This window comes from Pipra filicauda, unplaced genomic scaffold (genome assembly GCF_003945595.2).
Source record: "Pipra filicauda isolate LSUMZ 115617 unplaced genomic scaffold, ASM394559v2 scaffold766_size101623_pilon, whole genome shotgun sequence".
In the NCBI taxonomy this organism is placed as follows: Eukaryota; Metazoa; Chordata; class Aves; order Passeriformes; family Pipridae; genus Pipra; species Pipra filicauda.
This window is the reverse complement of record NW_024104938.1, coordinates 2809-72329: the sequence shown is the minus strand read 5'-3', so window position 1 is coordinate 72329 and position 69521 is coordinate 2809. Positions and strand designations below refer to the sequence as shown.

The following is a 69521-nucleotide window of genomic DNA, read 5'->3' as shown; positions in this document are numbered from 1 at the left end:
TAACTCCTTGTCCTTTTTTTTTTTTTCTTTAAGGTTTCCTAGTTTTTCTGCCAGTGAAACCATGCACTTCACATCCCTCTCCCCAGTTTGGGAGCTGATTCCCGTGGCAGACCCGGGCGGTGATGCCTGCACTGATCTCAGCCACGGGTTATTTTTATTCACAGATATCAGCAGCTCTTTGTCACGCTCCCCTGCAACGTGGGACTCACATTTCTGTGGTTTGGGGAGATGTAACTCACTTTCTGTTTAATCCACTGTCTGTCAAAGGCAGAGATTTAGGATGGAACACTCCGGGCTTTCTGACACGGCTCCCCATTTTTTTCTATCCCTGTGTTTATTTATTCTCTGGCGTTTGTTGGGTTGGGAGCACAAGAAAGTTGGGTGTGCAGTCGGTGTCATTTGAGGAAAGTCTCTGTGAGTGGAACGGGCTGTGGATGGGACTCTGCCAGGATTCTGGAATATTAAATATGTCCTGGTGACAGATTGGACTGTCAATCCTGCTCTGCCTGCAGGGAAGTCATGGAATCATGGAATGGTTTGGATTGGAGGGGACCTTCAAGATTATTTAATTCCAGCCCCATGCCATGGGCAGGGACACCTCCCACTGTCCCAGGATGTTCCAGCCTGACCTTGGACACTTCCAGGAATCCAGGGGCAGCCACAGATTCTCTGGGAATTCCAGCCCAGCCTCTCCCCACCCTCACAGGGAACAATTCCTTCCCTGTATCCCTGGCCTTGGACACTTCAGAAGTTGTCCCTCTCTTGTTTCTTCTGCGATTTAAAGATTCCAAAAGCCACAGTGGTGCTGCTCCCCTGGGTGAAGCACCTGGAGACCACGGAGCAGAACTTCTTGGGAAGAACCAGGGGGGGCTTTGTCAGGGGGAGCTGAGCTGACCATGGCCATGGAGAGGTGACCATGGCCATGGAGAGGTGACCATGGCCACAGAGAGGTGAGGTGACCATGGCCACAGAGAGGTGACCATGGCCACAGAGAGGTGAGCTGACCATGGCCATGGAGAGGTGACCATGGCCACAGAGAGGTGACCATGGCCACAGAGAGGTGACCATGGCCATGGAGAGGTGAGGTGACCATGGCCATGGAGAGGTGACCATGGCCACAGAGAGGTGAGGTGACCATGGCCATGGAGAGGTGACCATGGCCATGGAGAGGTGACCATGGCCATGGGGAGGTGACCATGGCCACAGAGAGCTGGGGTGACCCGCAAACGGTGACAAGCAGGAATGACAACTCCAACCCTTCCTGAGGAGGAGGAGGAGGAGATGCTGCCGGGTGGTACAAAGTGGGTCACACACCCTGCAGAGCTGGAAGGGCCCCAGGAGGCTCAGGGACACTGTCAGTCTCCTGTCACACCTGTCAGCTCAGTGCTGTCACCCCCCCGTGTCTGTCACCCGTCCCGGAGCGCTCGGGATAAACCCAGACACGAGGCAGGAGGAGGAACACTCCCAGCTGGTGTCAGGCTTCCAAGGGGGAGCTGAGAACAGCCCTGGCCCTGGCTGGCACCCTGTCACCCCCTTCCCCCGGGCTGTCACCACCCCAGCATCCCCAGGAGCATCTCCAACGCTCCGAGGTGACTCACACCCACCCAGAGCTCCTGCCTAAAAATACCCCCAGGGGGGCTCTGCAGCCCTTCCTCAAAGGAACCAGGAGATGCAGGAGTGTGGGTGTCACCCTTCCAGGGAATAAAAAGCCTCTGGAGGATCCTCAGGGCTGATCTCTGCAGCCCAGACCCCGTCACAGGGAGCTTTGCTGGGGCTGAGAAGCTCCCGTGGGAGCAGGGGCTTGGTTTAGGTTATTTTGGGCGACTCCCTCCTGGCTGACGTGTCCCCAAACGGGACTTTTGTCTCCCTGCAGTGAAGGTGGGAAAAAATTGTCGTGTCTGACAACAGACTTGGGGTTTCCTGGAAGAGCTGGGCTTGGGAAGTCCTTCCTGTGGGCTGCTTGAGGTGATCAGGAAGGGAAACAGTCCTTCCTAAGGGATGCTTGGTGGGACAAGGAAGGAAATAGTCCTTCCTAAGGGCTGATTAGGATGATGAGGAAGGAAATAATCCTTCTTAAAGGCTGGTTAATATAAGGAAGGAATTAGTCCTTCCTAAGGCTTGATTAATATTAAGAGGAAGGGAATAGTCCTTCCTAGGGGCTGATTAATATAAAGAGAAAGGAACTAGTCCTTCCTAGGGGCTGATTAATAAAAAGAGAAAGGAAATAGTCCTTCCTAGGGCTGATTAATATAAAGAGGAAGGAAATAGTCCTTTCTAAGGCTGATTAATGTAAGGAAGGAAATAGTCCTTCCTAAGGACTGATTAGTATGATGAGGAAGGAATTAGTTTTTCCTAAGGGCTGATTAAAATGATGAGGAAGGAAATAATCCTTCTTAAAGGCTGGTTAATATAAGGAAGGAATTAGTCCTTCCTAAGGCTTGATTAATATGAAGAGAAAGGAAATAGTCCTTCCTAGGGCTGATTAATATGATAAGGAAGGAATTAATCTTTCCTAAAGGCTGATTAAAATGATGAGGAAGGAAACAGTCCTTCTTGAAGGCTGGTTAATATAAGGAAGGAATTAGTCCTTCCTAAGGCTTGATTAATATCAAGAGGAAGGGAATAGTCTTTTCTAAGGCCTGATTAATATAAGGAAAGGAATAGTCCTTCCTAAAGGCTGATTAATATGAAGAGGAAGGAAATAGTCCTTCCTAAGGGCTGATTAATATAAGGAAGGGAATAGTCCTTCCTAAGGGCTGATTAATATGATAAGGAAGGAATTAATCTTTCCTAAAGGCTGATTAAGATGATGAGGAAGGAAATAGTCCTTCCTAGGGCTGCTTGCTAGGATAAGGAAGGAAAACCCTCCCATGAGGTGCCATCAGTGGGTTGGAGGAGGAGCACAAGTCTCCCTGGATGGACAGTGGTGGGTAACACACAGTGAGAGGGAAGGTCCTGGTCCCCAACTGTCCAAACCAGATCAAATTTAATCAGATGCAAAACTCAGAATTATTTAGGTCTGGTCTAAGGCCAGCAGTCGGGGCTGGACATCCCTCCTGGGCAGGATGGCTCCTGCTAAGCTGTGAGAAATTAAGGGTGAACCCGAGCCCTTAAAGCTCTCCTGGATCCTGTGGAGTTACTGCAGGGAAACAAATCTCCTGGAATGAGTGTGGGCTTCCTGCTCTCCCCTGGGATCCTTGTTCCCTCTCACCTGGTGGCAGCTGATAAATTTGGAGGCTCCAAACAGCACCAAAGCTAAGTTGAGGTGAGAGAGAGCAGCGAGCCCTGCTGGGATGGCAGCAGACAGAGAGCTGGGCTGTGTTACCGGGAAGATCTGGGAGAAGGGAGGGCTGGAATAGCCTCCCGTGGGACTGGGAGCAGACAGGGAGATAAAGGATGCTCTGGGAGCCCTTCTCCATCCCCGCTGTGAGTCAGAGTGGGTTGTGCTGTCAGGGGCACTCAGAGGAGCATTTCTTTGGGATTAGACAGTTGTGATCCCCCTGGAGCAGCAGGGGACGGATGATGTGGATCCGAGGATGCTCTGGACGAGGGACACGAGGGCTGAGGACATTTGTCAGCCTCGGATGAGCCTCTTCCCTGACGGAATTCCGGCGTCCTCGTCGCTCCAAGGGAGTTTTATTGCTCCTTAGTGAGAGGTGAGGGGAGGGAGGGAACAGCTGAGAGGGGATTTATGAGGCTTTGCAGCCCCAGCTGCAGAAACCGGGGCAGAAACAGAGTAACTGAGCTTCAAACTGGGGCTTGGGGCTGTTTGTGCTGCGTGTGGGGATGCACAGAGAGCTCAGGGGATGCTGAGATCACTCCTTGCCCTTCCCAGCCTCTCCCAGGTTTCTGAGTTTCCAGCACGGCTGATCTGCCACTTTATCCTGATTAGTCAGTGTAATTTATTAATTTATTGATTACTTATTTATGTGCTGAGGGACGAGTCCCACGTCAGCCCCTGGCAAGAGTGCAGCCCAGAGCCAGCCTGGAGCCAGGTGACAGATGGGCAGGACACGGGGACCTGCTCTGGAGCCAAGTTTCACTCTGCTTTGCATTTGGGGATTCAACCAGTTCGTCTCCAGCACAAACCCATGGTGGTGTCTGGTAAAACTCAGGCCTCTGGGTATCTCTAGGTCGAGGTTTCTGCACTTGAGCTTGACCTCTGACTTCAGTCTGACTGCAAAATCTAGGATTAGGTAATTCTTTCGTTCTGGCTGTGTGTGACTTGCAGGAGCTGTGAGAAAAAGAAATGCTCGTGACAGGATGTGTGGCTTTTTCCCCCCCGGCTTTTTCCCCCTCTCCTTTGAGTTCTTAACCTGAGACGAGTTGTGTTTGGAAATCAGGATCTGCCAGAGCAATCCAAGTTAAAGAGAAGATGAGGATGGAATAATTCATCCGTTTCCACACCACCAGAAGTGGCTGCTGGCGGCTCCTTTTCATTGGAATTCTGTTAAAATTGCCAACTTCCAGACTTGGGTGTGAGTTGGAGGAGGCTGTGACAAGGTTTTGGTGTCACCAACACTCCGAGGATGTTTCCATGTGGAGCATATGGTTTGTGTCTCCTTGGAGCCCCTGCTTCAGCACGAGGCACTGACTCACTGCTGGGGAAGGGTTTGGGGCTTTTTTGGGTTTCTTTTAACAAGAGATGTCTCTTGGGATAAATTCAGGCCTCTTGGAGGCTTGAAGTGGTGCCAGACAGAGGGAGCAGCAGGTAGAGGCAGGTGAGTCACCTCCTGTCTGGGTCAGGAGGGGGACAGGGGAACTCCAGGTGCTTCAAATCTCAGAGTCATGGGATGGTTTGGGTTGGAAGGGACATTAAAGCCCATCCAGTGGCACCCCTGCCATGGGCAGGGACACCTTCCACCAGCCCAGGTTGCTCCAAGCCACATCCAATCTGCCCTTGGACACTTCCAGGGATCCAGGGGCAGCCACAGCTTCCCTGGCAATTCCATCTCAGCCCTTCTCCACCCTCACAGGGAACAATTTCCTCCTTATCTCTCATCCAAACGTATTTTTTTACCATCAGCCCTTTTCTTTCCACATTAATGTGACCATTTGCTCCTGAGCCAGGAATAAACCTCCCTTCAGGAGCAGCTCCATCCTCAGCTCCTGCTCCTCTCCTTGACTGCCCTGCAAACCCCAGAGCTGGGGGGTGGGACAGGGAGCACCAGTGCCATGAGGAGACACTCAGGGTGGGAACAGAGCCCTTTCCAGGAGATTTGTGGCCTCCTCAGCTCCCCTGAAACCCTCCCAGCTGCCCTTTCCTGCTGCCTTTTCCCGCTGCCCTTGTGCTGCCTCACCCACATCGAGCGGAGTTTAAGGGACTCAGATCCTTGAGCCCAAACTGAACCCCAGCCCCCCCCAAACAGAGTCCCACAGACCCCGAGGGGACATTAAAATCATCCAGTGCCACCCCCTGCCACGAGCAGGGACACCTCCCACTAGCCCAGGTTGCTCCAAGTGTTGTCCAACCCGGCCTTGGACACTTCCAGGGATCCAGGGGCAGCCACAGCTCCTCTGGTAGTTCCATCCCAGCTCCTCCCCACCCTCACAGACAAAAATTCCTTCCCAATATCCCACCCAACCCTGCCCTCTGGGTTCAACCCATCCACTCGGACCGAGTGTCTGCTGTTGCTCTGCAGTTTTGCAGCCTCTCCCTCCCTCCTCCTGCCACCGAAACCTTGGGTTTGGAGATAAAAATTAATGTGCTACATCGGCTGCTAAAGTGGTAGAATAATGTGGATGTGCACAAATATCCGGCTCATTATGAGCACCGTTAGTTCTCCATAAAAACCTGAAATTGTGGAGCCCAAAAGACATCTGCCTTGGGTCTAAATCTCTGGGTTTATGTCCCAGAGCCAACATGTCCAGCCTGGCTCTGGTGTGTGCTCTTCCCCTCACAAATGTCTGACACAGCCCAGACCTGCAGGGTGAGCTCCTACCAGACGAGATTGCAGTAATGGGCAGGAGGAGGAGAAGCATTAACACAATAAATAACAGTTCACTTCTCAGTGCAGCAGCTCAGAGCTCTTGATTCCCATCAGATCCCTGTGGCAGAGTGTTCAGCGTGGGGGAATGAGGCATTCAGAGGGAAAGCCAATTGCCCAAAATCTTCCGTGGTCCTCGACTCCCTCCCTGCTCCGAGCAGCCAACAGACCTTTCCTTTCCCCGTGGATTGAGTCGTGTGTGTAACCATAAATTATTGATGTGCTCTGGCTCCTTTGGCTGCCCGCTGGATGAATCCTTTGGAGTGAGAATTATCTCCTGCCACGATTTGGAGCGGTGCAAAGTCGTGCAGAAGAGGTCGTGGCTGGGGAGCGGCGACATGAGAAATGTTTGTAACATTCTCAGACGCTTCAGTAACACGAGTCCTCTGCTTGGAGAGATGTGTATGTTCTTAAACCGAGCATTAATTTACTTCCTCGGATGTTTCTGGGCTTCTCTCAGTGACTGCAGGGCCAGGGAAGCTCCAGGTCACTCCCTGGGGGCAGTGCAGGTGTCTGGGTGCTGGGGCTGGGTGGGAACATATTTTTCCTCTTACGGAAGGTTGTGGTTCTGAATCCAAGCCCCAAACTTGAGGTTGTCCCTGAGAGGTGAGGGAGGCAACAGCCTCAACATATTTGGCTGAAATAACCTGTCCTGAGGCTTTCTTGAGGTGTCCAAGGCCAGGCTGGACAGGGCTGGTGGAAGGTGTCCCTGCCCATGGAACGAGATGAATTTTAAGGTCCCTTCCAACTCAAACCATTTCACGGTTTCATGATCATAAAATCCAGGCCGAGGGACAAATTTGAGTGACACCCAGCAGGGGTGGTTTGGTTTAGGTAGATCCCTTCTGCCCTTGCCTTCCCCACACCTCAAGATGATTCTTCCACATCTGCAGAGACTTTTGTGTGACATCAGTGCCTTGTCCTTTGCACAGGCTCTGCTTTCACCCGCAGCAACTCCATCTCATCCTGTCTCAGATCAATCCCAAAAGCCTGGAGAACTCTCCCAGCACATCCTTTGTCAAAGGGCTTTGCCCCCAGACACGTTTGGAACGCCCAGAGCACGCCAAGGGAACGAGCAAATCCATTGACTTCTTGTATCCAAACCCTTTCCTGGGAATGGGGCATCAAAACCATCACCTGACACGAATCACCTGTTTCCTTCCTCTTTTCCTGCCTCCCCTGCTTCCCACAGGAGGGAAAACAAAGGCCTCCTCTGGGGTGGTGTTTGCAGTGCCGTTGTCTCCAGTGCAAGCCTGACATTTCCTCCCGAAGCAGCACCTCCTGCCTCCCAAAACACATGAAAGTTTCAAGATGTCTCGGAGTCAGCCCGGAGCAAAGCAGCTCAGATGGATGTGCCTGGCTGGGGATGTTTCCAGCCCCCTCCAAGAACTCCTTCAGCCCAAACAAGGTGACACAACACGTTTCTTGCGGGCTCTCTGTGCCAGTGAAGTCCCCCAGAGCAGGTTGGAAGGGAGGAGAGGCAGATGGGGGTGAAGAGGTGATGAAAAGCAGCCATGGTTGAAAGCACTCAGTGTGTGATGAAACATCCCCCTTCCCCTGGAAATTTGTCTGTGAAAGTCCAGATCAAGGATGTCTCTCTTGGGTTTCTCTTCCCCCTCTATTTCTTCCAGTTTGCCCGTTTGGCTTTTCATTTTTTTGCCAGCTGACATGGAAAACCCCTTTTTCTGGGCATCTTTGAGGAGCAGAGCACCCAGCCAGGCACCCCCAGGGCAAGGGTGTGTCGGGGGTTCAGAGCAAGCCCATCCAACCCCAGGAGACCATTGGGGTGCAAATCCCACTTCCAGCTCCTGAGTCTGTGTTCTGACTGTCCAGGATGCACAGGGCAGGGAGAGAGCAGCAAAGAGCACCTTTGTCAGTGTCTGTGAGGAAATACCACTGAATTATGGAATGGTTTGGGTTGGAAAGGACCTCAAAGACCATCCTGTTCCACCCTGGACACCTTCCACCAGCCCAGGTTGCTCCAAGCCCTGTCCAACCTGGCCTTGGACACTTCCAGGGATGGTTTATCCACAAATTCCCTGGACAACACACCTCCTACCTTTGAATTTGATCTCTGCTCCTTCACTTAACCTGCATCCAACCTCCTCCCCAAACTGTTCTCGATCAAGTCCTATTTAATGACTTTTATTAACGATGCACGGCCGCTAATGAGACATTAAAAATGTTTATGGGACAAATTCATTTAGAGAAACAAAGCTGCTGGAGGACTTGGGGCTCTCCTGGGCTCAGCTCTCCTGGCTGCAATTATTCTTGCATAAACAGCCAGAGAGTTTGGATCTCTTTCATTCCAATATTAAGCAATAGCTTTCCTTTTAATCTCCTCGTGTTTTCCCCAGGCTGGTGGAGGTGGGAGGGAAGATCCTGAGCAATAAAGCACGAGCTGATGTGGGAGCAGGCACAGGGAGTCTCTGCCATGTCAACACTGCTTTGGCTCAGCTGGTTTAACAACAGTGAAACACAGAAAAGCTTTCTGGGCACCGAGAGCTGCTCAGTGGAGTGAGAGAGCCCCCGATCCCCTCCCCAGCCCAGCCCTGCTTCACCCCACAGGCACCCCCAGGACACAATTCCTTGTGGAATATGTGACTTCCAGGGGAAATTTCTCCATGGAAAGGTCTGTCCAGCGCTTGCACAGGGGTGGAGTCCTCCCCCCTGCAGGGATTTCACAGCCCTGGGGATGTGCCACTCGGGGCTGGATTTGAGGACCTCGGAGGGCTTTTCCCACCCAAGCAATTCTGGGATCCTGGGACATTTCCAGCCTTGGGTCCCAAGCTCTTTAAGGTGGGAATTGGCTCCTGCCACAGTTTTGTTTGTGCTCTGCCTCCCACGAGGGCTCCTCATTGATCAGCCCTAACACGTCCTGAGCAAATGATGATTCCCAATTCTGCTGATTGGATCTGGGTGTGCCTGGGTGTCTGACAGGGAAAATTCAATCACTCAGTGACTTTTCTAATGGAAAAACTCTCAGCTTTTAACCTGGACTTTATTTATTTATTTCACCGGGAGGGGCAAAATTCTTGGAGGGCCTTTTAGCACCTTCCCAATTCTTATTAATTAACGAAGCAGGGTTGCTTTAGGCAGCTGAAGGTGCCTCCTGGCAGCCTGTCTGCACCTCCACATCTGTCCACATCTGCAGTCAGAGCTCCTGGGCTGCCCAGCTCACCACGGCAAGGTCCAGGAGCAGGGCTTGGAAAGCCACTGGGGCCAGAGCTGTGGGAGATGCCCTGAGCCTGGAATTTGGCACTTGTTTCCTGTAGGAATTAACTGAAGGACCACAAGGATGCTCCAAGCTCTGGAGACAGGGTGGGAACAGGCTAGGGGTGTTCACCTGGAGAAGGGAAGGATCCAGGGAGACCTGAGAGCTCCTTCCAGGGCCTAAAGGGGCTCCAGGAGAGCTGGAGAGGGACTGGGGACAAGGGATAGAGGGACAGGACACAGGGAATGGCTTCCACTGCTAGAGAACAGGGTTAGATGGAATATTGGGAAGGAATTCTTGGCTGTGAGGGTGGGGAGGGGCTGGGCTGGAATTCCCAGAGAAGCTGTGGCTGCCCCTGGATCCCTGGAAGTGTCCAAGGCCAGGTTGGAGCAATCTGAGCTAGTGGGAGGTGTCCCTGCCCATGGCAGCAGAGTGGAATGGGATGGGATTTAAGGCTCCTTCCAACTCAATCCATTCCAGGATTCCATGGAATTGTGCCTGCAGCCATCTGTCCTCCTCACCTGCTGCTGGGGCAGGTTGGCCCAGGCACTGTCCGTGTGTCCTGGGCTGTGTCCGGGTGGGAAGAGCCGAGCCCTGTGCCCAGGGATGGGCTGCAGGGAGCAGGAACAAACCCCTCCCTGATCCAGGGGGAATTGCAGCTCCACAGGGGATCCTGCAGGGAGAGCTGAGGCCGTGCTGGGAGCAGGGCCAGGGCCGGTCTCTGCGGGCACAACCTGCCTTGATCCCACGGGGTTTGATCCCACGGGCTCAGGGTGTGGCTTTTGTGAGAAACACGTTCTTTGCCCTCTTCAAAACCAGGGAAACTTCTGGAACAGAGGGAAAGAACTTTGCAGAGGGCGATGGAGACAGAAAACCGGGGTTTGCCAAGAGCTGCACCAGGGTTCTGATGCCTCAGACCCGAGGGAAACGTGTTTGATCCACGCTGGGGGCTTTGCTCGGGAGAAATGTTTCCCAGCCCTTTCCTTCCCTGTCCCCACCTGAAGAAAAAGAACAAAGCAAAAATCATTTCAGGCAGAAAGGGCTTTTTCTCTGAAGGGCAGAGCTGAGGGAGCCTCTCCAATATCCTCTGGGGACTTTGGTTCTGTGCACAAAACATTCTGGAATGGTGGCAATGAGGCAGGGAAAAAGCCCAGGAGGGAGATGAACCGTTCCTGGGCAGGAATGGAATTGCAACCAGGTTGGAATTATGGATCCTCTAGGATTTTGACACAGTCAGAAGCAATTTGGGGCGGAAACGTGGGAAATGAATTAAGTATAACTTTCTTTTAATAGGAATTTATAGGTCATTTAAAGCTTAATGGTCTTTACCCAGAGCCTTTGGAAACCTTTAAGAGGAAAAAACACAAAGGGAAACATCCCAACTTGCTGGCTGGGGGGGGAATTAATGCCCCAAGGAGCTCTGCTTTGGAGGCAAACCATGTGTTGGGAAAAAGTGTTTGGAAAAAAGAAGGATAAAGAAGGTTTGGAGGAAGAGGATGCAGTGGGAATTCTGCTCCGTGAGGTCCCGATGAAAAAAAAAAGGCAATAAAGGCCACTGAGGTTAAGGAGTGATGTAAGAGCAAAGAATTTACAGTAATTTTGGGATATAAAGCTGAAAAATGTAATCAGAGGGGAGGTGGGAGACATCTGTGTGGAGAGGGAGAGGCAAAGGAGGAATTCCGGGTGGAAAATCATCCTGCCAAAGGCTCAGCTCCCAGAAAAATGACCTTTTTCAGGGTCTCTGGTGAGAAGGAAAAGAGAAATGACACAAGAGGCCAGGGAGTGCAGCAAACAGGTTGATTTTGATCTCTCCTTTTGCTTTCTCCCAGAGAAAATGGGGGGGGAAAAATTCCAAAGGCAAAAGCTCTGGCGGCTGCTGGTGCTGCTGGGAGAGACCTGGAGCTCTGGCCTGTCCTGCTGGAGGTTCTCCAACCAGAAGGGCAGAGAAAGGGGGTTATTTTTGAGGAGGAGGACCTGGGGGTGGCAGGGGTGAAGCTGCAGGAGGAGGAATGTGAACACGTGCTTGGGAAGAAGGGCTTCTCTCCAAAAATAACCTCGGGAATGGGAAGGAAACGGAAGGGAAATGGGGATTTGTCAGGGATTTTAGAGGAAAATTCCCATCCCTGGGGTCAGGGCTTGGCTGAGGTGGTTTTTTGGGATGGTTTGGGTGGCAGCCTGCAAGAAATGGTGGGTTTAAGGAAAATATTCCAGGGTAAGGAACTGGATGGGGCTTGGAACAACCCGGGCTAGAGGGAGATGTCCCTGCCCGTGGCCTTGGAAATGTCCCTCCCAAGCCAAACCTTCCCTGATTCTGGGAAATTCAGAGCTCAAATCCAGTGCTTAGTTTCTCACTGCCTGGAAAAACATCCTGGTTTTGACCTGTTATTATTCTTATTTTTGCAGTTTGACTTGGGAATTGTATTTTTAACAATTTCTTCCTTTCTGCTGGGATACAGAAAGAAGCAAAGATCACAAAGCAACAGTTACTTTTTAATTTCATTTTTAATAGCTGCACATGGCCCTGACCACTGCCAGTCCTTCCTAAATGGGAATGGGAAGCATAAAATGCCTCTTCCCAAAATTCTTGCCTGGCATTATTATGAATATCTTAATTAAAAGATGTTAGGGAGCAACCTCTCAGTGCTACAGGTGGGAAGTGGAGTAAAAGTTCGTAACCACAACTTTCAGGTGTCTTTTAAAGCTCTTAATTGGATGTAGTTTAATAACAGGCTGGGCTTTTTCAGGGATTAATATTTAAGGGATTTAATATCCTGCTCCATGTTCCTGAATATGAAGTTATGGGAATGCTGTGAAATGATTTGCTTTGAGAGGAAGGTTCAGCATCGCATTATTCAGATTATTTTTCGCTTTGGGCACTGTGACCAAAAAAGAAAAACCCAAAATGACCCTTTCATTCCCCTTCAGATGTGTCATTTTTCCAGAGCTAGCAGTGAATCCCCTCCCTGGAGCTCCGTGTTTCTCAGCAGAGGCAGAGGAGCTCCTTGCAGAGCCGGGCAGGGATGTGTTAAACACCCCCAGAGGGTTGTTGGGAGGTTGTTTATTGTTCCTGCTCTGATCAAACACGGCTCCACTTCCCCTCGTGCTGCTCCAGCTTCTCCTCCACTTGCTAAAAATAGTGGGAAACAGCCCAGTGAGCAGCAGCATCCAGGGATTCGTGTTCCTCCCCCCAAGAGCGAGCTTCTCCAAAGAAATATTGTTTCTTAATTAATCATTTATCCACTTCATTAGGTGGTGGCAGCAGCAGAATGAGAAACAGGGCTCGGGGATGATGAGTTTGTTTGCTCTGCTGGGGAGCTGGAGATCATTCCAAGGAGCAGCTGTGGCACAAACACTGAAAACAGGGAATTTGTGTGGAACCAAACGTGGGCTGGGGGTCAGGGCTTTAATTCTGGGTTTGGCCACTGCTGGATCGGGATGTGGAGCTGCTGGAGCAGGTCCAGGGGAGGCCACAGGGATGGTCCAAGGGCTGGAGCCCCTCTGCTCTGGAGCCAGGCTGGGAGAGCTGGGGGGTTCTCCTGGAGAAGGGAAGGCTCCAGGGAGAGCTGAGAGCCCCTTCCAGGGCCTGAAGGGGCTCCAAGAGCTGGAGAGGGACTGGGGATGAGGGATGGAGGGACAGGACACAGGGAATGGCTTCCCACTGCCAGAGGGCAGGGAGAGGTGGGATATTGGGAAGGAATTCTTGGCTGTGAGGGTGGGGAGGGGCTGGGCTGGAATTCCCAGAGAAGCTGTGGCTGCCCCTGGATCCCTGGAAGTGTCCAAGGCCAGGCTAGATGGGGTTTGGAGCAACCTGGGCTAGTGGGAGGTGTCCCTGCCCATGGCAGGGGTGGCACTGGATGGGCTTTAATGTCTCTTCCAACACAAACCATTCCATGATTCCATGTACTGGTTTAGATGGGATATTGGGAAGGAATTCCTCCCTGTGGGGGTGGAGGGGGGCCATGGTCACCTCTCCATGGCCATGGTCAGCTCAGCTCCCCCTGACAAAGCCCCCCCCGGTTCTTCCCAAGAAGTTCTGCTCCGTGGTCTCCAGGTGCTTCACCCAGGGGAGCAGCACCACTGTGGCTTTTGGAATCTTTAAATTGGAGAAGAAACAAGAGGGGGGCAACTTCTGAAGTGTCCAAGGCTGGGGATACAGGGAAGGAATTGTTCCCTGTGAGGGTGGGGAGAGGCTGGGCTGGAATTCCCAGAGAAGCTGTGGCTGCCCCTGGATCCTGGGAAGTGTCCAAGGTCAGGCTGGAGCACCCTGGGACAGTGGGAAGTGTCCCTGCCCATGGCAGGGGTGGAATGAGATGACCTGCAAGGTCTCCCTCTCTTCATGTCCCTCAGAGGGCTGAGAGCTGCTCCTTCCCCCCTCTCCCTCCTGCCACATCCAGGATTGATGTCCTGGCTCCCAACTCCACGTTCATCCGGATCAAAGCTCTGATGGGCTGGGGGTGGAAACCTCCCCACAGGAGTCCCAGGTGAGAGTGGGGGTGATTCCAGCCCTTTCCTGGCTGTTCATTCCGTGCCATTCCTGCTGCTCCAAACCCTTCCCCTGTCCATGACAGTGGCTCCTGTTCCTGTGTCCCCCTCCCCTTGGCTCTGGGAAATGCATTAATATCCTTTCTCCTTAGCAATTCCCCCCTTCTCTTTCTTTGCTGCTGTCACTCTGTCAGTCCCTCCTGTGACAGAGACATGAAACCCATTTGATCAAAGAAAAACACCAAGAGGGACTAAAGGATGAGGTCTGGGGGGGGAAATGGGGGGAAATGAAAGAAAATGAACCTCTAATGCTGAGAGTCCATTCAGTGAGGTGGAAGGGACATTAAGATCATCCCATTCCATCCCCTGCCATGATCAGGGACACCTTCCACTAGCCCAGGTTGCTCCAATCTGGCCTTGGACACTTCCAGGGATGGGGCAGCCACAGCTTCTCTGGGCAACTTGTGCCAGGGCCTCACTGAAGTCAAACCAGAAATGATGTTTGTACCAATTCTGGGTTAAAAAGCTCGATTCCTGTGATATAAAATCACCTACAACTGGTCATTTCTCCCCCACACCTGAACCAGGAGGGGCCTGCCCTGCTTTGGAAGAGGGCAGAGAATGAAAGTGCTGGAGTGTGATGGCTGAAATGAAATTTAATTAAGCTTTCTGCTTCTTTCTGGCAGCCTGCAGTTTGTTTAGCTTGTCCTGCTATCTGGCAAATCATTATTAGCCCAACAATTTCTGATGAACATGTTCTAGGAAAAGGTGTCAATTATAACTGTGCAGGACTTTGTTCCTTCAGTCTATTCCCTGTAAATGAGTTATTCAGGAACAAGGAGTTCAATTGATGAAAGGCAAAAAATCAATAGGTGAGATTGTTGAGATTAATTCCGAGTTCATAATGGATTTCCCCCCCACTGAGGTTTCCAAAAACTTTTGGAGACTCCACAATTAGCCCTAAATTTAAGCTTTCTCCGAGCCAAATTTGTGGCTGAACTCGAGTGAAACTTTTGCAAACCCTTATTTTTGCAGTGAGTTTGTTAATAAGTCCAAAACTGCAGCCTTTGGGGATAAATGAGGAGAGCCATAAAAACCCCCTGGACCTTCTGTAGTGAAAATTGCTGGAAATGTTCTGGCTGCAGCACATTAATGAAAGGAATGGTAATTGAGTTTAATATTTGTGTTCTCGTGTGTGGCAGAGATCAGGAGGCTGCTGGCAGGCTGCTGTCCCAGCTCAAGGAGACTCATTCAGTCAGAGAGATTCCATCTAAACAGAGGAGAGAGAGAGAATATTCTCCTCAGTTTCTAACTGGGTGTGAGGAGCCCAAGTGTTTTGCCAAGGGGGTGTCGTGGCAGATAAAAAATTGGAGCCTCCAGCATTCCCAGCAAAGTGCTGGGAGCTGACTGGGCAGGATCACTGGGCTTGCTGGGAATGGGTAACTGGGGTGGGTCAGCCTGGAGAAAAGGAGGCTCAGGGCTGGAGCATGTCCAGGGAAGGGAATGGAGCTGGGGAAGGGGCTGGAGCAGCAGGAGGGGCTGAGGGAGCTGGGGGGGCTCAGCCTGGAGAAAAGGAGGCTCAGGGGGGACCTTCTGGCTCTGCAACCCCCTGACAGGAGGGGGGAGCTGCCAGAAAACAAGGGACAGGAGGAGAGGGAACGGCCTCCAGCTGTGCCAGGGGAGGCTCAGGTTGGACATCAGGAGGAATTCCATCATGGAAAGGGTTGGCTAAACATTGGAACTGCCCAGGGAGGTTTGGAGTCCCCACCCCTGGGCCGTGGCACTCAGAGCTCTGGGCTGGGGGACGAGGTGGGGATGGGGCACAGGGTGGGTTTGGAGATCTTTTCCATCCTCAAAGATTCCGAGGTCTGAGATTCAGACCTCAGGTCTGACCTCTGACTTCTGCCTGCAAATGGGCACAAAGAGCTTGGTGGTCCTGGGTGGTTCTGATCTGACATGGAAAGGACTGGAAAAGAAGTGTCCCAGCTGATGGTTTGGGGTAAGTTATGGAGGGAATGGTGAAGGGTGGCAGGACGTAGGTCCTGTGTGCTGAGATGGATTCCCTGGCTCATGAGAGTGTTGGAGTGATTAACTGGCTGCAAATAAACCTCTGCTCTGGGGGGACCAGGGACAGCACCCAGGGAATGGCTGGAGCTGAGCCAAGGCAGGCTCAGGTTGGATCTCAGGCAAAGGTTCTTCCCCCAGAGGCTGGTTGGGCACTGCCCAGGCTCCCCAGGGCAGTGGGCACAGCCCCAAGGCTGCCAGAGCTCCAGGAGGGTTGGGATGATCCTCTGGGGCACAGGGGGTGACTCTGGGGCTGGGCCTGTGCAGGGCTGAGGGTTGGACTGATGGTCCTTGTGGGTCCCTCCCAGCTCAGCACATTCTGTGATTCTGTAAATGTGCAGAATTTCTTTTTAAATGTATTTTCTACCAACGTGTGTGAGCACAGAGAAGCCTTTTCAGGCTTAGGGAACCTGTCCCCCTGCTCTGACACCCTGGGCTCTCCTGCTGGCCTTCCCCTCCCTGCCCTCCCTCATTGACCCCTCACAGTCCATAAATTCTGGGAATCTGGAGAAAGTTGAGCATCCTTGAAGAGTCCTTGTTCAGTCTTTCTGTGTGAGCAGAACAGGTCCCTCAGGGTGTTTGGAAAAAGTGCTGCTGCCTCCAGCCCTCTCCCAGGGTCTGAAACTGGTGACATCCAAGTTTTTCATTTCCTTTTCCCTGTTTTTGCTGAGCCAGCATTTCCCAGCTCTCCATCCACCCACCCCAAGCTCAGAGGCATCATCTGCATCTCCAAGCCCATCAATTAATTTCTGGTTTAATCAAGGAATCGTGTCTTCCTCTTCAGGCCCATCAGTCATTGCAGGCTCTTTGTGGAGCTGCAGACATCCATCCATCACTCCTGCTGCCTCAGCCCTCAGGGGAGGCTGTGCTGCCATGCTGGGCAGGGAGGGCTGTGCCAGCACTACCAGGGAATCACAGAATCATGGAATGGTTTGACTTGGAAGGGACTTAAACCCATCCAGTGCCACTCCCTGCCATGGGCAGGGACACCTCCCAGTACCCCAGGTTGCTCCAAGCCCCGTCCAACCCGGCCTTGCACAGCCCACCCCAAACAGAATCATCCATCAGACCTCAAATGGTGCAGCTCTGATTAATTAAGCATCTAGTTGGGCTAATTCAATGGGAAACAATTCCCTGAGTTAATGAGGTCACTTCTGTTGGAGCCCTGCTGGTGGTGGGGGCACAATAAAATGTTCCCACAGGGTTCACAGCCAGATACACTGATATAAATTCATATAAATAAATAACTGATGCCCTCCTAGGGTTAAGGAGATGTGACCAGGTGCTCCCAAATCCCCGAATCCAAGATTATCCACTCCAACCTTTGACCAATCACCACGTGGTCAACTCAACCATGGCACTGGAACACATCCAGCCACTGGATGGCACTGGAACACATCCAGTCATTGGTTGGCACTGGAACACATCCAGTCACTGGATGGCACTGGAACACATCCAGTCACTGGATGGCACTGGAACACATCCAGTCATTTCTCCTTCTCCTACTTGGAAGCCCCAATCCTGCCTTGGGGTTCAGGAAGGACACACTTTTCCCTACAGAGAGGTGCCCCCCCCCCAAATCCCACGTGATCCCTGTGTTCTGAGCACTGTGTACCAGGGTTGAGGGGAAGCAGGGCTGTGAGAGCACGGGGGGAGAGGGGGGGTCACCAAACCCATCCGTGCCAGGCCCCCAGACACGCAGGGAACCAAATCAGCCAAGGGTAGGGAGGTGTGTTCCTCATCAAACACGGCCCTGCAGGCACAGCCAGGGCAGCTGGGAGCTCACTGGTCAGCCCTCAGGGGTGACACTGTGCTCTGTCACCTCTGGGGCTGGAGGGAAACTCCTGCCTGAGCTGGGAACACCAGGAATTGCAGCCTTGGAGCTGCCAGGGGTTCAGCTCCTGCCTCAGCATTTCCCATCTGCTGTGTCATGGGGTGGGATTGTGGGGTGGGATTGTGGGCAACAGCAGCCAAGGAGGAGCTCTCCAGGGGCAGAGACCTCCAGCACCAACACTGGCTTAACATTTGGATCGTGGAACCATGGAATGGGTTGGGTTGGAAGGGGCCTTAAAGCCCATCTTGTTCCACCCCGTTTCCATGGGCACGAACACCTTCCACCGGAGCAGGGAAGGGGATTTTGTGCAGGGGGGTCTCCCCAAAGTGGAGCAGAGGGGCAGAATCCCCTCCCTCCACCTGCTGCACATGAGGGAGGAAGGAATCAGGTGCTCCAGGATGCACCAGCCCCGTGAGATGTCTGGAGGGAGCTCAGACAACCCCAGAGGAGCCTCTGACACACAGATCAGGGGAGAGTGATGAACACGGGAGGTTTGAAAACACATCGATCAAACCAACGCCCCTGCAGGCACTGCCACACACAGAGACACCTCCTGCCCTCCTGGGATGGCAACAAGCCTTTCTGTTGGCCTCTCTGCATCCCATGGACTGGCAGAAACGTTCCTAGATGTGGCTGTCCCATCCCTGGAAGTGCCCAAGGCTGGATTGGACAGGGCTGGGAGCAACCCGGGAGAGTGGGAGGTGTGGGCTGGAGCTGGGTGGGCTTTAAGGCACCTTCCCACCCAAACCGCTCCACGTGCTGGTTTAAATGGGATATTGGAAGAAATACTGGATGCCCCTGGATCCCTGGAAGTGCCCAAGGCCAGGTTGGACAGGGCTTGGAGCAACCTGGGCTAGTGGGAGGTGTCCCTGCCCGTGGCAGGGGTGGCACTGGATGGGCTTTAAGGTCCTTCCAACCCAAACCATTCCACGACTCTGCACCCACCAGAGCTTCACTTGCTGTTTCCTCTCTCAATCCCAACCCTTTTTTTACATCCAGGACAAGAATTATCTCAGGATTAACTAATTCCTGGTACTTTCCCCCCTGTTTCCAGCCGTTGTGCTGCTGGGAAGGGAGCGGGAGCCCCACGGCTGGCCCTGCTGGGATGGGTGTTCACGTGGCTCTGCCGCTTCCCCAAGGCTGTTTTTCCACCTTCCTGGTGAGGGGAAATTACAAAGGAAAATCACATCTTTGTGCATCAGCTACAGCCCACTGGGAAGGAGAAAACTGCAGGTGATGATGAGAAATCCCAGGAGGAAAAATGTCACACACCGGGGAGCTTTCTAGTTCAAACACTGCTGCTCTAAAGGGTCCTGGGGAAGGGAATCACTCTTTGCACGGGACATAAAAACTGGCAGGTTTGAGAAAGCTGCACAAACCAGGCAGGAAAATCCATCTTGGCACTCAGGGTGATTAAGCACAAATCAGTTCTGCTGATAGGGAAGAGTTGTACGAGGCAGGGGATAGGAGCTGTGGGAGAGGGATTTTAAAATATCATGGAAGAAGAGGGGGTGGACTATTTATTGAGCCATAGTTTTGTTTCAGAGATGGATGGAATTTGTCCACGTGTTTGATTGGAGAAGAGAAAATGTGCTGGAATGGATCACAGGGTAATCATCCATATTGTTGCTCACCCTTATTGCTGCAGGTCACATCTGAAAGGTCATATTTTTAATTTTGACGGCTTGAGTTTGGTCTTTAGTCTTTGGGGTCAAATATGGCCGTTAATCTCTGTAAACAGTTTTGCTGCGTGAACAAGTTAAATCATCCCTTTGGTGGGGAAATGTGGGCTCTAGATTAGGCATAAACCCAAGGAATTTTGTGTTCTTTATTACATCCCTGCAGCGAGTGCTGACGTTATTGGTAGCAGTCCCAAAAAGCTGCATTTCTCCCTTGACTGGGGTATAGTCGGTGTTGAGCCTCAAACAGAGCTTATATAATTTAAAAATATTACATGAATAAAATGTGCAAGTGACTTTCTCTCCGAGCTGTCAGTTTGCCAGTCTCAGTTGGAGAGCAAGTAAATGATTTCTCCAGATTTTGTGCCTTTATAGTGTAACAAAAGATGTCGGGTTGAGGCTGAAGAAGAATTCTTTTGTCTTTTTTTTCTGCCCTCGAACGTTAGAAATGAAGAATTGGGTGTCAGAGCAGAGGGGCAACCTGGGTGTCTAAAGGCACCTGAACTGCTCTTCTCCAAATCCCTCATCCTGCCAGGTGCTGGGTTTTTTTTATTTTGCCATGGTGCACAATTCAGGATGATTTTCAGCCCTTCCCCTCCAGCAGATTCCCAGGGAAAAAAAAATCCCCTTTCATTTTCCACTCAGTCTGTTGTTGGACTTGAAAGCCTCTCCCCGACCCCCCTCCCGTGGCTACGGGAAGCCCAGGAAGCATTTTATTCTAGGAACAGTCTTTTAAATGGAAACTAAACCCTATTTCCAAAGGCAAATTGTGCACTGGTGGTAAAGGAAGTGCAGCAGGAAAAGGGTGTTTTTCCCTTGAGGAAACAGGGAGAGCAGGAGATGCTTCCCCTTGTTTGTTCTCCAATGTCTCTGTGTCAGAAACAAATTCTCTTTTCCCTGCTGTTGTTGTGTTGTTCAGCTTGGCCACATCTGACCTGCATTCCTGGCCTCTTCCCATTCCCATATCCATGTCTTTTTTTATCCCTGGAAGTGCCCAAGGCCAGGCTGGACAGAGCTTGGAGCAGCCTGGGCTCATGGAAGGTGTCCCTGCCCACAGCAGGGGTGAGACTGGGTGGGCTTTAAATTCCCTTCCAACCCAAACCAGTCTGGGATTCCATGTGCTGGTTTAGATGGAATATTGGAAGGAATTCTTCCCTGTGAGGGTGGGGGGACACTGGCACAGGTTGCCCAGAGGGGTTGTGACTGTCCTTGGGTCCCTTATTTAGCCCTAAGATCTCCAGGGAGACCTGAGAGCCCCTTCCAGGGCATAAAGGGGCTCCAGGAGAGCTGGAGAGGGCCTGGGGACAAGGGATGGAGGGACAGGACACAGGGAATGGCTTCCCACTGCCAGAGGACAGGGTCAGATGGGATATTGGGAAGGTGAGGCTGGGGAGGGGCTGGGCTGGAATTCCCAGAGAAGCTGTGGCTGCCCCTGGATCCCTGGAAGTGTCCAAGGCCAGGCTGGATTCGGAGCAACCTGGTGTAGTTGAAGGTGTCCCTGCCCTATGACCTCTGGGTTCCCTTCCAAGCCAAACCACTCCATGATTCCATGGCTTTCCTGGGATTTCCAAGCCTCTTCCAGCACACCCTCCCCGTGTTGCCAGTGAGTTCCCTCTCCCTTTGCATTCTCCCTCTCCAATCAACCCTCTGCAAACACCAGCCCTCGGAAAACAATCCCCAACAGCCAGAGCCCCCTTGGCAGGCGGGGGGAGGGGGGGGGGAAGGTGAATTAAGGTGCTTTTCTTTCTCCTATGCTAATCTTCCTGCTAATTATGTTTTATTAATATTATGATGCAGACGCTCCCGCTCTTGTTTCCACTCATCTTGTCCGTCGTTAAAATCAAATTGCAAATGAACGAGCTCAATATCTGACTTAATCACTTAAGCCTCTGCCTTCCATCCCTTTCACAAGCAACCCCTACAGTTAGACCAGGCTTAGGTACCTCTTTTTTCCTTTTTTTCCCCCCTGTTTTTGAGGTATTTTACCATGATTATTCAATGGGTGACATTGACATTTTGTTATGATAAATTGGCTGAGTCATTATCATCAGGAGGCGGTTGGGTTTTCTTATATTTATAATTAGGTGCTTTTCACTGCAGAATGGGGGGGGAATAGAAAAAACAACCACCCATTTTTGTTTTAAACAGCCTGATATTGCAGCTTTTCTGTCAGAATTGCCAGAGAACAATGTTCTATTCCTCCCTTTTTATTCTGGAGGGAGGCTTTGAAAGGCCTAATCAAACAAAAATTGGAGCCTTGAGCTTGGTTGTTCCCCGTAGACGAGCAAGTCTTTGAAGCTGAATGCTTGGTGATCTCCCAGGTTGGCTCTTCCAGGCATCAGGATCCCACAACAGCTGGTTCCAGATGTTATTTTGCTGGAAAAGTGTGCCAGGGCCACAACCAGCACCACATGGCCCCCAAAACCTTCATGGTTTTAGCACCTAAACCCCTGACTTGGTTGGGTTGAGTGATGCTCGAGTGACAGGCTCGCTTTTGTTTCTCTCTTGTTGTTCAGGTGCAGCAACAGAGTGAAAAAAAAAGAAGGTAAAAAGCCCCATAAATATGTGTCACGCTGAATTTAGGAGCTTTTGCTCGAGATCTGTTTTGATAGAAATGCCAAATTCTATCAGCTCAGTTTATTTCAGGTGGCTCTTGCAAATCCTCCCGCTGCTTTGTCCATCTGGTGGGGCTGCTGTTTTTTATTCCCTGGGTTTGGTGGGTTTGTTTTTTTTTTTCGAGATGGAGAAATGAGGATTCTTTTCACCACTACGGACAAGTTGGAAAATATTCCCCGTGTTGTGCAGCTTATCAAAGAAATGTCAGCCCACGAGTTGGTTTCTCTCCCAGAAGAAGCACAATAATGCCTCGAGAAGAGAAAAATATTTCTTGGTTGACAGAAACTATTTAAATACATAATTATCACTGGGAGGGAGTCATTAAGATGATACATTTTTTTGTTGGGCTGATGAATGCATTGAATTATTGGTTGCATCAGAACCACTTGCAGGTCTTGCTTAAAGAGGCGAAGAGGACGCGGTGGCAAACACGCCGTGCCCTCATCGTGGCTGTGGGATGATTAAAGGGGCCTAAAAATGGGGGTAAATCCATCATAACCCCGGATTTTCACAGGTGTGGGGCTGTGGGACTCTGTTTGGGGGGGCTGGGGTTCAGTTTGGGCTCAAGGATCTGAGTCCCTTAAACTCTGCTCGATGTTGGTGAGGCAGCGCAAGGGCAGCAGGAAAAGGCAGCAGGAAAGGGCAGCTGGGAGGGTTTCAGGGGAGCTGAGGAGGCCACAAATCTCCTGGAAAGGGCTCTGTTCCCACCCTGAGTGTCTCCTCATGGCACTGGTGCTCCCTGTCCCACCCCCCAGCTCTGGGGTTTGCAGGGCAGTCAAGGAGAGGAGCAGGAGCTGAGGATGGAGCTGCTCCTGAAGGGAGGTTTATTCCTGGCTCAGGAACAAATGGTCACATTAATGTGGAAAGAAAAGGGCTGATGGTAAAAAAATACGTTTGGATGAGAGACAAAGAGGAAATTGTTCCCTGTGAGGGTGGTGAGGGGCTGGGCTGGAATTGCCAGGGAAGCTGTGGCTGCTCCTGGAGCCCTGGAAGTGTCCAAGACCAGGTTGGAGCAACCAGGTCTAGTGGAAGGTGTCCCTGCCCATGGCAGGGGGTGACACTGGATAGGCTTTAATGTCCCTCCCAGTCTAAACCACTGCAGCATTCCATGAAATCCTGGAGCTGTAAAATCCATGTCAGAGTGACCCGTGTGGAACCCGTGTCTCACCCGGCACTGCCTGACCCAGGTGCACCCTGGCAGATTTTTATCCAAACACATCTCTTCACTCCTCCTTTCTCGCTGCACATTTGCCCTCATATTCTCCAGATTTACCTTTTTTCTCTTAGATTTCTCTGTTTTCTCTCTGCTCCAAGCCCTGGCCTCCAGAGGAGAGGGAACAGCCTCTAACTCCATTAGGGAAGCCGGGACTCACGGAGCTGCTTAATGGGATTGCACTCCAGAATTGCCCCAGAGAAGGTGTCTGCTGCAGGAAACAGCCAACAGATGATTAAATTGCCTCCACTGATGGAATGAACCGAGTGTGTCTTGCCAGAAAACTCGATTTTTCCCCTGCTCTGCACATTTATTTGCTTTCCAAGATGCAAATACTCTGAGGAGGAGGAACCGTGCGCGTGGCCTGACAGTGTGGGGACGTTCTGGACACTGATCTACAGCAGAACACGTTGGGAATGGGAGCCTGTCCCTGTTCCTCATTAATCTCGGAGTGCTGAGCTGGCCTGTGCAGTGTGGCCAACTCATCCAACCTGTGCAGTTAAGGAGCAGTAATTAGTGTCACTCCTGCCTCTCTGGCTGTTCCCTCTGCTCTTCCCTGCACACACCAGCTCTCCAGGTGTTTTTCCCCAAGGTCCTGCAGCTGATAGACCAAGTGACCTGTTCCTTTCACCAGATACACCTCAAATAATTCCCTCAAACAAGCTTCATGTGCAGTTCCAGTTGGTTTCACAGTGTCCATAGGAAACTGTCTTCTTTAAGGAAAAAAAACTCCTCAATATGTAAAATACCTGTCAGCCACACTTCAGGTGGGAAGGTTTCAATATTGTCATGACTCATCTTAATTGTGATTATTCTTAATTGTAGAATTCTTCTTTGGTTTGTGGGCAGCCAGAGTGAGTCACTCCCGGGCCAGGCAGGACTAGAGGCTGGAAAGCAGGTGATGGATGTGCAGATGCAGTTCCCAGCAGACACAGGTCCAAAATAGGATCACAAATAAGGTCATAAATAAGGTCACAAAAATAGGATGTTCTTAAGCCACCATTGAATTGGTGGGGTCAGAACAGGGTCAGTAACACAGAGGTGGATGCCCTGGGTGCAGGTTCCCTCAGCAGGTGCTATGGGGATCCATTCTTCACCTTGACTGGACCTCTGGCTGGTTTCCCTATCCATAAAAATGCAGATTGCTGCCATTCTGGGAGTTCTGAGAACCATGGAATGGGTTGGGTTGGAAGGAACCTTAAAGGCCACCCCACTCCACCCCCACACCTCCCATCATCCCAAATTACTCCAAGCCCCGTCCATCACCTAAAGGCTGGGATTGTGCTGATCCCAGAGGAAGCCAGGAAAACAGTTAATCCTTATTTCTCATTACCATGATAATAATTAGCACTTTGATCTCCAGGTGGGCACACCCACATCTCTGGCCAGGTTGCCCCACTAACACCTGCAGTCCCATCCTGCTGCACAAACCCCAAGGAACATCTTCCCTGAGGGACACCAGCTGCTTCCTTGCTTTCTGTCCATGCTTGGCAGTCCTGGAGCCGGGCAGAAAAAGGTGGATATTTGCATTATTTTTTCCTAAATTGGGAATGTTCAGGATGTCTCCAGTGCAGATGAGCACTAAGAGGGTGAGGTGGAGAGGAAACTCTACAGAGAGTTCCCAGGAGCCTCAGTTGTGTGTGGCTGGGCAGTGCCAGGGTGACAACGTGACTTTTGGGGACATCAAACCCCTCTTTAGGGGGCAGTGAAGCCCCAGTGGTGACAATAAATGATACCAGCTGTGACCATCTCCCACCATCGACGATGTGACCCCTAAATTAAAGAGGAAACTCCCTCCTGAGCAGCCAAAGAGGACTCTCATCTCCTGCACAATGGGACATGTGTTGTTCTCCATAAAAAACTTGCAGGAACGTGGAGGCACCTCCCTTATTTTTGTCTGTTGGGTGGAAAACCTCTTTTTTCACTCTTCCAGCTGAACAAGTCCTCCTTCATCTTCAGCAAAGCCTCAGAGGGAAAGCAGAGATCAAAATAAAAACATGGGGAGAACAAAGGTCTCGGCGAAGAGAAAGGGATTGGGGATGAAAAGCCTCGGGAGGAAACACTTGGCAGGAGCTCTCTGGGTGGTGGAGAGGAGGAGGTTTGTGCCCAGAGCCTCCTCTGAGCTGAACCAACACAACAATCCTCACTGCTGAGGGCTTTTTTTCCTGCTTTTAGATCAAAAGGTGAGAATGTGCTGCTCTTTGTGGGACAGAATTGCAGAGGAGACGAGATGGAAACATCTGGAAAAGGAATAAAATGCAGGAAAGGGGTAGAGAAGTGGGATGTTCTTGTCTGAATTTGCTGATGCCATTCTTTCTTTCCCATTGTAGCTGGAACTGACAGATGGTTTGGTTTTCATTTCCTTTTTTAAGCTGGTTTGGATAATATTGAAAAGTCTTTGAAGGATGGGAGGAGTCAGAATTCCCAGCTCAGATCATATCAGGGGGCTTGGTTTGGAGTCTGGTGTGGAAAAACAAAAGTGGGATGGGAAAAGTTTGGCCAGAATGGGAGAAAGCAACTCCCCTGGGAAGCTTCATCTGTATTTCTTCGTGGCAGGAGGATTTTAGGGCCTAAATCCCAAGGTTTTGTGAGCTGAATTAAGAATGGTTCTGGGTGCCACCTGCATCCCTTCCAAACATATCCAAGAGCTGGAAGCGTGGCTGGGTTTAGGGGTGACAATATGGTAGGAAAATGGAGGAGCTTTTTTCTGTGCTTTAAATGTACCAAGTGAAGAACCTGGAATGTCAAAGCATGGATCCCGAAGTGGAAACACGACTCTGGAGCAGGTCTGGGTGGTGGGTGTGCTTCTGTGTCCTGTGCCCACCATGGGCTGAGCCTGAACCACCTGGAGCTCCCTGGGGACACCTCTGAGCGTCCCAACCAGGTGAAGCTCAACCCAGGGCTCTTGGGAGCCCTTGGTGGCCTCAGGCAGGTCCCTGCTCCCACAGGGCATCCCCATTCCCAAAGGGAACATCCCAACTCCAGTCCCACCAGGGGGAATGGCTCCCCACTGCCAGAGGGCAGGCTGAGATGGGATATGGGCAGAAATTCCTCCCTGGGAAGATGAGGAGGGGCTGGGATGGCATTCCAAGAGAAGCTGTGGCTGCCCCTGGATCCCTGGAAGTGTCCAAGGCCAGGTTGGACGGGGCTTGGAGCAACCTGGGACAGTGGAAGGTGTCCCTGCCCATGGCAGGAGTGGAATGGGATTACTTTAAGGTCCTTTCCAAGCCAACCCATTCCATGTTGTCCATCCCCCAGGCCTGGCTGGTCCCCCTGGCTCTCCAGGTGAGAGCTGTGCCAGCCTCGCCTTTGTTTTCTGTTTACTCTTTTCTCCTCTCTTCCATTCATGAATATTTATATGAAGCTCCAAAATAGCCAAGAGCACTTTAATCAGAGGACTATCTGCAGCCTAATCAGGGCTAATCCTAATCAGGAAGTTCAGAGCAGCCTTTCACACTTGCTGCAGGAGGCAAAAGTTTGCTCCCAACTCCAGGACTGAGTTTGGCGAAGCCTCTTTGGAGTTCACCCCAGTTACCAGGAGAGAAAAGGAAGATTTACTCTTTGCATCTGGTGTTTTAGAGCTTCACTGCAGGAGCAGGGAGTGCTGGAGATGTCACTGGAGCCGGGCTTGTCAGGAGGAAATTATGCAAACAGCTCCATGCTAATTTAGCCCCGATGTCTCCCGTGTTTCCAGCCATGGGGATCTCGCTTTTCCAGCCAATCGCTCAAAATCCCATCTTTTTTTTTCACTTCATCACGTGGCTGGGGTTGAATCTCGCTTGCAGGAGGATGATTTTCATGCAGAAGAGCTGCTGTGCTCCTCCTCTGTAGGTTTTTATAAATCATGGGCTTCGCAGGATTTTCCGACGGCGATCGGATTCAAAGGGGAGGAGGAAAAAAAAAAAACAACCAGCCCTGAGATAAATAAAGGTAAAACTTTTTAAGGTTTAGCAAACTTAAAACTGGAGCTCCTGAGGGTTTCAGCCCTGGCAGGCAGAGTTGTACATCTGTTTAACACGATGCCCTTTCTGGAGCTGAGAGGGTTTTTTTTTTTTCTTCTCCCTCAGACGCCGAGTTTTGCAGAAAATCCTTTTACACGATTCACATGAAAGTCTTGGCTTCCCAAAGTCTCCTCAGATATCGATGACAAAAGCTCCCATTGTCTTCCCCCTTTTTTCAATCACAACTTTCTGGGATGAGGAGCCCCAACGAGCCTGGATTAGATCTTTAATGCAGATTTTTTTCTGCCAAGGTTTTCTCTTTAAAGGGCTTCATTTATCAAAACGTGGGGCTTTAAAACCAGATAACTCCTGTCTGGGGTCACAGTCGACCAAAGCCAGAGGAGGCAGCGTTGTAACAACTGTCAGTGTGTGCTGCTGCTGCCTGGGTGCGTTTCCTCCTTTTCCTTGGATAAGAAGGAGCTGGAGCCCCATTCCCTGAGGTGCCAGCACGAGGATGGGGCTCGTGTGCCTTGGGAAGCACAAGCACAGGGATGGCAGGGACCTTACAGATCATCCAGTCCCACCCCTGCCACGGGCAGGGACACCTCCCACTAGCCCAGGTTGCTCCAAGCCCCGTCCAGCCTGGCCTTGGACACTTCCAGGGATCCAGGGGCAGCCACAGCTTCTCTGGGAATCCTATCCCAGCCCCTCACCATCCTCACAGCCAAAAATTCCTTCCCGATATCCCATCTCTCCCTGCCCTCTGGCAGTGGGAAGCCATTCCCTGTGTCCTGTCCCTCCATCCCTTGTCCCAAGTCCCTCTCCAGCTCTCCTGGAGGGGCCCTGGAAGGGGCTCTCATGTCTTCTCTGGGCACCCTGTGCCAGCCCTCCCCACCCTCCCAGGGGAGGCTTTTTTCCTGCTGTCCCATCTAAACCTCCTCTCTGTCCATTTGAAGCCATTCCCCCTTGTCCTGTTATTCCAGGCCCTTCTAAATAGTCTCAAATTTCCATTTCCATTGTCAATCACCAGAAAATCCCCGAGCTGAAGACATAATGTGCTGTTTGCCTGCATTCACAGGGCCAACCTGGAATAATCCCAAACATCCTTTAAGTGCCACTAAACACAATGACCTGGATGCAGCTGCCTCCCCAAAACCCACACGGCCCCGGGGCTGAGCCACTGGAAGCTCCTCCTGGGAACACCAGCCAGGACCAACACCTGGAATGGATTTGGGACACCAGGAAAAATGGGAAGGCAGCAGAAGCAGAACCTCCCCCTGCCCTTCCCAGGGTGCTGGTTTCTCCCAGACACAGGAGCTGATCCCTGGGGAATGGTTTCCTGAGCGACACCCAGCCCCTCAGGGCAGTGAGGGGGAGGAATTCTTTTCCATCTAATCTGTTAAATTGGGAAAGCAGGATAGGAGCCCCCTGGGAGACCCCAGGGTGTGTCCCACCCCGACCTTGTCACTGCTCCCCTCCCATGGTGTTTGCCCCATTTATTGTCTCAGCTGCATCTTCACCAAAGCTGGAGGTTTGATCTCCTGGAGCCCTGGAAAAGGGTGGATTTGTGCTCAGATGAACAGCACAGAGCAGGACAAAATCTGGGTGTGCCCAGGAGGGACAAATGGGCAGCCAGGTGGGGAAGAGGGGGAACCAAAACTAACCTGGGATCGTCTGGAGCCAGGCTGGGAGAGCTGGGGGTGTTATCCCGGAGAAAAGAAGGATCCAAGGAGATCTGAGAGCACCTTCCACGGCCTAAAGGGGCTCCAGGAGAGCTGGGGAGGGACTTGGGACAAGGAATGAAAGGACAGGACACAGGGAATGGCTTCCCACTGCCAGAGGGCAGGGAGAGATGGGATACTGGGAGGGAATTCTTGGCTGTGAGGGTGGTGAGGGGCTGGGATAGGATTCCCAGAGAAGCTGTGGCTGCCCCTGGATCCCTGGAAGTGTCCAAGGCCAGGTTGGAGCAACCTGGGCTAGTGGGAGGTGTCCCTGCCCATGGCAGGGGTGGAACTGGATGGGCTTTAAGGCCCTTTCTAACCCAAATAATTCCATGACTCCACAATGTGCTTTCCCAGAGTGCAGTGGCACAGGCACGTCCTCCACGGCACCAGATGGTCCAACTGAACCTCTCATGGCCCAACTCAACCTCTCATGGTCCAACTCAACCTCTCATGGCCCAACTGAACCCCTCGTGACCATATAACCCCCTCCAGCTCTGCCCATCCCGTTGACCCCCACGAGCTCTGGGTTGGGCAGTGACTCTTTCCCAGGTGTTTCTCTCCTCCCTTCCCAGCTCCTCGCTGCTTCCTCGGTTAACAAAGGCCTTTCCACGATACTTTAACAAAGTTTTATGTGTTTTAATTTTCTTTTATTACTTTGCAGCCGCTTTCCAACTGCTTCGCCCGGCGAGGCGACGAGACAGAGCTCCCAGTAAAGGCCCATCCATCACTGCCTCGTTTGCCTCCCTTTCATCTCCAACCACTCTCCAATCAACAGTTGGACAACTGGTGCTCCTGAGCTTGCAATTAGACCCAGGCTTTCTGCCCCTGATGAAAGGAGATTAATTAAATCAGCTCTTTTCCAGGACTAGAACAAATGCGGGAACGTTTTTTGGCAATTTTCTCCTTCTTTTCAACCTGTTAATTTAAGGCACCTGGCGTGGAGAGAGTGTTTTGGCCTGATAGAAAACAATAAACTGAGATTTATACACTGGAGCCTTATGGAAAGGCTTCTTTTTCCTTCCCACAACCCAAATTACGGAATAAAACAACATGAGATCGGGGGTGAAGTTTATCACCTTTAGCACCAAGAGTGAGGGAGACTTCTGTGGTGAACTTTGCATTTTTTAGCTACACCTGGGAGAGAGAGAGAGAGGCTAAAACAGGATAATTCCATGGGATAAACTGACTCCATGAGATCAGATTGACAGGACGAGAGGAAACGGCCTCAAGTGGCAGCAGGAGAGGTTCAGGTTGGATTTTGGGGAAGATTCCTTCCTGGAAGTGCTGGGCAGTGCTGGAGTCCCCATTCCTGGGGGGGGTTAACAGCCCTATGGATGTGGCACTTGGGGACACGGGTCAGTGGTGGCCATGGCTTGGACTCAAGGATCTCAGGGGGCTTTTCCAACCCAAATGATTCCACAGTTTTTATGCTTTTTGGAGCAGGTGGGACAATGAAGGCGTTTGTTGGTGTCAGTCGTATTATCAGAGGCAAAGGGACTCTGAATCCCAGCAATTCCAGGTGTGTCCAATCCTTCCCCCTTTGTCCACGCTGCAGGAACAGCTTGGATAAGATTTAGGTCTTTTTTTCACTGGCAAAGCTCCGTGAAGATAAAACCCCCCAGCCCAGGGGAGCTCAGCGTGTGTCGGTTCCAAGGCAACGCCTCATGTTATCACCATCAGCAAATTTTCCCTGGATCACATTCCAGCTCCCTGCTCTGGTCTGAGAGGTCCAACAGTGCTGAACCTCAGGCAGAGCAGAAAGACACCTGTATTTTCAGTTTTCCTGTAAATTGATGCATTTGTAGCTGTGTTTGGGGCACAGAAAGCTCTGATAAAACACCTCCTGTCTCTCTGTCCTATCCCTGGGATGGTCTGAGGGGTTGAGGTTCCTCTTGGGGATCTTGGATTAGCTGGAAGCACAAGAGTTCCCAAATCTGAGCCAATTAAAACACACACCAAGGGACTGTGTTCATAAATGAGCCATTTCTAAAGAGGATGGAAAGGAAAGGGGTTTAGCAGGAGGAACAGGGAGGGTGTACCTGGGCTTTTCCAAGTGTGCAGCTGGCATGGACATGGATCCAAAATCCTCTGGCACCACCAAAATAAGAACAGAGGTAGCAGATGGACAAATGCAACTTCTCACAGCATTCCAGAATGGGTTGGGTTGGAAGCAGCCGTAAAGCCCATCCAGTGCCACCCCCTGCCATGGGCAGGGACACCTCCCACTAGCCCAGGTTGCTCCAACCTGGTCCTGGACACTGGGTTGGAGTGGATCCAGGGATCCAGGGATCCAAGGGCAGCCACAGCTTCTCTGGCAATTCCAGCCCAGCTCCTCTCCACCTTCACAGGGAAGGATTTCCTCCCAATATCCCATCTCTCCCTGCCCTCTGGCAGTGGGAACCATTCCCTGTGTCCTGTCCCTCCATCCCTTGTCCCCAGTCCCTCTCCAGCTCTTGGAGCCCCTCTAGGCCCTGGAAGGGGCTCTCAGGTCTCCCTGGAGCCTTCTCTTCTCTCATCATCAACCAGGACCCAAGTCTTTAAGACATCTAATCCTTAAGACATCGAATCAAATTTCCCTTTTCTTTGATTTCAAAGCCTCCAGTCTGAGTTTCCACCCTGCCCTTCCCACAGCCCTCCCCCGCCCTCGTTACGAGTGAACCAGGCAATTATTGTCAGGCTGATAATAATTAATGCACTGATTAAAACTAAGAAATGCTGCCTTTGGAGCAGAGGAGAATCCCAAACCCTTTCCTGCAGGAGGCTGTTTCCTTGGAGGTTTCCTTCCAGGAGGTTTCCTTCCAGAAACATTTACTTGCAAGGAGAAGATCATTCCTTTCTAGTGGGAGAATAAAGAATCGTTTTCTCCGCGGCCTAATGGGCCAAGTCATATGTTTTTAATAAACATAGGGAAGGGCATTTTTCCTCCAGTCAGGAATTAGTATTCAGGAGCTTTACAATGCTGATAAATCTCTGTGCCTTTCCTGGTTTTTATCCAGCTGAGGCTGTTCTCAGTCTGTGTCTCTGAAGCCCGGGATGTTTCACTGACTCTGGGATCGCTCGGGGTGCTCAGCACCAGAAAGTTGATGTTGATGTCCATGGGGATCCCCTGCTCTGCCCAATTTCACTCTTTCCCTGTCCTGGCAGGTTCTTCATTTGACATTTTTGGGATGTGAGGGAACTTGCTGGGATCTGTCACACTCATGTTGGCATCGTTGGGGTGATGTTTGGGCTTGATGGGCACGGGCACAGGTGAAGCTGTGGCTGCCCCTGGAGACCTGGAAGTGTCCAAGACCAGCCTGGATGTTGCTTGGAACAACCTGGTCTAGTGGAAGGTGTCCCTGCCCATGGCAGGAGGCGGAACTGGATCATCTTGAAGGTCCCTTCCAACCCAAACCATTCCATCCTGGTTTAGATGGGATATCGGGAAGAAATTCTTCCCTGTGAGGGTGATGAGGAGCTGGGATGGAATTGCCCAGAGAAGCTGTGGCTGCCCCTGGAGACCTGGAAGTGTCCAAGGCCAGCTTGGATGTTGCTTGGAGCAACCTGGGCTAGTGGAAGGTGTCCCTGCCCATGGAGGGGGGTGGGACTGGATGGGCTTTAGGGTCTCTCCCAACTCAAACCATTGTGGGATTACATGATTCCCAGTTTGGGGGATCTAAACTTATGGAGAGCCAGCAGAACCCACTGTCCAACCCCAAGATATTTGGGAATCTCCCTCCCTTGCTCCCACTTGGGCCAGGTCCTCGTTAGCTCAGTGTGCAGTTCATGAGCACCCCCTCCAGCCCAGGGGGGTTTGTAGCTGTTTCCAAACTTCCCTCCAGGAAAAGACCCCTTTTTTATTTTTTCTCTGCCCAACCCTGGCTGTTCCATTGTCCTCCCTTGGCTTTTAAAAGCTCAGAACCGAAAAAAAGGTAAATAGAGGGTGGAGGGAGGGCGGGAGGAGGGAGAGCTGCTGCCAAACCCCACTTGTAGTGGGTCCTTTGTATGGCTGTGGTGTGACAGCTGCTTCTGGCACTTAAAGCAAGGTATTTTGGGGTTAAAAGCAGCATTTTTCCTCATTATTTGAAGTCTTTCCAGGCAAGGCTGTCTCGTGGTCGCTGGATCCACCGAGCTGCTCATCAGAGCACCGGCACCGAGGGAGCCACGTGCAGCTCTGAGCTGCTCTCATCCCATCCCTTCTCATTTCCAGGGCTCCTCTGGGATCCACAGAGCAAATGAGGAGGGCAGAGACGGCAGAGATGGAGAGACTGTGACAGGGAGGGAGCCTGCTGCTGGATTTAAAGGATGGGATCACAGCAGGCCTGAGGATATCACTTCCCTAACACGGGGAATGGCATTGCTGGGGTTTTTGGAGGGGTCCTGCTCCCACCTGTGTGCAGATCCCTGTGCTGTCACTCCTGGCACACGGCTGAAGCCCCCAGAACCTTTGTTTGAGATCCATACCCACATCCAGCCCCCAAAGCAACCAGTGCCAGGGCTGTGATGGAGGACCTGGGAATGCCTCAGCAGGAATGTTCACCAGGCACCGGCTTCTTCTCCTTTTGTTTTTATTCCTGTGCAAGGTAAAGGCATAAATGTCTAAATATTTGGGGTCTGACTCACTCTGTGTGTGTTTTCCCATGAACTGTGTTTCCTGGGAGGAAGGAGCCAGGCTTAAGACAAAGAGGAAAGGATGGAAAGGTTTTAAACTTGGGAATTATCCCATAATGACCCTCTGGTTTATGGGATTTGCTCCTCACTTGTTCCTGTTTTTCTGTTGGATGGATTGAGCAACCTGGTCTAGTGGAAGTTGGTCTAGGGGGTTAGAACTGGATGGTCTTGAAGGTCCCTTCCAACCCAAACCATTCTGGGATTCCTAAATCATGGATATAAAGGTTTCAAACCCTTAATATTAGCAAGGAAAAGGATGAATCATAGAATCACACAATGGTTGGGTTGGAAGGACCTTAAAGATCACCCTGTTCCACCCCCTGCCACGGGCAGGGACACTTTCCACTAACCCAGGTTGCTCCAGCCTGGCCTTGGACACTTCCAGGGATCCAGGAAGACTCACAGGGAATTCTCTGGGAGGGTAAAGAGGAAAAGAGCAGAGTTCTTTGCCCAACCCCAGGTGAAAGGCACTCCCTGCTCCACACAAACACCTCTAGCCCACCAACGGCCAAGGTGGAAAAAGAGGGAAGGAAAAATCCACGTGGCAAAAATGCCCCCTGGATCAGTCCCAAGGTCCAGAACACAGGAGCTGGAGCTGGCTCAGCTCTAAATTGTGCCCTAAAGAACTCTTGATTGCCCCAAGGAGTGAGTCCTTCCTTGCTGCTGGTTGTTGTCCACGTTCCTTTTCTCACAGAGCTCGTCCCAGCATTTCCATGATCCTCGAGGGTCCTTCCAACTCGGGATATTTTCTACTTCTGTGATGAAACTGCGGGTTTTAAAAGGGTTCCTGGATTTCTTTGGTGCTTCCCTCAAAAAAATCCCCATTCCCTCACCCCTGTGCTGCTACTTGACACTAAATTATTTGTTCAATAAAGCACCGAGCAACAAACAGGAACCCCTGCTGGTAGATTTAGAGAAGAAATGATAGGAGCAGAGCAGATAATCTCTCCCCAGGTACATTAGGCATTTAATTTAAATTGTCTGGGTGTATTTTCTCATGTTTACATCCTCAAGCAATTTGAGATTGGCCCAGGACTGACAGAAGGAAAATATTGTTTATGTCATACAAATCATTAAACTATAAGCAATTCCATTAAATGTTTCTCCACTCTGTAGGGCAAATGAGAAAACAGCTGGTTGTTCAGTTCTGCTGAAATCTTTGCCCACAAAAACACTGACATTAATACAGGCAAAAGCTGCTCTTTGCCATAGGATTGATAAGGATAATTTGCCATAGGATTGATAAGGACAGTTAAGATCCTTTCCTGTGACAGTCAAGGGATATTATGTTTGAGAACAAAGTGTGTTGTTTACCTGTTTTATCTCATAACCAACAGATCTGTTACCTGGATGGGACATTTGGGGCAAGTCCAGGGAGGAACAATCTAAAAAGAAGATTTCTTGGGGGTTTTAAAAGCCATTCTTCTCTCACATCTCTAAGCAGAAACAATAAACAAAAAATCACCCAGGAAAACACTGGAATCAGTCACTTAATTATTGGATCTCACACACAGGAATCAGGAGCTTGCCCTGAGCTGTCTCCTGGGGCCATTCCTGGGAGCTGAGGAGATGCTGCTTTTTGAAGGCTCCTTCATGACCCCCAGGGCAGGGCTCTGCTGAAAGAGTTGTCAGACACCAGAGTACCCCTGAGTGCTGCTGCCCAGCGGGTCCTGCCCATGGGTTCCATGGCACAGCACACCCTGCCAGCACATCCCTGGCCTCCCAGGAGTGCCCTGCCCGTGGATTCCAGGTTCAACCATCTCCCAGCACATCCCTGGCCTTCCAGGAGTGCCCTGTCCATGCCTTCCAGGTGCCAACCATCTCCCAGCATATCCCTGGCCTTCCAGGAGTGTCCTGCCTGTGGATTCCAGGTTCAACCACCTCCCAGCACATCCCTGGCCTTCCAGGAGTGTCCTGCCTGTGGATTCCAGGTTCAACCACCTCCCAGCATATCCCTGGCCTTCCAGGAGTGCTCTGCCCATGGGTTCCAGGTGCCAACCACCTCCCAGCACATCCCTGGCCTTCCAGGAGTGTCCTGCCTGTGGATTCCAGGTTCAACCATCTCCCAGCACATCCCTGGCCTTCCAGGAGTGTCCTGCCCATGTGTTCCAGGTTCAAACACCTCCCAGCACATCCCTGGCCTTCCAGGAGTGCCCTGCCTATGGATTCCAGGTTCAACCACCTCCCAGCACATCCCTGGCCTCCCAGGAGTGCCCTGTCCATGAGTTCCAGGTTTAACCACCTCCCAGCACATCCCTGGCCTTCCAGGAGTGTCCTGTCCATGGCTTCCAGGTTCAACCATCTCCCAGCACATCCCTGGCCTTCCAGGAGTGCCCTGCCTATGGATTCCAGGTTCAACCATCTCCCAGCACATCCCTGGCCTTCCAGGAGTGCCCTGCCCGTAGATTCCAGGTGCCAACCACCTCCCAGCACATCCCTGGCCTTCCAGGAGTGTCCTGTCCATGGATTCCAGGTTCAACCACCTCCCAGCACATCCCTGGCCTTCCAGGAGTGTCCTGTCCATGGATTCCAGGTTCAACCACCTCCCCAGCACATCCCTGGCCTCCCAGGAGTGTCCTGTCCATGGCTTCCAGGTTTAACCATCTCCCAGCACATCCCTGGCCTCCCAGGAGTGCTGCCAACCCCCCACCCACAGAGTCACCCTCTGCTTTCTGTCACCAGGCTGGCAGTGGAGGGGCTCCAACAGATCCATTGCCTCCTCTTTTCCCGGGTTTTTTCCTACATCCCGGGGCTCAGCCGGTGTTTTTTTCACTCCTTCTTTAGTCCTTCAGCCCCACCTAGTGCTAAAGCCAAAGAAAAAACCTTGTTCTTTAATTAAGCCAAATAAAAAGCCTTTTTTTTTCCCATCCCTGGAAGTGTCCAAGGCCGGGTTATAGCAACCTGAGCTAGTGGAAGGTGTCCCTGGCCACGGCAGGGGGTGGAACGGGATGATTTGAAGGTGCCTTCCAACCCAAACCACGCTGGGATTCTTTCACCAGCCCTAAAGTCCAAACCAAAGCACAATTCCTCTGCTTTGCAGGGAATTCTGCAACTCCTGGGCCTCTGCAGAGGGGTTTTGGTGAAAATGATGCCTCAGAAAAAGGGTTTTGCAGCCTGTGCTTGGAGAAACGTAGAGGCAAAACACCATCATCACCTGGTTTAGTAAACACTGCCTGGCAACCCTACACAAACATGTTCTCCATCCTGCCTTCTCCAAAATTTATGACATTTAAAATGTTCTTGAACCCTTAAACACAAATCACTTGGAAACAGTGCATTTTTCAGTGCTCTAGTGCTAATTATGGTGGAGGAAAACATTTTCTCTCCCCCCCCCCTCCCATTAGAAGTGTCTTTTGGTAGAAATGTTATTTGGAAATGGAAAATTTTAAAGGCAATAATTTTTCCAAGCCAGGGCTTCTGTTCTCCTTCCCATCACCTTGCCTTAAATGCAAACAAAGATCAAGAGGACGGATACGTTACGTTTAAATCGTATTAAACTGGGATCAAAACCTGAATTTATTTCCTAACATTTGCTAAAACATCACAGAGCAATGACAGGCACGAGAACAGAAAGGTTTGCTGTCGACCTTCCAGCAGCCCTGATTTTTATTTCCCTGCCACGAACACGAGATTAGATCATCCATTATCAACCTCTGAGGCTACACAAATTTGTCAAGTGTTCCGCAGCAAATCCCCGCTGCAGCAAAGCTGAGAATTCGGGAAGAAATCTTCTGTGGTTCCCATTCCCAACACGTGAATTTGGGCTGTTCATTTGGGAGGGTTGGGCATTTCCACTCTAAATAAACTGCATTTGGAGTCCTGCAGCCCTCTGGGCTCTGACTTACTCTGTTATCACATCAGACTTTTCAGACTCACACAGACTTGCAAGTACTCACTGTGGAAACAAATGGACTGGGCTCTGGGTAATTCCCAGCATAATTTAAGCACTAATTAAACAAAATGGATTTTTATCATGGTTCTTAAATATTTACCCAGTGCAAGGAACATCCCCCAAGATCACCACACGCTCACTGAGGAACAGGAGAGTGATGCAATGTTGTGCCTTAGTTAAGACAAAGGACAACACTGCCCAGAGAGCAAGTCCACGCAAACCAACTTGGATTTTATCAAAGTGATTAATTCTTTTTCTCACTGAATGGCTAAATCCTTCCACGCTGACCAAAGGCAGACGAATGTGAGCAGCAGGGACAGATCCTTGGTTCTGTGCTGCCCCCAGCTGTCCTTAATATAATCCTGAACTCAGAGACAAAGGTTCAGAGGTGATGGTCAAGGGCAGCACCACTGCAAAGTCAGATTAGAGCAAATATAACTTGCATAATGAGTATTCTCTCAGGATAAAACCCCTACCTGTACATTGGAGTCACAGCACAAGCTTTGGCTCTCCCCAGGCCCCGCTGCCAAGAGATGGAGCTTCCTCTCCACACCCTCAATTTAAAAGGTACCACCCTCCCTTCCACCAGAAACATTGATGAGATTGCTCCTCACTCCTGCAGGCAGGGTGAGATTCGTTTAATTGAATTGATTAGCTCTTTAGGCTACATTGGGTGATTCTGCCCAGCAGTTTCCCTGTGGTGACAGTTCTCCAGGAGTTTAGATGAGCAGTTGACCTTTGGAACTCTGAGCTTCCCTTTGAGAACTGCCCTGCAGGAAAACCAGGGGTGCTGTGCAAGCTAAAGCTTCATTTTTTGGTGCCTTCCAGGTGATATTTGCCACAAGTTTCAGGGTGTGACCACACCTTGTGCCCCATCTGTGTCACTCCAAAACAGGACTTGAGGTTCACCACTGAACACAGACAGATTTGAGGATTAACATGAGACCAGCTCATTCTGTGTGGCTGTTTTTGCCAAAACCTTCCCCCCAAGTAGATCCCAGAGAGGATTAGGTACCTACTCAGAGATTTTTTCTAAAAGCCAGGCCCATCTTGGCAGCTGAGCTGTGCCAGGGCTGGCAGCACCTCTCCTGGATCCTCTCTGCCCAGCTGGGACAGGAGCAGTGCCCTCAGAGGGCTGTGGCTTTGTTTCAGCACAAAATTGCTCAAAACATCTGCAGTGTTGCTTGAAGGAGCTTGTTTGACAGAGCCCCAAACCAGACTGGGAGCATTCCAGTCACCAACTGCATCTGTGCTGGGAGAAAGAAAGGCTGGAATCCTGCTTAGGAAAACCAGGCAGCAGCTAAGGAATACTCCAGGGTTGTGCACAACTGTAGGCTGACACTGTTGTGTAAACACGTTAATATTTAATAACATGTTAATATTTTAATAATGTTCAATGCAAAATCACCTTCTCTGGTCTCTGATATAGTGAGCCAATGTGGTAAATCTGACAGGGAAGTTTTCCAAGAGCCTTTTCAGCCAGGAGAACCAGCATTTCTACAGCGATAGAAACAAACTCTGGGCCTGGAAGCTGCCAAGGACTCCTTGGAGATGCCATGGACTCCTTGGCATCCTTGCAGATGCCAAGCATCTGCAGCTTCACCTCCTCTGGAGGCAGAGGAGTTCCCAGGTGCCAGCCCAGGACTCCTCTGAGGGAGCTCCAGGAGGTGTTTGGTCCATGTTACAGAATGTGCTGAGCTGGGAGGGACCCACAAGGACCATCAGTCCAACCCTCAACCCTGCACAGGCCCAGCCCCAGAGTCACCCCCCGTGCCCCAGAGGATCATCCCAACCCTCCTGGAGCTCTGGCAGCCTTGGGGCTGTGCCCACTGCCCTGGGGAGCCTGGGCAGTGCCCAACCAGCCTCTGGGGGAAGAACCTTTTGCTGAGATCCAACCTGAACCTGCCCTGGCACAGCTCCAGCCATTCCCTGGCTGCTGTCCCTGGTCCCCCCAGAGCAGAGCTCAGTCCCTGCCCCTCCTCTGCCCCTGCCCAGGCAGTTGAACTGCACTGAGGTCTCCCCTCAGCCTCCTCCTCTCCAGTTGAACACACCAAGTGCCCTCAGTGTCCTCACACGGCTCCAAATCAAGGCCCTTCCCCATCTCCCAGGGCTGGGGCCGCACTGGAAGCCCCCCAACACCTCCATGTTTGCCCTGGGCAGAGGTGGAGTCCCGGGAGCTCCGTGCAGAGTCTCCTGGAGCAGCTCCCCCGAGCCCGGGCTGTGCTGGGCAGGGCTGTGCCCGTGGAACGCTGGAGGCTCCCCTGGAGGCGGCGGAACGTTGGCCGTGGAACCCCCCCAAGAGGTCACAAAGCCAGGCCGTGGTTTCCAGCGCTGGGAAGGTGCAGTGGGCACCACTCCAGCAGTGGCAGTGCCGCAGCAGTGGCGCTGGAGGTTCTGGTGGCACCTGCAGTGGCAGCGGCGACGATGCAGGGCCGACGGGCCCCCTTCGGCCGCGTCCTCCTGGTGGGGCTGAAAGCCCTGGCAGCCTTTGCAGCCCTGGCAGTGCTGGTGGCCCTGTATGCCCACATCACCACGAGGGGCCAGGTGGATAAGTCAGGGCCACTGGGAGCAGGTAGGTGGGCAGGGAAGGACCTGTGCCCAGCACGGCCCCCACAGGTCCCACAGGTCCTGTCAGGTCCCGCAGGTTTCTATCCCAATCTTCTGCTGATATGAAATTTGATATGAAATTTGACAATCATTTTTTTGGGCAGTCATGGAGCAGAGTAGAGAGGGAATGGGTGGGGCTCAGGGATGGCCCCAGGGCACTGGGATATAGGGAACACGCTGTCCCAGATTCCCTGACCCCGAACTGCTTCCAAGGGTCACTGCAACACCAGTGGGGTGGGGGCTGAGTTCAGGGCTGCTGTGAGCTGCAGAAACTCTTTCTCCTGACAGCTCCTGCACTGTTCAGTTTGGATCATGATGGCTCAGGCACCTTCCAGCACGGTGCTCCAGAGAGGGAGGGACAGACAGTGCCAAGGAGCCATTCCATGTCCAAACAACAGTCAGATCCAGGGAACTACGAGGAAATAGTTCAGTTGAGCATCTCTGTTCTGTTCCCAAACGTGTCTGGAGGCAATGGAGATGCAGGTTCTGGATCTGGCTCTCCTGGAGGACACATGGATACATCCTCCCTTTGGGAACTGCCAGCTCAGAGCCCAACTGTGAGCGAGGCACCTCCTGCAGGTGAGAGACCCCAGCCCTGCCTGTCCTGCTCCAGGGTCCCCTCCCTGTTCTGGGGTTCAGGCAGCACAGGGGGTGCCCAGGGTGTGACAACAGCTCCCCGTGGGGCTCTGCTGTCAGCTGTGGACAAAGGGGAAGCTTTCCCAGCTTCTCAGCTGGACCCTGCACTGGAGCTCCCCCAACACCACAGGGGTCACTGGTCAGTCCTGACCCACACATGGGGCTCCAGAGGGGGAGGGACAGACACTGCCATGGAGCCATTCCATGTCTGAACAACAGGACAGACACTGCCATGGAGCCATTCCATGTCCAAACAACAGGACAGACACTGCCATGGAGCCATTCCATGTCTGAACAACAGGACAGACACTGCCATGGAGCCATTCCATGTCTGAACAACAGGACAGGCAGTGCCATGGAGCCATTCCATGTCTGAACAACAGGACAGGCACTGCCATGGAGCCATTCCATGTCCAAACAACAGTCACTGCCGTCAGATCCGGGAAACTACATGGAAATATTCCCGTTGAGCATCTCTGTTATGTTCACAGACGTGTCTGGAGGCAATGGAGATGAAGGTTCTGGATCTGGCTCTCCTGGAGGTCACATGGATACATCCTCCCTTTGGGAACTGCCAGCTCAGAGCCCAACTGTGAGCGAGGCACCTCCTGCAGGTGAGAGACCCCAGCCCTGCCTGTCCTGCTCCAGGATCCCCTCCCTGTTCTGGGGTTCAGGCAGCACAGGGGGTGCCCCAGGGTGTGACAACAGCTCCCTGTGGGGCTCTGCTGTCAGCTGTGGACGCAGGGAGGGCTTTCCCAGCATCTCAGTCCTGACTGACAGCACAGCCCAGGTGCTGCTTCCACAGTTTGCTGTGGCAGAAATTTTTTATTCTTTCTATTAAGGTCCAAAGAACGGGACTGAACCTGGAGACATTTACTGGCAGTTGGAGGAAACGCTGACTGAGGTCCTGGGTGCCCTGAAGGAGATGCCTGATGGTGGGTACAGGAGGATTGGGAAACTGGGCTTGGGATCCCACTGAGGAACAGGGACTTGGAACTGAACCGATGCACTTTCTCTCTGAAGTTGTGGAGCTCGAGACTGTGGAGGTACCTCAGGAAGGCCATCAGGAGGTGCCATTCCCTGGGGAAAAGCCGGGGGCTGCTCAGCCAACAGGAGGGTCAGGTAATTGCTGTCCCTTGGCCACCCGAGGGGGGAGGGTGTGACCGTGCCAGGGACACGCTCTGGGACCCTCTGGGCATGTGGGAGATGCTCCCTGCCCCCCACACCCTGTTCCCAGGGATTTCACAGCTTTGCCCTCTTGGGACCCCGCTCAGCAGATGATGGGAAATGTGACTCTGGATCCTGGAACATCCCTCCCGCAGCACCTGCATCCCAGAGCGTGCCAGGAGGCCCTGGAGGCCCTGGCACAACAGAAGGAATCCCTCCTGGGATCTGAGGGAGTGCAGGGGGACCCTGCACGATCCTCCTGCAGCCTCCTGAGCCATGCTGAGGCTTCACCTTTCCCTGACCCTTGGCAGTGCCAGTAGCCCCCATGCCAGGCTAGGGGAATGTTTCCCAAACTATCCAAGCAGGGAGCAGCCCTGCCAGGGGCCACAGCCTGGAGAGACAAGGCCAGAAAATTGGGGGCAGGCAAGGACTGCTTGTGCTGCAGAAAGGGAAACCACGTGTTCTGTGTCTGGCCCCCTGAGTCCTGTGCAAGGGGACAATGTGTCCCCCAGGGTCAGAGATCTCCATCCAGGCAGCGCCAGCCAAGCCTGGAAAGGGGAGGTAGGAGAGCACAGGAGACATTGTGGGCAAATGTGAAGGATGCCCAGGAACAGGGAGCGAGGGCAGACACTGGGAGGACTGGATTGTGGCCACTGCAGAGTGTGAGCAAGGCTGAGAGGAGAGAGAGAGGCTCAGAGAGCACAGACTTGCAAGGCCTTCGGGAGTTCCCTTGGCTTCCTGTGATGGGAACAGTTCCAGGCGTGGAGAAAAACATACAGCAGGATTTTATTCTATGGACCATAAAATAACTGTAAGGGCCATATAATAACTGTAAGGTCCATATAATAAAATCCTGTCAACTGCTGTATGTTTTTCTCCATGCCTGGAACTGTTCCCATCACAGCTTCCACCACAGCCAGGAAACATTGCCACCCAGGATATTCCCTCCTTCAGAGGTGGCAATAAAATGGGAAAGGACCTTTCCTGGCAGTGTCAGCCCTCCCATGGGATTGCCAGGGGTGAGCAGGACACACTGACGGGCACAGTTGTTCCTCCAGGTGTGGACAAGAGGAGGCTGGGCAGGACCAACCCAAAGGCTGTGGCGGGCAGGGCACACAGAGGAGCAGTGGATGCTGAGACCAGCAGGAAGGTCCTTCTCAGCAACTGCCTGGTGGCCGTGGCCGGGCTGCTCACGGTGCTCTTCCTCTGCTTGGTGGTCCCTGCCTGGGCAAAGGACATCCAGGGGTGAGTGAGGGGTGGGGGCAAAGGATGTGCTGTGGGAGGAAGGGGTTGCCAAACAAGTCTTGGGTGGCTGTGCCAGCCGTGGGGTGTCTCGAGCTGTGCAGCTCTGGGTGCCCAGTTGGTCACTGCCCAAACTCAGCGCAGATTTGGGCTGGGAGCTGATGCCCCGTTTGATGCCTGGAGCTCTCCGTGCCCACAGCTCAACTGTGCAGCTGGGTGCCCACATCCCACAGGGTGCCCACATCCCACAGGGTGTCCACATCCCAGGAGTGCCCACATCCCAGGAGTGCCCACATCCCACAGGGTGCCCACATCCCAAGGGTACCCACATCCCACGGGGTGCCCACATCCCACAGGGTGTCCACATCCCAGGGGTACCCACATCCCAAGGGTGTCCACATCCCACGGGGTGCCCACATCCCAAGGGTGCCCACATCCCAGAGGTACCCACATCCCACGGGGTGCCCACATCCCACAGGGTGCCCATATCCCAGGGGTGCCCACATCCCAGGGGTGCCCACATCCCAGAGGTACCCACATCCTACAGGGTGCCCACATCCCAGGGGTGCCCACATCCCAGGGGTGCCCACATCCCACAGGGTGCCCATATCCCAGGGGTGCCCACATCCCAGAGGTACCCACATCCCACAGGGTGCCCACATCCCAGGGGTGCCCACATCCCAGGGGTGCCCACATCCCACAGGGTGTCCACATCCCAGGAGTGCCCACATCCCAGGGGTTCCCACATCCCAGGGGTGCCCACATCCCAGGAGTGCCCACATCCCAGGGGTGCCCACATCCCAGGAGTGCCCACATCCCACGGCATGCCCAGAGCTGCTCTGCCCCCTCACACCCTCCCCACAGCCCGGCCATGGCAGGGCTCCAGCAGCTCCCTCTCTCCACAGGCACCTGGCAACTTGGAGAGCCCGTTTCCGGCCCCTGGGCAGCCGGGAGGAGGTGGAGATTTAGCAGTAGAGTAATAGTAAAGAGAATAATAATAATAAAATAATAATAATAGCGATAAGAAGAAGAATAAAAAGAATAAGAATAAAATGAGGAGAAGCAGCATAATTGTCTGGGTGGAAGTTGTGGATGGGAAGGAATTCTTACCCCCTGTTCCATTCTCCACACTCTGCCTGGACCCACGTCCAGCTCAGGGGCCCCCAGCACAGGCAAGACCCGGCTCTGTTAGACCAGGCCCAGAAGAGGCTCCAAAATGATCCAACTGTCCTGTGCAGAAACCCCAAGAGAGCTGGGGGTGCCCAGCCTGGAGGAGAGAAGGCTCCAGGAGACCTTGTTATGACCTTTCAGCATATAAAGGGTTTCTGGGAAAGGTGCAGAGAGTTTTTTCCCAGGCTCTGCCGTGCCAGGCCCAGGGGGAGGTTTTCCCACTGCCAGAGGGCAGGATCAGGTGGGACACAAGGCAGAAATGTTTTATGGGGAGGGTGGGGAGGCCCTGGAAAAGGTTGCCCAGAGAAGCTGTGGCTGCTCCTGGATCTCTGGAAGTGTCCAAGGGCAGGTTGGACAGGGCTTGGAGCAACCTGGGACAGTGGAAGGTGTCCGTGTCCATGGCAGGGGGAGGCACTGGATGAGCTTTGAGGTCCCTTCCAACCCAAACCATTCCATGATTCCAAGATGGTGGGTAGGCAGTGGCAGAAGTTGGTTTTCAAAGCTTTGAGCATTTCTGTTGATTTTTACCAGCAGAAATTGTGTGTATTCATATATTCTCCTTCCTGACACGTTACCTACCTAAATATACATAACTGGGTTAAAAATGTGAAGCCTAACAAAACCAGGGCTGAATAACAGAACTGGGTGAACATCTGAACTGCAAATAAATGCTACTCCAAAAAAAAAAAACCCAGTAGAATTCCCATAAGACACACTGCAACTTGAAATACTGCAGAAAAGCAGGTGCCTCTTTCTTGTGTGTAAAAATACACCCTGGGCTGACACAGATTCTTCCAGTGAACAGAACTCAGGGCTGTGCTGGAGGTTTGTAAGGCAGGGAGAAGAGACAATAAAATACAGTGGAACAGATCCATGGCTTGACTTTGGAGGCATTTAATGAATCAATCAGTGCTTAAACTGATTTAACTTTGGAGACATTTAATGAATCAATCAGTGCTTAAAGATCAGTGTGCAAAGGGGCTGAAGGAGCAGAAGTTGGTACTGCAGGTGTGCAAGGGATGGGCTGTGCAATAGAGCAATGGGTGGTGTTTGTTAATTTGGGGGTTTTCCTCTAATAAAAGCCTCCCCAGGGTGGTGGTTGGGAAGCAGAACTGCCTGCCCAGGGCAATCCCAGAGCTCATCTCTGGTCTGCTGGGAGAGGGATCCTTGAAATCCCCTCATCCTGGGAAAGTTCTTCCAGATTTTCCCTCCAAACAGCTGGAGAGGGTTGGAATTGTGTCTTTACAAACTGAGGGCTCCCGGGGGGTGTTGGGACTGTGTGTGGGGACAGTGAGCACAACTCCTGTGCTGCACCTGCTTTCCACCTCTGCAGGGATCCAAAGGGATTTCAAAAGCTGAAGGATCACAACTCTTCTCTAACAGAGCACTTCAGCAATGCTGGGGGTTCTGCAGAGCAGTGACATGGGGGCACTGGAGCACATTAAACGAGCCAGGATAATGTCCATGCTCCTGATGTCCACAGGAACGGGATTATATCCAAACACAGTCCAGCTGCTGCTTCAAACTGACTCGGATTTTGTCACAAAAATGTTCAACACTGAGCTCTCATCCCCTTTTTAGAGGTTTATTAACACAATCAATGATCATATCTATTAGCACAAGCTGATATCTCATAAGAATAAAGAAATTCCTGGGCAGAATTTTTAGGGTCTGTCTCTGACTGACCTCACAGCCACCGGGATCAAAGGAAGGTCATCCTGCAGCCTCACATTTCCAGGTGTTTATGTCAAAGATCAAGAATCCCCTGGAACACTTTCCAACAGGAAATTTTCAACATGGAAAGCCTCGAGGTTGCATGGATTGATCCGATATCAGTCACCTGCCTCCTCAAAGTCTGCCCTGGTCCAATGACCCCTCACAGGCTGCTGGGCAGACTCTGCTGGAGGCTCAGAAGAAGCTTTGAGCTCTCCAAATGGCAGAACATGAATTCTAAAGAGGAGGATCAGCCCCTGACCTGGGGTTGGGCTCAACAATGAGCCTTTGGACTCTCCAAATGAGGCTCAATTGGTCAATTAGAGTCAATTCAGCTTTTTGCCAAGTCTCAAACCAAACCCAACCCACTCTGTTCTTCCTTGCATGGTCTCACCCCTGCCAGCAGCAGCACTGGGGCTGGGCTTTGGGTTCCTTTGGCAATCCCACATCATGGGAGGCTCCCTGCTCCAGGACAGAGTCCTGGCTGTGCCCTCCAGCCCCCCAGATGGCTTCAGGGCAGGACACCTTGACCCCAAAATCCATCAGAGCCAAGGGATCCCTGGAGATCCCCCCTCTGACTCTGCATTCCCAGCAGGGAACAGCCCCTGGAATGGCAGCACTTCCAGTCACGTCCCAGTTCTGCCACCTCAGGTGCTGCCCAGCCCGGCCCTGTCACTCCATCCACGGCCACAGCCCCCTGGCCACCACCTCTGTCTTCTTCAGCACGGGGGACCTCGGAGCTGGGGGCCCCTCGGGGTGCAGGGGGGGCACAAACAGGGCGGGTTCGAACCTGTATCCCGCCAAAATGCTCTTCTGGGGCTCCTTCATCACCGACCAGAAGGCCTCAGGCCGTGGTCTGAGCCCCTGGGCTGGCTCAGGGCCCGGTGCCAGCACGACAGAGACCCTGGAGGTGGAACCCTCAGGCTCCCAGGCCTGGGCACTCCATGGCAGGGACACCCTTCCAAGAGCAACTTTCCTCTCTTCTTCTCTTCTGGGAAGAAGTTTCTTTTCTCCTTCTCTTCCCAGGGAATATTTCACTCCTCTTCTGAAACGAGCTTTCTTTTCTCTTTTTCTTCCAGGAGAAACTTTCTTTTCTTCTTTTCTTCCAGAATAAACTTTCTTTTCTCCTTTTCTTTCAGGAGAAACTCTCTTTTCTCCTTCTTTTCTGGGACGAACTTTCTTTTCTCCTTCTTTTCCAAGAGAATCTTTTGATGCTCCTTCTCTTCCAAGATGAACTTTCTTTTCTCTTTTTCCTCCAGGAGAAACTTTCTTTTCTCCATCTTTTCCAGGAAGATCTTCCTTTTCTCCTTCTTTTTTGGGAAGATCTTCCTTTTCTCCTTCTCTTCCAGGAAGATCTTTCTTTTCTCCATCTTTTCCAGGAAGATCTTCCTTTTCTCCTTCTCTTCCAGGAAGATCTTCCTTTTCTCCTTCTCTTCCAAGGGAATCTTTTGATGCTCCTTCTCTTCCAAGGGAATCTTTTGATGCTCCTTCTCTTCCAAGATTAACTTTTTTTTCTCCTTCTCTTCCAAGAATATCTTTTGATGCTCCTTCTCTTCCAAGATGAACTTTCTTTTCTCCTTCTTTTCCAAGATGAACTTTCTTTTCTCCTTCTTTTCCAAGATGAACTTCCCTTTTTCCTTCTCTTCCAAGGGAATCTTTTGATACTTCTCTTCCAAGATGAACTTCCCTTTTTCCTTCTCTTCCAAGGGAACTTTTTGATGCTCCTTCTCTTCCAAGATGAACTTTCTTTTCTCCTTCTTTTCCAAGGGAATCTTTTGATGCTTCTCTTCCAAGATGAACTTTCTTTTCTCCTTGTTTTCCAAGGGAACTTTTTGATGCTCCTTCTCTTCCAAGATGAACTTTCTTTCCTCCTTCTTTTCCAAGGGAATCTTTTGATGCTCCTTCTCTTCCAAGATGAACTTTCTTTTCTCCTTCTTTTCCAAGGGAATCTTTTGATACTTCTCTTCCAAGATGAACTTTCTTTTCTCCTTCTCTTCCAAGAGGATCTTTTGTTTCTCCATCTCCTCCTGCCCTGCCCCTCTGAGTGGTTGTTTCCTCTCCGTGGCTCTGCTTTGACCCTTGACCCTTGGGGGTGGGTTTGCCCTTGGCTTGGTCAGTCCCAGACTGCTTTTTTCCAGCAGCAGCAGCCCCTGGGATCGCTGGCAGCTTCCTGGAAGGACACAACAGGCTGGGAGGGGTCTGGGGCCACATCCTGCCCACAGGAACCCCACTGAGCTGGGCCCCTGGGCTGGCACAGGCTGTCCCCATGGGGTTGCACAGGAGCCAGGCTGTGCCATGGGGGGGTCCAGCAGGTCCCTCAGGGGGTTGGTGCTGGGGAAGGGGCTCTGGCTGCAGCCCTGAGCCTCCAGTCTCACCTGATCCCAGAGCTGTCCTTCATCTCCTCACCCCCCTCGTGCCAGGGCTGCTTGTCTGCCTTAGTGGTGGAGCCAGCGGGCATGGCCAGGCCAGGGAATCTCCCTGGAACCAGGAAGGAGAGACCTTTGTCAGAAGAGCACAGCTGGGATGTCTCCAGAGGCCTGGCACCCTCCCCAGTGCCAGCACTCCCTAGGCCCCTCTGGTTTGGGGCAGGGGAGCTGGGTGATGCCCCTGAGGTGACAGAGCCTCTCTCAAAAGCAGAGGGAACTTTCCAGAGCCTTCGGATCCCTGCCCTCCTGCTGCACCCAGGGATGTGCCTCTCGGGCACCTCCCTCCACAGAGCTCCTGCAGAGCCAACCTGAGGAGAAGAGGCTGTGCTGAGCTGGCACCATCTTTGGCACAAGTCAGACCCTTGTGACACTCATCCCTGGGGATTGTCCCATCAGCTCCCAGAAGCCAGCTGCCCTGGCTACGGAAACGAGGTGGGAGCTGCTTTACCTTCCGTGCGTCGCCCGACAGGTGGCAAACTCTCTGTTTGCTTCCCTTTGTCCCCACCAGGGACGTCTCTGCAGGCCCTGAGATGGTCCCTGAGCAGCGACAGGGGCAGACCCACCGGTTCAAACCTGGAGGCAAAGAGGAGGCACAAGAATGAGCCACAGCACCACCAGCCCCTGTCACAGGAGAGTTTGGCACCGGCTGCTCTCCCAGGTCAGCTGTGCCCCATCCCTATGGACTGTCCTGGGAAAGGGGAGCACTCGGGAAAGGATTCCTGGCCATGATGGGAAAGCAAGTGTCACCTAAAATCCTTGCTGTGTCCCCTCAGGTCTGCTCACAGGAGTGATGACCGGCCAGACACAGGTGAGAGGGGCAGCTCTGTGTCCCCACGGCAGCACTGCCCTGCTCGTGAGGACAAACTGCCCCCAAACTGCAGCTGAGCCACAGGATCACAGAGTCAACCAGGTTGGAAAAGACCTCTGGGATCATCGAGTCCAACCTGTGACCCAACCCCACCTTGTCCCCCCCACCATGGCACTGATGCCACATCCAGGCTCTGCTCAAACCCCTCCAGGGACGGGGACTCCCCCCCTCCCTGGGCAGCCCATTCCAAGGGCTGATCCCTCTCTCTGGGAAGAACTTCTTCCCCATGGCCAACCTAAACCTGCCCTGGGGCAGCTCCAGGCTGTGCCCTCTTGTCCCACTGCTGGCTGTCTCAGGCAGAGCCCGAGGCTGCCAGAACTCCACACTCACTCGGGAAAGATGAGGAGGCGGCTCGTGAGCGCCAGGGAAGCCACGGGCACGTCCCGGGACACCACCAGGTCCAGCTGCTGGAGAACCTGCAGCAGAGAAAGGTGGAGATGCCAGGACATCCTCAGCATGGCCAGGGCACTGTAGTGGTTTGGTTTAGGCCTTTTCCTGGCAACCAGGCTGAAACTAAGGAAGTACCCATATCCCAACACTCCGTTCTATTCTTTACGTAAGCAGAAATGTAAATAGAAGGGGGAAGGAAGTTGGAAAGCAGATCTTTTCCAGCAGAGTTGGAGAAAGCCAGGCAACCTCTCTGCACATGGATTTCTCATGTGGGAGTGCAGGCCTGTGAGTTTTTGAGAGCCTGTTGCTTCTTCCCAGTTTGAGAGGAGAGATCTGGTGGTGCGGGCTTTGCTTTCTTAAGGAAAATATTAAGATTTTGTTCTGCTAGTTCTTTATTGGCCACGTATCTGTTCTTCTGTTTCTTTTTTTTTTTTGGGGGGGGGAGGGTGTTGGGGTTCCTTTTTTTATATGTACATAGTTTTTGTAACTGTAAATAAGAGTAAATATATATATAATGTGTATATATACTGCTTTGCTTCTGTTATAAATATATATATAAATAAATATAATAAATATAATAAATATATAAATATAAATATATAAAAATATATAAATAAAAATAAATAAATATATATAAATATATAAATATTCATAAATGTATAAATAAATATATAAAAATACAAATATATAAATATAAATATATATATATATATATATATATATATATATACTGCTTTGCTTCTGTTATTTTGGTCTTTTAGGGGTTTTTTTCCTTCCCCTGTGTTCCTGCCCTTTTCTTGTGGTCTTGGGCTCTTGGTGAGGAGCCAAGTCCCAACTCCCACGGGCACTCAGGACTGGAGGAGCTCGGGGCAGCAGGAGCTCTCTGTGGTCGAAGAGCTGGCCAGGTCAAAGGGGCCCCTCCAGCAGCAGTGCTGAGGCTCTGCCCAAGCAGGGGGGGAAACAAAAGGCTCACCTTCATTGTAGCCCTGTCCTGGATCTTCTTCCCAGTCATCTCCTCCAGGAAGTCAGGGTAGAACCTCATGTGTGCCCTCCTGCCCTCGATGAGGAGCACGCCCACGTCCCTGAGGACGAAGGCGGCACCCGCGCCCTTGGCCAGGCAGTGGTACAGGAGGGAGGTGGTGCCCAGGATGCAGCTCTCTGCTTTCCTCCGGGACACAGAGGCCTCCACGGCCACCTGGGCGTATTTCAGAGGCTCCAGTGGCTTATCCCCTGGAAAAGCACCGGAGAGAGGGGAGGAACTCCCGCGGGATCCGGCCACAGGCGCTTCCCGAGGGCTGTTTATTGCAGCCATCACCCAGAGAGGCCCTGGGGTCAGACCTGGGGTCAGACCTGCTCCCTTTGCTTCTAGAACAGGAGTGTGATCCCCCCTGAGCCCAGGGAGTCACTCCTTGTCTTACCAGTCAGGTCAATGTTGTTGTCCATGAGATTGGAGACTCCCCCGAGGTTCCTGGCCAGGTAGAACATCGGCCTCTGGAGAGTCACAGTCCTGTCCCCCACGGGGATCTCTGTGTGGACCACATCGAAGGAGCCAAGGGTGGGAACTCGGATCCCCTGCAGCAGGAGGGAAAGGCCAAAGGTGAGGAGTGGTCAGAGGGAAGAGCTGGGAATGGTTCCGTGCAGGGACGGCACCTTGGACAGCTCCCACTGCTCAGGGAGTGGGAGCCTGGACAGCGGGGAGGAGGTGTCGAGGGTTCTCTTTTCACTTCCCTGCCTAACAAGCAGTGCTGGGGTGGGGGCAGAGGCAGCTCCAGGGTCTCCAAGGATCAGGATCAGCCCTGTGGTACAACACCCCCTCCCAGAGGTGACACCACCTCCGCACAGACCCCATCTGTCCCTCCATGGGGGATTCTGATGGGGGTTTCCTGCTTTCTGAGGAGGGCAAAGGAACTGCAGACCACGCTCCAGGTCCACGGGGACTCCCCACTTCCCTGGGCAGATGAGGAGGGTGCTCAGGAGGTGGGGGTTGCCCAGGAGGGTGCTCAGGAGATGAGTTTTGTCCAGGAGGGTACTCAGGAGATGAGTTTTGTCTTGGAGGGTGCTCAGGAGGTGGGGATTGTCCAGGAGGGTACTCAGGAGGTAGGTGTTGTCCAGGAGGGTGCTCAGGAGGTAGGTGTTGTCCAGGAGGGTGCTCAGGAGGTGGGGATTGTCCAGGAGGGTGCTCAGGAGATGAGTTTTGTCCAGGAGGGTGCTCAGGAGGTGGGGGTTGTCTGGGAGGGTGCTCAGGAGGTGAGGATTGTCCAGGAGGGTACTCAGGAGGTAGGTGTTGTCCAGGAGGGTGCTCAGGAGGTAGGTGTTGTCCAGGAGGGTGCTCAGGAGGTGGGGATTGTCCAGGAGGGTGCTCAGGAGGTGGGGGTTGTCCAGGAGGGTGCTCAGGAGGTGGGGATTGTCCAGGAGGGTGCTCAGGAGGTGGGGATTGTCCAGGAGGGTGCTCAGGAGGCAGGTGTTGTCTCACCTTGTGCTGCAGGAGCTGCCGTTGGACGTATCTGGACACTGCATTCCAGACAGCCCTTCGCTCTGGAAAGCAAGGGAAAGCCAAGTTGTGCTCTGCTCCTGCTGCTTCTCAGCCCTCCAGCACCCCTGGCTGTGGGGCTTTGGGATGGACTGAAGTGCTGGTAATGTCTAAAACATTGGCAAAGTCATGGAAAGCCTTTTTGTCAATCTGCAAGGAAGCCACTGCCCGTCTGGGACCCCCAAAGCAAACCCCCCCCTCCCCAGTGTGCCTCCTGACTGGAACTGGGACTGTGATGAGAACTTGAGGTAAGACTGTTGTCCAGTTATCTCAGGCCTGAGGAGAAGGAAACAAGGCTCATGGGGTGGTGGAGGAGAAGAGTTTGGGTGTGATGGTGAAATCTCTCCACCCCAAACCCAAGGAGTAACCACTCCACTCCCAGAAGGTCACACACACACGGGACATTCACATGAGAGGCAGCTGAGAAGGGTCACAAACCATCAAAGACCCCCCCTGACTCATTCCTGAGCCTTCCCACCACCAGAGGACTGCAGGAGATCCAAGTGATGGAGCAAATCCAGATCCTGTCACAGGAGACTGCAAAGCTTCCCCCCACCCCCAAGGGAGGTGCCTGGGCATCTCCTGATGATCTTAATCCACTGGACTCTCTTTTGTGGGACCCTCACCACCAAGAAGACCAGAAGACCAAGAGGACCACGGGATACCATGGAGTGGTGATATATTTTCTACTTAATTTCTCTCTGTCCAATTCTTTCTTCCCCCCCCTCCTTTTTCTTTTTTCTTTCTATTTTGCTTTCTCTGCCTCAAGTTTACTGTTAAATAAAATCCATATTGTTGACTTTGGCATCTGGTCTCACTTGCACCTTATTTCAGCATTTCTAATGATTTTAACAGCCAGGTGTGTGTGTCCTGCTGTCCCCAGGTGTCCCCAGGGCTGGGAAGGTGGGTCCTGGTGATGCTCCTGCAGTGCCTGTACCTGTGGGGGTGATGTTGGGCATCATGAAGACAGACTCCATCCCATCCCAGAAGTCCATCTTGGCCTGGCTCACGTTGCCAGTTTGATCCTGAGTGGCCACAGCCATGTTTTCAGTGCCAAAGGTGGTCACCCTGTGGATTGTGTCCTCCAGAGTGCAGATGCCACCGCCCCACAGCCCCTTTTTGTCCCCACGTGTCACAGACTCAGTGTGACATCACAGTGCCACCAACCTCCCTGGTCAGACTCTTAAAAATAATGCTCTGGGCCCTCTGGGCTTTGAACTTTAAAATCATCAACCTTGGAATTTTTGAAGTGTGGGTTTGTAGGCCAAAAGTGGGGGGTTTGGACCTCAGATTAACTCGTTGGTCACCCAGATGTGGCCTTTGGGGGTTTAAAAGTGATGCTGTTCTCTCTACTTTGGAGGCTTTTATTATATAAATAAGGGGTTGTGCTTGGGAAACTCTGAAAAAATAATCAACAAATAATCCTTTGGACCTTGGAATTGTGCTTTGGGCTGAAAATTGGGTGGCTGTGCAAGGGATGGGGTGTGCAGGAGAGCACAGCCAAGCTAAAACCCACCAGAATTCCCATAAGACACCCCCCAGTTTTGGATACTCAGTAAAAACAGGTGCAGGTGCCTCTTTCTTGCCTGTAAAAACACACCCTGTGTTGACACAGATTCTTCCAGTGAACAGAACTGGGTGTTGTGCTGGAGCTTGGTAAGTCAGGGGGAATAGAGACAATAAAATACAGTGGAAAAGATAAATGGCTTGACTTTGGAGACATTTAATGAATCAATCAGTGCTCAAAGCCCAGGGTGCAAAGGGGCTGAAGGCTGAGAAGTTGATAAATGCTGGGGACTCCTCAGGAACAACTTTAACACATAACACCAGCTGACAGGATCAAATGGGCTTATGAAGTGAACAATATCGTGATTTGGAGTGACCTCCAGCCTCCCAAATGTTCAATAACAAAACCTTTTGGACACCAAGGAAAGGGTGATGGATCTTTTATGGCATTCAGCTGCTGCTGGGAGGACGTCAAAGGCTACCTGAGATAGTTTATCTGCCTCTGGTCTGGAGTGATCAGGGGATTGAGGAGGGGATCTGATGCAGTCAGGGCTGCTGCATTTGGGGAGGATAAACTGGACATCAAACCCAGTGATTAAAGAGAATGAGGGCAATCATTAAAGCAGTCTGAGAGGGAAGCAAAAGGAAAGGCTTGTTCAGGGTCAGAGTACAGGGGACGTAAAGAAAAACCCCCAGGGCTGAGGTGACAGCTGAGGACGCTTCTGCAACCTCCAAACCCACTGTTTGCCCTTCCTGGTGCAGCTGGAGAGAGTGTCAGTGCCACGGATAAAATAGTGATACAGTTCATCAAAGCTTTTTATTACAGAGAACTCCACAAATGCGAAGTCTCAAAGAGTTCTTGTGAGGAGACAAAGGCTCATCAGCCCAGCTGGGCAGGGATTTGGGGGTTGTGCAGCAATACCAGACACACTCACGGGCTGCAGCTGCTGGGAAAAAGGCCCTAAATTCACCCGAGGAGGAGGTGGGGGCAGCACAAGGGCTGGTTCCCCTCTGCCACCACTCTCAAAGTGCTGCTGCTGTTTATTCACCTTCAGAAACCACCACATCTGGGAGGGTGTGCAGTGCTCACTCCCTGAGACAGAAAACAACCCCCAGAGCTGGAGGGAAAGCCACAGAGATGGAAGAGGAATGAAAGAGCAATGAAGGAGTAAAGAAAGAGCAATGCAAGCCTGCACGAGCTCACCTGAGCTGCCACACTCCCATTCAAAGCCAGAAGGTTTTGCCCAGGAGTGTGTGCCCTGTTTGCCCCTCACCAGCCTTTTCCTTCCCTCCTTCAGCTTCCCAAATATGATGTATAAATATTATGTCTTTTAATAGCATTAATAATTTCATATTATTAATGATTTCATATTATTAATGATTTCATAATATTAAAAATTTCATAATATTAAAAATTCATAATATTATTAATTTCATAATATTAAAAATTTCATAATAATTTAATAATGTCCCACTCAATCATAACATATTTTTACTCCAAAAGAAGCTGTGAGTCCTTCCAGCTGCACAACAAGCCAAAATAAACACCAGAGAAAGCCAAGTGTGTTGGTTTGTCTGGGTTTTTTATAATAGGAAAAAATGTCTTCAACAGTAAAACTCTTACAGATAGAGGACACAATGCAACCAGCACTGGACCTGTGGTTGTTTCCAGAGTTGCATATTTATGGATTCACCAGGGTGAATTGGGGTAAAATATTGCATTTTGAATGGGAATTCTCTGAAGCTGCAAAGTTCCAGGGGGAAATCCTCCCGTTCTCCAATTCAGCAGCAGCTTGAACTCGGTGAACAGCAGACTGAGGGGCACAAAATGTCTTTAAAAGCTGAAATTCCAACCAGCTAAAGATGGTTCTGTCCTGGACCACATTTAATCCCATCACAGTAAAGCCACAGCTCTCCTAAAACAAGGCCCTGCCAGGCTGCAGTTGCTTCCATCACTGAAAAAAAAAAGGAAATCCAAACCATGGAAAAAGTGGGAAAGGCCTGGTTTCTTGGAAGGTGGAAAACCCACCCCCAGCCTCCCTGCTCAGGCCGAATTCCAAATTATTCTGGCTCTTTGAGCACCAGTGAAAAGTTGTGAGCAAACAGCCCCATCCCTCTCCCAGGATGGTGCAGGAGGGAGAATCCCTGGAAAACTTCCCGTTTCCGAGGGCTGGTTCCACAAATGTGATGGATGCACTGCCTGAGCTAAATTTACAGGAACCAGAGAGGATGGCAGGGAAAACAAACAGAAACCAGGAGGAGGAATTAATGATGCCTTTAATGAAGAGAAATCAAAACTCATTTGTTGTTTTGGGAGGAGAAGGCGACTTCCAACCCCATCACAGCACGAGCTGAACAACAGCAAATTGATGTCGTGCCTGTCAGAGCAAGTGCAGTAAATTATTATTTTCCATGATTTAATTTTCCCTTTTAAGTGAACACTTCATCCTGCTCGGCTCTGAGGAGAGAATCACATTATTTAAAACAACTTAAAAACCTCAGCCTAATGAGCTCTAACAAGGAATGCCGGGTGGGGACGTGAGGAGGTGCTGGAGCTTCTTAGAAGGAGCAACATTTTTCACTGGGAGGGGAAAAATGAGGCACAGGAGCCCAATTAAAATGAAGTCAGTGTTCAAATGAGCGTGATGGAGTAATGTCTGTGATCTGCAGGAGTGCAGGAACAGCTGGAATGCTGGAATTTCAGCAGCACGTTCCCAAAGGTGCATTTCCAAGGTCACCTTTGGAATGTCTGTATAGTTTAATGAATTGGTTAAGTGTTGGTTGCTGTTAAATTTGAATTTTGAATTTTTGAATGAATAATTCTGGGTGGTGATTCAGGTCTCACTGAGCTACATCTTGCTATAGGCTGTGGTTCCACAACGGGTTAAAGCAACAGGGTGTATATTTTTAAACGTGCCCCTGACATCTATAATGTTTCTGGCAGGTTAATTGGGAGCCAATTAACATGGAGAGAGTTAATTACTGAACCTGTTGAGTTTTCTTGCAGTAAAATTCAACTGCATCAGGACAAACCCTCGCAAAGTGGTCAGAAATGCCATGGATTTTGTGAGGTATTGGCACAAATGTCCATAATTTTATGCACCTTAACTAGAATTTGAATCCCCCAAATCTTCTGATCCTCCTGTCCCAGCAGAGCAGCAACGTCCTGAGAGCAGGATCTTGACATCTTTTGCTGAATAACATCTTTAAAACCAGGTTTTTAAAGCAGCACCAGTGAATTATTTTGTGACTCAGCGTATCTGGCAACTTTCTGCAGCGTTTTGTATTTATGAGTCTCTGATGTGGGGGCTTTATTGCCCCTCATTCCTCCTTCCCTACAAAATAATGATGGTTATTAGGCTTTCTGCTCACCTGCTCTCTTCCTACCCGACATCTCTATTGCTAAGTGGAGTCTGCCTGGAGATTTTAATTAGCTCTAAGTGAAATATTGCTCATTAATAAAACCTCGGGACAGTAAAACATCTGCCAATTAGCCCAGGGTGAGGAGGGAACCAGGAGGAACAGGAATGTGCCTTATTTTTAGACTAAGTGCCTTATGTTTGTGGAGACTTCTCTAATTTAAATGTGAAGAGAAAAATCACAGGGCAATTCAGGCCCTGCCTTGGAGCTTTGGGGGAAGTTTTGGTATCTAAAATATAGAAAACACTGAGCATTTCACACATTTTCTGGTGCAGTCGGGGTGTCTTTGTAAAAGTGACAAAAAACATGAGGTTTGTGGTATAAACTGTTAAGAAAAAGGCTCTGTCTTCCATAAGACAGAAGAAGAGGTTTGAAATAAAAAGGCTCCAAAAAAGCCCAATTATTAGGTAGAAAAGCCTGTGGGTGGGCAGAGGGCAGGAATTTGGGAGCAGCCATGTCCAGCCCCAGGCAAAGCTCTGGTGCTGCTCCTCCTGACAGGCCTAATTTGGGATATTTAAACATTTAGACCCAGTTCTACCCCGGTGGGGGATTAAACCACACAGGGAGAGAGCCGGGAATCAGCAGGAAAAGCTGCAAAGCAGGAACATTTCATGGCAAAGGAAGAGCCAGGAGAGGGAGCCCGGACACCACCGACCGTAGCCACCCTTTAAATTACATTTTGTTTCCTGAAGGTGCCTCATTTTCCACAAAAAAAGAAGGACAATGGCCAGAAAGGCCAGGCCTAAGTGCAATAATAAATTTGTATAACACAGAACTACTCGAGAGAGACTTCCCTTCCCTTTGTAGGCACTGACAAATTAATAACATTCATGGGAATTGCTAAAATCAGTAAATAATTGAGCTTATCGATGCTTTTCTCAGGGGGTTGGGTTGGGTTACATGGAGGTGGAAAGTTAGAAGGTGCTGGTTTTACTCTGTTCAGTCAGATATTGCAGGTGGGATTTCCTCAGTATTCCCTGGGCTGGTTTTACTCTGTTCAGTCAGACATTGCAGGTGGGACCGTTTACCCACCTGGCATAAATTGGGATTTTATTTTATATGAATTGCAGAGAATGAGATGAAATTAAAAGGAAAACTGCATCAACACAGTCAGAAGTTTAGCATTATTTGGGTTCTTATCTGCACTGCCAATGTCTGAGATGTGAATAATGCCACTGAAATTAAAGATATTTTGGAGGTAAGGTTTGTTTTCTATCGAAATCTTAAAAAAAAAAAAATTAAAAATCCCCAAAGACAACCCTAAAAGTGAATCCTGATAATGAAAACTTTCAGCTGGTCCCAGGATAACTGACCATCTAGAAGTGAGCAAAGGAAAGCTGGTGCCCAACTGGAATATTATATTTTCCTTATACCTATATTATTTGCATTTATATTTATGTTAAAACATGCTTGCTTGGAAAGCAGAAAATCTCCCCAAAAAGACAGTGCTCTGAAGCAACGCAGTAGAAGAGCAGTTCCCATCCAAAATCCAAGGATTCTGCAGGTTGTATTAATTTGGTTGCTTCCCTTTTCTCTGGCTGGACAGGGTGCAGTGCTGGCTTTGTCAATCATAACTCACTGAGTTCCCACTCCATGGATGTGGCATTTTGTGCCAGGAAAACAGAGTGATGCTCAGGAATTCCTTGGAGAATCACAGGTGGGACCATCTTCCATTGCACCACTTAATTGCCACCTCCATTCCACCCCAGTTCCTCCCCAGTCTCGAGGCAGAACAATGAATTTATTTTGGAGAATATTGTTTGCTGACTGAGGCAGCAGCACCCCATTTTTGGCTTTCAGCTGGGAGTACTTTGGAACTTCTGCTTGGTTTTGTCCCCAGTTTTGTACAAAAAAAAAGAAGGCACAAGGAAAGGTTTTGGGAGTTTCCACAGTCCTTTCCAAATAAATCAGAATTTTCTCAGCGTGGAAGGTCCTGTCTCGACTGTGAACCAGCACATCAGACCTGAACTGTGTGTGCATTTTTAATTGGGGAGTTTTGAAGTTCCACAGTTCTCTGGCTGTTTATTTGTTGGTCTGAGCCATTTAATTAAGGTTGCAGTGCTCAGTTTGGATTCTCTTGTTGATTCTCCTCAGGAAAGATGTGTGACCTCTGTGTGATGCAGGTAAAGTTGGCAGCAATTAATGTCCAACTGGGAGCAGAAAGTGTTCATTATTGTGCTACTATTTTGTTTAAAAGAACACTTTCTCTTCCATCTGCCTGAAATCCTCTGTGTGCTCTTGGGCTGTATTTTTAACCCCATTTGTGGTTATGTTTGTCTTTACAGAGTAAAAGGAATTTTCAGCTTTCATTTCTCGTGGTTATCCAACTTTTCTGCCCTTTCCAGAGAAATCCTCCCTGGTGTGTGCACAGAAACACACTTAAAGAAAGGAATGGATGACTGGGGAGGGGAAAAGCCTGGATACAACTTGACCTCCTGGGATTTGGAAGTAAGGAGGACTCGAGGGACGTGTCTGCTGAAAGCTGCCTGGGGGAGCTGAGCCAAGATCTGATTTCTGCTCCCCCCTCTTCATTCCATGCAAGGAACTGGCAGGATTGTTCTCTTCCCTCCCTGCACTTGACCAATTGATGCTTTTTTGGAGTGGGAGGGTCTCTTCCCATGAGTTTTCCCAGTGGTGGAGCCCCAGTCCTGCCTGGAAGTGCCACGAGTGCCCCTTGGTGAAGGGAGTTGCAGAGATGGTCGAGCAGGGTCGTGCTGCTCTTCTCCTGCTCTGCTCTTCTTCTTGCTGCTCTTCTTCTCTGTCTTAGTGGAGAAAGAGAAACCCATTTTATCACTTGTCTGCAGAATCCTTACAAATCATGGAATGGTTCATGGAAAGGGGACTTTGAAGCCCATCCTGCTCCGTGGGCAGGGACAACATCCACTAGAGCAGGTTGCTCCAACCTGGCCTTGGACACTTCCAGGGACGGGGCATCTCCTTCTGAACTACTCTTCTTGATGTATCCCAAAGCCAAGACAGGTAAAACGAGGCCAAATGTCCCCCCCAGGCCCATTCATCCCACGCTTTCATTCCCACACTAAAGAAAGCTCAGCCTGCTTCCTGCAGAGAAATATTCAGGAATATTTCTGCTTCTTCTCAGCATGGCTGAGAATGAAGTGAGTGGCTTTGCTCCACCACAAGTCTGGGATCTGGTTACAGCTATTTATTTTAGCAAGCAAATCCCAGAGACACTCGAATCCTTCAGTGCTTCCATCAACATCTGTCATGTCAGAGCGAGAAATGAATGTACAGACTGTTGAAATGGGTAAATATATATATATAGTGCAGCCCATGGGCTGTTCCAGCAGGTTGAGAGCCATAGGACTGATGGATAATATGGCTCTTTTCCTGCACTATGAAAAGTAAATAAAGGTTTGAAAGAGAAGTGCTTCTATTTTTAATGCCCCAACGTGAAGTCACCCCAGTCTTGGCTAAAATGTGCTTTCTGAATGCACCTAAACTGGCTTTGTGGGGACCACTTACACTTGTGTTTGTGACTTCCAAATACTCCAAGGCTACTCCACACCCAAATATTTGCCAGAACTACAGCTCGGATAAGCAGGACTGTGATGATCATCGGGTTCATCAGGAGGAAACAATTCTCAACTCAATTATTCCTGTCCCTGTAATTCTCCTCTCACTATGTCCTGTTCTAAAGGAATTAAAAAATTGTTAATTGGAAGGGGGTTTGATTTGCTGGATGGGAAGAAGGGTGTCTTTACCCTTTAAAAACACTGAGCATAAAGAAAAGAACCCAGGTCAAAATCAGAAGAAGAAAATGGGATGGGAATAGGGAAGTATAAGGAAATAAGGAAATATAACACAGATCAAGCAACCCATGTTTGCCTTTTAAATGGATTTAACTGCACTTCCCATACAGCTCTAAAAGAAATACCACCTAGATATTTGTTTTCCTTCTCATAATAAAAAAGTGAAGCAATTTAGATTTGTTGTTTTCCTGACAAAATGTAGAAATGAGAAATTCAGCAGGAGTCCTTGTCATTTTGGCAGACCTTTGTATGCATGATACATGGTTTTTCTCTCTCAGAATCTCCTGCTGAAAAATTTCTAGGCAATGCCTTTTTGTTTTGCAAATGAAGAGGGAAGTGTTTGCTCTGCACTGATTGGAATTTCTGCCTTTTCTTCTCTTTTCTTCCTGTCTGCTGGGGAAGAACAAACTGGTTTTGCTACAGTGAACACTGACAGTCAGGTCACAAATAGACTCAAGTTTAAATTAGACATGAGAAAACCACACTTAGTATTTTTCAAATAACCTAAAGCCATGAAGTGGGTTATTTACACACGAATTAATTGGATGTTAGAAGTCCAGGGCCACAAAATTATGCAGACATTTCATTCCTATCGAGGTGTTTAACCTCTAAAATCAGAGTTTGCATCTTCAAGTACTTTGAATTCCAGAATGGTTTGGGTTGGAAGGGATGTTAAGGATCATGTTGTCAAGGATCCATGGGCAGGGACACCTTCCACTAGCCCAGGTTGCTCCAAACACCCATCCAAACTTGGAGATTTAGGCTTAACTTCCAGTCTTGATTAATCCTTACCTAAAAAATTCAATGGCTTGGCTACAACACATAAAATATGGGAATGGGAATGACAGGAACACGGTTGTATGTGCAAAACATCCCCCTGCAGGCGTTGGTAAAATAGAACACGAGGCTGAAACCACCTGAAACAAGGGCAAGGTGAGGATTCCCAGCTCAGCTGCAGCCCTACAGCCAGAAGGAGCAGTGGCAGAAAGGTGTTTAAAAATTGCTAGATATTGTACAACACCAAAACCACCCTGTTTTGAGGAACAGCTCAAACAAAAAAAAAAGACCATCTGGTGGCAGAGCTCCCCGGGGTTTTAAAAATAGCCCTGCCCGGCCTGCAGACACAGCTCCTCCTGCATTCACATGCTGATTAACCATCTGATTTGCCAGGGAGCTCACTCTGACAGCTGCTTTGCAAAAATCTAAGTGTGTGCATTAAAGCCCTCATAAAAACCCTGCTGGACGCTTTTTGTGCAGCACAGGCCGTGTGTGCCAGGCGAAAAAATTAACAGGACTGGATTGTTATTGTCTCCAGGAGAAAAGGATTATTAGCACCACTGGAACATCTCCAGTGCTCCATCCAATCCCACTCCCTTCCCACTGCTAACAGGATCTTGCTCATTTTAGAATCCAGAAGCAGGATTTCTCACCATGAGGAGCTCACACACACCGGTGGAAATGCTCAGAGAATGGCTTTGTACACGTATTTAAATGCCAGGTATCAAATCCTGCCCACCCCAGCAGGATTTACCAGGAAGGCTTCATCACTCCTGGGCGTGAATAAACTGAATATTCTGTAAATATTCTGCCGTGTCCAAGGCTGACTTGATGTTTGCCTCTTCAATCTGCTTTTTTGGGTGAAGTCTCAGAGCACTCTTAGCGAGGTTTAATCAATTAATCAACATCCTTTAGCCCAGAGGGTACCAGTGTGGATGTCCTGAGGCAGGAGGTCTCACACAGACACCTCTGCAGCTGAAGAATCAGCCTCTAAAAGCCCTTTCCATCAAAGACAGCAAGGTCAGAAGGGGGTTTATTGCAAACTGTCACACAGCAGAGGTCAAAAATTAATGCTGGGGATAATTAACACCATCACTTACATTGCAGTCACCAGTAATTAGCTGGTGGTGGTGGCTGAGACCACTCGACATTGCTCAAGCTTTTCACTGCCTGGAGCTGCCCCAAACTGCTCCTGTGTGTTCCAGGCAGATATATATGAGTGGGTAAACATTTTCCAGGGCAGTCTGAGCAAGCTGTGTGTAGGAATTCGGAGGGAGGGGATCAATACTACCTTTAACAAATAGCTTTTTGATAGCCTGGCTCTGCTTTCCTTTCCCTTCCCCTCGGCTGCCTGTCCCTGCATGTTTGGTTAGAATTTGTGCTGGACACTGAACTGTGCTGAAGGATGAGAGGGAGGGTTCTTTTATTCCACAGCACAGCAATAATCATGAGCAAGGCATTACTGTCTCCAAAGGAAACAGAAAATAATACCCATGGCCACCACAGCAATATTCTTCCTTCTCTTAAAGCCCTTTAAAGCCTTCAAAAAACCTGCGTGATTTTCTTCATTAGCAGCCTCTGAATTTCTTTGATTTCTTAACCCCTTGTTCTTTGCTTTCCCCTCCCCTTCAGTGAATGAGGAATTTTGCCTTGGCACAGAATTCCCTTCCTTATTTTTGCCATGATTTAGCAGTGAACAAGTCAAACGTGTTTTAGGCAAAATATGAATTAATATTGCACTGAAAGTCAGTTAAAATAGCAGTGAGGAGCACAGTGGGCAGCAGGTTATGCTGAGTTAAAGGGAATTCCAGGAGCATTTTGAAGGTGCCAGTCTTGGGTATGTTGGACTCTCTCATTTTCCCCTGATTTAATCACACAGTAGAAAATCACATGTCAATCAATCAGGAAATAATACAGTTGGCACTTCCCTGCTAGTGCAGTTACAATGCACTGGGAGGGTAATAAAACATGGTTAATAAACTATAATTCGGAGATGAGCATACATATAATTCAAAAGACAAAATTCTCCACTCTTACAGTTATTTCTAAAGAGCCAAACTGCAGGGCTGGGTTTCAATCACCCCTCAGTGCCAAAGAGACAGGAAATAAATGGGGCTTTATCTGAGCAGTGCAGAGGAACAGCATCATCCATCCCTCCGAAATTACTGCTGCAGGACTGAGCCACTCACCAGGACTGAGCCACACACCGAGTGCTCACAGCCTGGGGCAGGAGGCTGGCACAGGAGCTGCCCTGGAATTTGGGAAACAGCAGGGAGAGCATTCCTGGCCATTCCCCCGTGAGTACTGCAGTGCCCAGGGTGTTCTGCAGCTCATCCCCTCGGGAGGAGCTGGTTGAAGGCACTGATTTATCAGTGTTCATCTCTACCTGTTCAATGAAACAACATCAGCGTGTTCATGCTGGGGGGCACAAAATACTCACTGAATTAGCTTGTCCTAAACAGATTTCTAGTGGTTTATATTATAAAGAAGCCCGATAATAATTTCCTTTCCAACTGTGGTTCATAGTCCCAGTGACCAACCCCTCGCAGGCTGTTGAAAAAAGGAACCCAAAACTTCCTTAGAACCAAAAGGAAACTAAAAACTTCTGGTAGCTGGAAGTTTTCCGCTCTTCCATCACTTCACATCCATCACTCAGGTTTGTTTTCCCTTTTCTTTTGTTGTTTCCCCAGGCTACAAGTTCAATATCAGTGTCCTGCACTCCCAGAATTTCAATCAGAGCCAGGGCAGGAGGGATTTGGGAATTCAGTTCATAGGCACTTTCAGCTGAAGGTCTGGGCAGCTGGAGCAGATGCCAGTTTTTCTCTGATAAGGTGCTGGCACAAAGCTGGCATTGGGCAAATGTTCCCACCTTCCCACACAGTCAGAAGGGCAGGGATTGTGCCCCTGCCCTGGGCACTGGGGAGGCCACCCCTGGAGTGCTGTGCCCAGTTCTGGGCCCTCAGCTCAGGAAGGACATGGAGGGGCTGGAGCAGGGCCAGAGAAGGGCAACGAGGCTGGGGAAGGGTGTGGAGCACAAGTGCTGTGAGGAGAGGCTGAGGGAGCTGGGGGGGCTCAGCCTGGAGAGGAGGAGGCTCAGGGGAGACCTTCTCACTCTCTGCAACTCCCTGCCAGGAGGGGGGAGCCGGGGGGGTCGGGCTCTGCTCCCAGGAACCAGCAGTGGGACAAGAGGGCACAGCCTGGAGCTGCCCCAGGGCAGGTTTAGGTTGGCCCTGGGGAAGAAGTTCTTCCCAGAGAGAGGGATCAGCCCTTGGAATGGGCTGCCCAGGGAGGGGGGGGAGTCCCCGTCCCTGGAGGGGTTTGAGCAGAGCCTGGATGTGGCATCAGTGCCATGGTGGGGGGACAAGGTGGGGTTGGGTCACAGGTTGGACTCGATGATCCCAGAGGTCTTTTCCAACCTGGCTGACTCTGTGATCCTGTGAAATCTCATCCTATTGAGGTGAAATTGTGCCCTGGACTTGGGTGAAGTCCTGTTCCCTCTCCACGGCCCTCTGGTGCTTCATCCTGGCCCCTCCTGCACGAGGGGTTCCCTCCCTCCATCACCTCTCTATAGACTTTTTATTTAATAGAGCAACTGCAGCCAAATATTGAGGATGCTTTTGCAATGCTAATTGCACAGACTGCTCCTCTGTGCCTCGGGGGGAGGCTGCCAGGATACCATTATTGTTAATTAATCAGGTCTATTTTGAGCCAACTGCTGCTCCCCCTGTAGTCAATTGAATCCCTTTCAATGAATTCAGGTTCTGTGCTGCTAAACTCGGTGTTTCTTTTGTTTCATTAAGCAACGTTGCCTTTCCAGCAATTCCAAAGATTTCTGATTTATTTTAACCAGTTTCATGAGCTCAGCCTCAAGTCTGAGCTAAGCTCACCAAGCCAGGACCAGGTGACTTTTGTGTTTCAGATCTAAGGGGTTTCCAGAAAGTACCAGCCAGAAAAGAGTTTTATTTCACCCATTTTGAGCTTGATAAGGAGAGATAAAGAGTGGAATATGCCACACACTCAGGCAGCACTCAGTAAAAGAGTTCCTATTTTAACATTATTTTTATTTTTTATTATTTAATTTATCCCATTTGGAGGGATAAACTTTGGAAAATTTGTATAAATTTAATTAATCAAAAAATGTTGGGATAATTTTAGATAAATCTGGATAAATCCAATTTATAAAAAAAAAAATAAATCCAAAGAACTTCAATTCTCCAAATTCTATCCCGAATTTGGATAGACTTTGAGGTATAAATACCAATGTTTGGCTCCTGAGAGGCCTTTGAGCTATTCCTGACTCAAATACTCACCGTGTCACTACTGAGGGGTTTTATTTCAGACTTGTGAATCCCACACTGTTCCCTGTGTGCAGGCAGAGCATTTGCAGCCTCCAAACTCTGCCAGCAGCTCTTCTTCACACATCACAGACAGCACAAACAGAAAGAGAGATAGATGAGGAAAGTGTGGATTTATTTATCCTGAGCCCCCAGTTTAGGACAGAGTTTTAAGAGGATACTAGAAAATGTGGGAGGACACTGTGGTTTGTGTTTCTGGGCTGGTTTCTGGCCTGAAGGGGCAGCTGGTTGGCTCTCACAGCTTGGCAGGGAAAAACAGGGGGTTTTTAATTCCCAAACCAAGGGTTTTAACCTTCTGTGGCCAAAGCAGGATATCTGAGGACTAAAAGATATCAATAAATGTCAAGTCTGTCGATACAAAAGAGATACTTTGTGGTGATGGGAGAAATAGGGTTGGATTTTATAGAACTGACACTGATCTGTTCGTTTAATTGACACATGTCCAATTACCCAGATTGCCCCTGCAGGCACAGGAGAGGTTTCTCACTGTCAGGGCTGACCAGATTGGCTCAATCACTGGCACTGAAATTGGTTTTTTGATATAAGGACGTGACAATTTTTCACTGCAGAGTGGGAACCACAAGTTGTTGGGTGGTCTGTGCTTCCCTGACATAGATCTCTGATCCTCTGGTGATTGAGATCTCTGAGATGCTGTAAACCAACAGCTCAGTCTTTCCTGGAGACTTAAAGCTTTGCTCTTTGCATTAAGAGATCCGAAGCTAAATCCCTGCTCCAAAAAAATAAACCCCAAACCTGCTGCACGGAGCCGTGGGAATTGGTCCGTGTCCTAAGGGAACAGCAGAGCTCTGCCAGCATGAGGAAATAAAGGGTTTTTCAGGTGCCTTGTATCCACAATTCCCAAGGGATTCAAGTGGCTTATTGCTCAGATTACCTGGGGTTGAACAGGGAAATCTATCACAGGGAAAAAAAAAACCAGCATTTGTAGGTGGACATGTTGCTTTAACCTGGCCCTGGTGCTTTTCTCGGTGCTCTGCACACTCATCAGGGATAAACCATTAACTCCTCGTGCTTTTCCTCTTTCCAGCTTTTTAGCTGCACACTTGGAGCACTGGGGGAGCTGCCTGTGGGGAACAAGTGGGGCTGTGCAGCTCCCTCAGCTCTTCTCCAATGGTTCTGATTTTTAGGGATGCATCTGCTTTGAAATTCTGTATTCAAATCCAGCCCTTGAATAAAGTCAGGGCTGGCAACAGGCTCTTCCCAAACCATTTCCTGAGCCATTGCTGCTCCTGCTTCAGCTCTGAGAGGGGCTCTTCCTGCTCCTGGATGAGCCAGGTCCTCAGGATGATGTCACCACAATGCAGAAATACATTCTATATTTAACATTCCCTCTTTTTCCCTTTCACTGTCTTTCTTGGCAAAACACTTCAGTGCAAAGGAGTTTGGAAAGCAGATGAAAGCTGCTCCCAGTGCCATCCAGCACCCTGGCATTTTTCTCTGCTGCCTGTTGCTGGTGTATTCATTTTCCTCAGCATTCCTGCTGCACACAGGATCCTTAAAATCCCCACAACCCTCCCAAAAGCAAGTTGGAGGCAGAGGTGGTGGGTACATGCAGGGAAAAAAAATCCCTAAAACTAATCAGGTAAATAGAGGAAGGGACATATTTGGAAGTTGGGGGTGTGTACCTGTAAAAGAGAGGAGTCATCAGAGGTGTTTGATGGCTTGGGAAGAACAGGAATTTGGCACCTTGTATTCCAAGGTGCTCTTCAGGCTCCCTGGGATGCTGAGCTGGATCTTTTACAGCCTCCACCTCTCTTGCCACTGAAGTGGCTAAACATTAAATAGATTTGAGGCACCTGTTTGCTCCCCTTGGCTGTTTTTGCTCCTCTTTGGGGTGGGGGGTCTCATCTCCACTCTGTCTCCTCCTGTCACCCCCCTCCCCTTCAGCTCCTGGTGTCTGCACCATAAAATCCCACAATGGTTTGGGTTGGAAGGGATTTTAAGGATCATCCAGTGCCATGGGCAGGGACACCTTCCACTGGCCCAGGTTGCTCCAGCCTGGCCTTGGGCACTTCCAGGGATGGAGCAGCCACAGCTTCTTTGGGAATTCCATCCCAGCCCCTCCCCACCCTCCCAGCCAAGAATTCCTTCCCAATATCCCACCTAACCCTGCCCTCTGGCAAGGAATTCCTATCCCAAAGTGCAAGGAATTCCTATTAAAGCCATTCCCCCTTGTCCCATCACCCACAGCCTCCTTCGAAGTAGATCTGATTATTAAAACCAGACCAGTTCACAAAATCACAATTAAATCCCGGCCACACAATCAGGTGGATCCACACAACTGAAGGAATGTTGTGGAAATGGCAATAACTGGGAAACCAGGAACGAGGGAACCTGAAAATATCTACCACAAATAGAAAAGAAATGTGCACCCAGGGTCCTGCAGCCTTCGAGGTGCTTTGCATCCATCAAGTTGAGCTCTTCAGAAATAAATGTCCTTTTGTATTTATAAAGCACCTCTGATCCAGAGAACAGAAAGTGCAAGGAATTACTATTAAATTTTATATGGCAATGCCAAGGTATTCTGAGATGGCAGCAAATCATTTTCACATTTCAGTAATTTATTAAAGAAGTTAATTCTTGAGGATTTTGCTGCCAAACAGTCAGCAGGACTCAGAATTAACCTACAGTTCCCTTGATTCCAAAACAGCCACGGGAAGGGGGTTTTAAATGTGCTTTTCCTCTTGTTTCATGACAAATAAAGTAGCTCATGTCCTTGTGAGCACTGAGGTCTGGCTGAGAAAATTCTAGAAAGCCAACAAGGCAAGGCCTGACTGCGAAGACACAAAGGCAGCTTTGCTTTATCAGAAAAGGGAGCATGAAATTGTTTAAAAAATAATAATTAAAAAAAAATCCCAACCCTCCAAACACAGAAATAGAAGCAGTGGAGTTTGCCCGTGGTCTCTTGGCTCCAGGGAGTGGCCCACGATGCCAAGGACTTGTCATCAGAAGCCCCAGCAGGACATGGGAAGGGCACGTTGCCCCCCTGCTCCTGCTGCTGCCCAAACTCCCGCTGGCTGTGCCACCAGCTCCTCCTGGGAATTTCTGTGGATCACAAAATGCCTCCCTGCTGCTGACACGGAGTTCAGGGAAGTCAAATAAAATACCTGCTGGTGACAGAAAGAGGAGATTTCCTCCACATGAGAAATGACATGGCAGAGTGTTCTCTGGGAGGAGCACAGCTGAATGTGATTACAGACTTCAAAAAGACATCAGATAATATTTTTGGTTCTCTGTCATTCATGGAATCACAGGAACCAGGGCCTGAAACTGCTGGGACAACTGCTGGATGGTTTGTTTTCCTTGTTCCCTTTCTGCTTTGCTTTCCGTGAGAATGTTTGCAAAACCCCCCGGCCGGGGTGGACTCTGACACCAGAGTTTATTTTTCTTGTTTCATCGCCGATGCCTCAATTTAATTCTTGTTCTCCAGCAGCAAAATTATCCAAACTGCCCTGCAGCCACTGAATTGCCACCAGAGCAGCTCCAGCAGAACCGGGTTGGAAGCACCTCATGTGGCAGAGGCTGAAACCAGAGGGGAAAGTTCTTCGAGTTTGGAATGTTTCAGGTCAGACCCAAAAAAAGCAAATTAGGCCTCCCTAGAAAGGGGCTGGAGGTGGCCAGGGAAGGAAC

General features: G+C 50.6%; 2 protein-coding genes across 4 annotated transcripts; one reads left to right on the top strand and one right to left on the bottom strand.

Moving 5' to 3' along the window:
* Positions 1-39583: 39583 nt before the first annotated feature.
* On the top strand, positions 39584-44001 carry LOC113998716. Of its 3 annotated transcripts, none has more exons than XM_027741708.2 (7): positions 39584-39868; positions 40192-40482; positions 41031-41153; positions 41382-41474; positions 41563-41661; positions 42765-42951; positions 43854-44001. In XM_027741708.2, exons 1-7 carry the CDS (start codon positions 39721-39723, stop codon positions 43915-43917), a joined length of 1005 nt encoding a protein of 334 aa, XP_027597509.1. In that variant the 5' UTR covers positions 39584-39720; the 3' UTR covers positions 43918-44001. The 3 variants fall into 3 exon arrangements, with proteins under 3 accessions (XP_027597509.1, XP_027597511.1, XP_027597512.1); XM_027741710.2 differs by having other exon boundaries at positions 39588-39868; positions 40372-40482; XM_027741711.2 differs by lacking the exon at positions 40192-40482 and having other exon boundaries at positions 39606-39868.
* A 2502-nt stretch (positions 44002-46503) lies between these two features.
* LOC113998717 (coiled-coil domain-containing protein 81-like) lies at positions 46504-53120 on the bottom strand. The gene is made up of 10 exons (XM_027741712.2): positions 52983-53120; positions 51989-52050; positions 50934-51087; positions 50489-50745; positions 49456-49541; positions 48706-48830; positions 48207-48309; positions 48017-48043; positions 47497-47916; positions 46504-46735 (listed from the first exon to the last, which is right to left on the bottom strand). The coding sequence occupies exons 1-10, from the start codon at positions 53086-53088 to the stop codon at positions 46504-46506; spliced, it is 1572 nt and encodes a 523-aa protein (XP_027597513.1). The 5' UTR covers positions 53089-53120.
* Between the last annotated feature and the right edge of the window lie 16401 nt (positions 53121-69521).

What these genes read in the sequence shown, in the direction of transcription:
- LOC113998716 (XM_027741708.2), top strand. Translation starts at nt 39,721, where the DNA reads ATGCAGGGCCGACGGGCCCCCTTCGGCCGCGTCCTCCTGGTGGGGCTG. An exon ending in GAGCGAGGCACCTCCTGCAG is followed by an intron (nt 40,483 to 41,030) that starts GTGAGAGACCCC and finishes TTATGTTCACAG; the next exon opens with ACGTGTCTGGAGGCAATGGA. An exon ending in TGGGCAAAGGACATCCAGGG is followed by an intron (nt 42,952 to 43,853) that starts GTGAGTGAGGGG and finishes CTCTCTCCACAG; the next exon opens with GCACCTGGCAACTTGGAGAG.
- LOC113998717 (XM_027741712.2), bottom strand. Translation starts at nt 53,088, where the DNA reads ATGGCTGTGGCCACTCAGGATCAAACTGGCAACGTGAGCCAGGCCAAG. An exon ending in GCCCAACATCACCCCCACAG is followed by an intron (nt 52,051 to 52,982) that starts GTACAGGCACTG and finishes CTTGCTTTCCAG; the next exon opens with AGCGAAGGGCTGTCTGGAAT. An exon ending in AAGGACAGCTCTGGGATCAG is followed by an intron (nt 48,044 to 48,206) that starts GTGAGACTGGAG and finishes TCCTGTGGGCAG; the next exon opens with GATGTGGCCCCAGACCCCTC.